Raw genomic sequence first — 72,089 nt, forward strand, 5'->3', positions numbered from 1 at the left:
AGTTCATAAAATTCAAAATAAACTCCACCTTCATGATGGAAATACAGCGAAGGTGGATCCTTATCAAACGAAGAAATTGTCTTTTATATTCAGTTAGAGATATTCAAGAAGGAAAATACAACTCTATTTTGAGGAATATTCCAGAAGGAGTCAGAATTCTAAATCTGATCAATAATATGAAATTCAATGAAAACACTAATACAAATAATTTGGATACTGTTAAGAATGAAAAGTTTGTTACAAGAAAAGCATGAGAGATCATTATAACAAAGGAGGTGGTGGTCGATAGCATAAAATAGTATGATCTTCAAATTTTATACATCGACACAAATTCATCATTTGCCTGATATTCGAGAAAAGATTGACAACAAAAGATATAATTAAGAAGTATATGAATATTTCAGACGTTAATTACCCAATCTGCGCAGTAAAAGAGGAAAGCATTTACCACATATTTGGGAGTGCGCGTTTGTATCCAATTTGTGGATCAATTTTTCTGAGAACATGAATATCACTACTTTCCAGGTACATGGAACGAAATCATAGAGTTTGTAAAGAAAAAGGCTAAGGGCGATAACTTCTACGCGTGTGTTTTCAAATGATTTTTTGGAGCCCTGGTCTACAATACCTGGAGATAAAGAAATACAAGAATTCATAACACGAATAAGAGAACAAAATGAAAAGTTTGGGATGATATTATTTTTAATGACAATGCTCTCATACATACATAGAGAGAAATTACGATTAATGAAGACAGTTGGAAGCACAGTCAAATATGGAATATCCCTTATAAAATCATTACAATGAAATGAAGGTTTAAATAATTTTTGTTTAATGGCTTGTTTGTCATTCAATTGTTTGTTGTTCTGTAATTTAGTTGTTTGAAACTCAGTTGGTGTTTTCAATAAAGCTATGGTCTGCCTAACTTTGTTTGTTTGAAACTCATTTCCCTCATTTAGAGTTTTTTAATAAAATTCACTAAGCCGTTTTCCAAAAAAAAAAAATAATAAAATGATTTTTTGAAACTTAAAAGTAAAATATTAAAATTACAAATTAAAAAAATGTCATAATAATTAAAATTATACCGCCTAATTTTAATTCAATGGTTATTATGACTAGTCTTCTTAAAATGTATATCATGGTTTAATCATTTTACATACATATAATGTCAACAATACACCAAGTACTCTTGAGTCTTATATACCTTGTAAGTCAACTAATGTCATAAAACCTCAAAAAAAAAATTCAAAGTTATAATATTTTACTACCTAAAATGAATTTTTACTTTTTAAACAAAACAATTGCTTTCTTAAAGAAAAATACTTTGAAAATAAAGAGGCAAACATATAAATGCAACTATCTCAAGAAGTAAGAAACATGTCATAAACTTAAAAAATAAATTAAACAAACAACAAATATAGAATATGTCTGCAAAAAGAAAGACCCGTGAAATTGTTTTGAGAAGGGACCATGTAAATGTTTCTCCAAAATGTTTTTTTTATTTCATCTTTTCACCACTTCAAAAGTGGTTGTCCATTCCATTTTTTCACCACATCCAGGAGTCATCTTCATCACTGTAGATTATTTTTGTTTCATTATTTTCTCCAACATTTCCTACTTCTGGTTCATTAGCCGTAGGCATTTCCCCATTAACAAAAGGTGTCGAAACATTGTCTTCCTTTGAACCTAGCATAAATAAGATAAAGGGGAAAATAGATTAAGATAGTCACTTTAACTTTAAAATGGATAAACAAAATTAATTATAATGTAATCAAGGTTTACCTAAGGTTTCACAGGCTTGAACATTGAGGGTGGGAGATGCATTAAGATTGAGCTCTAATGGAGCAGCAACCACCTGAGGAACCGTCTCTAACATTTTTCTATGTTCTTCTGGTGATTTAAGAAGTTCTCTCCTTTCTAGGACTTCAAACAATATAACCACTTAGGAGGTTAAGAATAACAATAATATCAAACAAAAATGTGCAAAGCATGAGAAATTGTTAGCTCTTATGTTTGAGAATGACATTCCTATTTTAATTTAGATTATATTTCATAAAAAATAAGGTAAAACTATGAGAAATATTAGTGATCTAATAAAGGATAATTAATAAGTTCTATCACTTAATTTCAAAATACATATTAATTATTTCATATAATAATTCTTAATTGGAAACAGAAGAAAGTGTGACGTAGGAGTTTTATCTCCGAACATCCATAAAACTCTGTGTTATTTTCTTACTGTCCTGCATCTTCCGCTTCAAATCTAGCAAGCATTTCCGCACTTGAAATTGTTCAAGAGTTTAAACGATTTGTCGAAGAATAGAAACTGATTTTATTCTCTAATAGGATTAAAATCGAATTGAAAATGAAAATTAGTACAACAATATTCAACCCTCCCTATTCTACTGTTGTAATCGATCCTAACAAGTAGTATCAGAGCCAGGTTTTCTATTCTCAAGAAAATCATCTACCATAATCATGTATCTCCTAAACAAAATTCCTATGTTCACAAAGGAAGACTGTGATGACTGGAAGATCAAGATGCTAGCTCATCTGTCTACTCAAGATGATGATATGTGGTATGTCATCATCAATGGGCCGATGAAGATCCAGACGATCAGCACATCATCAACCTCAACTGATGGTGCTCCTGAGATGAAGGAGAAGCCAAGATATGAGTGCACTACTAAAGACAAATGGAAGGCCAACCTCGACAATGTGGCCAAAGGCATTCTTTATAAGACGCTAGACAAACACATGTTCAGCAAGATCAAGTCTTGCTCTACTGCCAAAGAGATTTGAGAGAAGTTGACTCAACTCTATGAAGGCAATAACCAAACCAAAGAAAATAAGTTGATGGTTGTCACACAGAAGTTTGATAACATAAAGATGCGTCCTGGAGAGACAGTGACTAAATTCGATTAACGATTCAACAACATTATCATCGAACTCTCCACTCTAGGAAAGACTTACAACAACAAAGAGGTTGTTATTAAAGTTATTAGAGCTCTTCCCAGAGAATGAGACATTAAGACGATGGCGATGTGGGAATCCAAAAATCTCAATAAGATGAAACTACATGAACTTTTCGCCGATCTGAAAACCAATGAGTTTGAGATAAACTCAAAGAATGAAGAGGAGCCATCCACGTCTTCCATCACAAAAGCGTTGATGACTGCTGAAGAGCCACATGTCAGGACTGCTGCGAAGTCTGCTGAGCAAATCAGCAACGATACAATGTCACTCTTTGTCAAGAGGTTTGTCACATTAATAAAGAAGACTCATTCTAACTCTAACTCTAATTCTAATTCTAATAGATATAATAATAAGTATGAATAAAAAGCTAACTTGAAATGATTTAATTGTGATAAACTAGATCATTTCAAGGCCGACTGTAGAAAGCCAAAGAGGGACGACAAGAAGTCATCTAATAGAAGAAACAGAAAGCTCTAGTGGCCGAGGAAAGCAAGAGCAAGTGGGCTGAAAGTGATTCAGACGACAACTCATTAAGCAAGAGCAAAGATGAAAGCATCAAATGCTTCATGGCTGACTACGCTGAGGTATTTGATTTCTCTTTTGATGAATTCACAAGAGGTGATTTAACTACTACACTCAATGATATGGTCATTGAGTAAAAAAAACGGTCAGGCTCTTTTAATGAAATAAATTTACAAAACAAAACTGAAGTACAAGCTTTTCATCTCAAAATAATGAACATGAAGTTTTGAAAAATGAAACAACTGAGCTTTCATCTAAGAATCAGAAGCTCAATGAAACGATTTTAAACTCCTTCTAAAAATCAACGATTGAAATATGTGGTTAGTTCATGGACAAAGTCTAGAGACACCGTTAAACAACTGCTCAGTCAGCAGAGGCCTGCCGGACACAAATCTGGTTTAGGATTTGTTAATAGTAACTTAATTGATTCCAACAAAAAGTTGAACCCATTAAAAGGCAAGTTTAAGCCAATGAGCTTTGTCAAGGGTAACTTAACTGACATTGGAACTATCCAAGACTGTGATAACTTGACTTTAAAAGATGAGATTAAATATGTTCAGTCAACTGATTAAAGATCAAGCTGGTTGAAGCCCAAGGAAAGGGCAGCCAGCTGGCCCAACAAGAAAAAACTTGTAAAAAAGTCAAGAAGTTTTCATTAAGAAACCATCTCCCATAGTCAAGGGATCAACAACAGGTAGGAAGACGTCTGCCAAGTCTAAATCATATGATTTATTAACAACACAAAATGGGAGATCTATAAAAATAACTCAAATATGGATCCCCAAGGGACTAATTAACCATGGACCCAAATGAAGTTGGGTACCAAAGTTGTAAATATGCATATATGTAGGTAATTTAGGACTGTTTCCTAGAGGAATCTGTTTGGTATCTGGAAAGCGGTTGCTCCAGACACATGACATGCAACAGACGGCTACTTACTGATGTAACAAAGTACATAGGATCGAAGATCATATTTGGTGATAATAACAAAGATAAAACTGTGGGTAAGGGTAAGATTGTCCACGATAGTTTTACAATTAATAACATGTTGTTAGTTGAAAATATGTGCTATAACCTGATAAATATTAGTCAGGTGTGTGATAATTGCTACACTGTAGATTTTCAAACGCATATATGCATTTAGAAGAGAGGGAAATTGATTAAAAAAATATATATTTTGAGTTTGCGTTTGGATATCGGTTGGAGGAAAAAGGTGGTTTGTGTTTGAGTTTGGGTATCGGTTGGAGATGCTCTAACCCAAAAATCTATTTCTAAACTCAAAAGAATATTCATAGAATATTCCTTTCTTATATTAATTTTTTAACCTTATTAATATTATCTATATATTTATCAATTTTACATATTTAACTCCAATCTTTTCTCATTTATTTAATAAAATTAAGATAAAATTAATTAATTATATATCAATAATTCATAAACAACAAAATAATTCAATAATAGATTTAAATAAACAAACATATTATATAACAACAAACATTATTAATAAAAAAAACACTTGGTACACGAACACATAACATAAATAATGTATTAATTCTCGGAATTAGTGTACTATTCCCACATATTATCGATTAATGCATTACGAAGTTCAATATGTGCATCTTTATTTATTATTTTTCCGTATCGAGATATAAAATCTTGAAATTGAGTATTTTCATCTATCACCATCTCGACCTTTGGTGAATGCGTTTTCATTTCAATTTCGATATGAACAATTTTAACTATGGTATTATTTATGTTATACTTTTAATTATTGTACTATTTAGTATCTAACAAATAATTGATTTTTATGTATTTTCTATGTTTATTTTTACCGTTTAAAATTATAAATTTATAATTTATAAAATATAAGTTATAAAATATAAGTTATAAAATATAACGTAAAAATATAAAATAAATTAGATAAAATTTCAAGTATAATACAATTTAATGATTTAATTATATATTTAAAAAATATTATAATTTTTTATTCTTCAAAGTAAAAAATAAGTTGAAGGATCAATTTACATATAAAGAAATCAAAAATTATTGAAAACAAAATATATATATATATATATATATATATAATTTAAGGGCCAATTTTTAAAAATGGCCAATGGTGAAATGAATAGTATATATGCATATATGTGTTTGACCGAGGAGAGAGAACATAAACGCATTATGCGTTTTGTTTTGCCAACGATCGAAAGAAAAAAGTGAATGCAAAACTCATTATACGTGTCTGTTAGAGATGAGCTCAAATTTGTTCCAAATTTGGTACTAACTCTACACCACTTTCACTCAAATTAATTATTTTATAGAATAGGTCAAAATTAATTAAGAGAGAATGAAAAGTCAAAATATATTGTAAAAGTGGTGCAGAATGAATGAAGCATCATATCTGGCATAACAGATTTCATGTGGTTGGAGATGCCCTAAGAAGGGAGCGTGAGGAGGACGAGGTCGATGATGAGGTAGAGGGTCGTTGATTAGGTGGAATGCAACGTGTTTGATTTTTTTAATTAAAATTATTTTGTTTGAGTAACCCTATCTAACATAAATTAAACCCTAATTAAATTTAACTTGAATCAAATTATCTTATCCAAATATCATAGTTTAGTTTGAAGTTGTGTCAACAATGTATGTTCACCCTAGGATGAACTGTAAAGTCACATTAAATAGCATCACATAATTAACTGTGCTGACATCAGATTTTTGGTCAAAAGTAACTTTTTATTTCAGAATTACGAAGAAAAGTTAATAAAGTTAAACATTAAGTTAAGTCAAATATATATATTGTAGGGCATCTATCCTAATCTACCCTATCACTAACTTGATTGTGAGAGGGGTAATTAAAAAATAGTCATTGATAATTCATTTGTATCACAGTTAAAAGAAATTTTCAAAATAATAATGTCACAAGATAAACAAAACATAAAGTACTTTTAAGTTCTACCATAGTAAGTCATACTAATATCAAAAAAACCTCAAAAAAAAAATGTTTCTAAGTTATATTGTTTTACTAACTAATTATTTATTTTTTTACATTTTAAACAAAAAAAAAACTGCTTTATTAATGAAAAATATGCTAAAAATAAAGAGGCAAAAGAAACATGTCAAAAACTTAACTTGCATGATAATATTGTAAAACTCCAGTCAAATAAAAAATAAATTTAACAAACAACAAATATAGAATGTCTGCTAAAAGAAAGACCCATAGAATTGTTTCGAGAAGACCATGTAAAACTACATGTTTCTCCACAATGTTTTTTTATTTCACCACTTCAAAAGTGGTTGTCCATTCCATTTTTTCACCACATCCAGGATAACATCCAGGAGTCATCTTCATCACTGTAGATTATTTCTGTTTCATTATTTTCTCCAACATTGCCTGCTTCTGGTTCATTAGCCGTAGGCATTTCCCCATTAACCAAAGGCGTCGAGACATTGTCTTCCTTTGAACCTAGCATAAATAAGATAAAGGGAAAAATATATTAAGCTAGTCACTTTATCTTTAAAATGGATAAACAAAATTAACTATAATGTAATCAAGGTTTACCTAAGGTTACACAGGCTTGAACATTGAGGGTGGGAGATGCATTAAGATCGAGCTCTAATGGAGCAGCAACCACCTGAGGAACCGTCTCTAACATTCTTCTCTGTTCTTCTGGTGATTTAAGAAGTTCTCTCCTATCTAGGACTACAAACAATGTAACCACTTAGAAGGTTAAGAATAACAATGATATCAAATAAAAATGTGCAAAGCATGAGAAATTGTCAGCTCTTATGTTTGAAAATGACATTCCTATTTTAATTTAGATTATATTTCATGAAAAACAAGGGAAAACTATGAGAAATATTAGTGATCTAATAAAGGATATTTTTCCCTCCACCCTTTCTCATTATAAACATCAATAAGATTGCCCACAGATATTAATTCTCTTTCAATTGCCTGCAAAATCCAATTCAAATGGAAACATTCATTAGCTAAGTATATATATCAGATTCTCCTTCACCAAGCAAAAAGATTAAAAAGAAAAAACATACATGATTTGTGATCTCTACATGCAAAGATCTGGCCTTCATATCAAGGTCCACCTATTACAGTACAGAGTAATACACAGTATTGAATTAAAAAATTTAAAAGTCAATGCAGTATAATATAAATGAGAGTCATTTAAATTTAATGACAAAAACAATACAAAAACACGAGTGCTCAAAGTGTCACCAAACATACCCGAATCACAACTGAATTAACCATTTGGGAAACAACAATTAAAACATAAGTCAATATGCTCACCAACAAACAAACATAAAAAACTAGCGTTAATGAGCTCGGAGTTCCTCAAGAAGATCAAACACATATTTTTTTTTATACAATTGAAAATATTTTGATGTATAAATCGCCTAGGTAGGAAGTCAGAATCTTAAAAAAAATGGTATTTCAATAGGCGTTGGGAGAGACAAATCACAATATAATATATGCAAAAAGTTATACAAACACATGAGAGCACTTACTACAGTGGGCCTAGGGATTGAACCATCCTCCACTCTGTTCCTCAAGTCATCCACTTCATCCTGCAAAACTCAAAATCATTATAAAGTTAAAAATACTAAGAAAAAACCATTTAATTATGTCTCCATATCAGAGTCTTCCCACAACAAGATACCATAGAGAGTAGTCTGGTTGTACTCTATTCTCAAACAAACACAAAATTCTAACAGTAAAATATATAAACATGAACAGAACATGATGTTATGATGGTTGATAAGCAATCGAGGAGTATTATTTCTCCTTAGTGTCGGTGAGAAAAAAAATGGGGATTAGAGCGACATCATTGTGGAATAAAGATGGATCAAAGAGGATTATGTTGATTATTTATGAATAGTAGTGTAAAAAAACAGAAAAACTATGCAAATGAATGTATTGAAGACAAAAATGAAAATTAAATCAAACTCTAATTGAATATAACAGTTTTACCTAGAAAATAATAAAATTGTTTAGCAAAACTTTTCATTAATAAGTTCAAGTTTTTTAATTTTCTTTAGTTACTTGCAGGTCTAGGAAATTGTTGTGTGTAATTTACCTTGTTGAATATACCATCGAATAACTTCTCTACATCTAAGTCGATGTTTACTCTCCCAGTTGAGGCTTGCAGGTTAACCTTCATCTTATCATCCTGCATAATCCGATTCACACCTAACCAAGTATGGAGAAAATTAATCGTAGTTCCAAAATAAAACTAGTGCATCCAATGAAAACATCAAGAATAGATGAAACATATAAAATTGATATAATTTATTAATATGGATGCATGATATGTGCAAATACAAACCTGTTATTAGCACGAGTTGAAAACGGTTTTTCTGCGAGTAATCCATTGGGTCTGATCTGATTTTCACAAAGCAGCCTATTACTTTGGCATCAAAAGCCTCAGACTCGTTGTTATCCAACATTTTTTTCACTAGACTCTTCATGAGAAAGACAAGCTTGATGTTTTCCTCAACAATTGATGCAAAACAACTTTTTGGACCCTCCTCCTGCACTTCCTCTGTTTCTGCAGCTTCCTTAATTGTGCTTAACGTTCTCTTCTTTTTTGTTGACGCAGTCACACCATCATCATCCTCATCCGATAAAAATGACCAGAATTCATCGTCGAGTACTTCAATGTTTTCAGCAAAATGGAGTTCTAGGAGGTCATATATTTTGTTTTTGTTCAATGTTTTCTTCTGAAATAGTGATTGTAATCTCGCATCACACAAAACCTTCTTCTTCTTTTCCATACTACATAAGTTGTTATCACTGATGTATCGACTGACAATAGAAGACACCTCATACTGTGATAATTTATCGATTGTCTGTTTACCAATAGATGTAAGAAATTCGATGAGAGCTTCTGATCCCCAGTCAATAAATTTTCTTTTCGGTTTGGCGGCTTTGTTTTTGCTTCCAGACGCTTCATCTTTGGATTTCTTCATTACTTGTGGGGACTTTATTTCTTTTTCTTCATCTTCACTATAGAAGCTTGACATTGTATCGCTTTCTGAACTCTCAACCAAAACTGAGTCAGAACTAATACTTTTGTTCCAATTTTTAAAAGCAGTATTTGCAGATTGAAGATCTTCCGATGTCAAATTCTCCTCCTTCTTAATTATAACCCAATATTCCAAGAATAGACACTCAAATGTTTCTCGATTACTAAAGTCCAAAGAATTCTGCATAACAAGGACAAAACAAAATTGAAGGACGTGTTCATAGAAAGGACAGTTCATAAAGTTAGAAAGCACATTGGTTGCAATTGCTAAGATGTTTAATAGGATGGTCTAACTGAATTCATATAACTGGATTCTTTCATACCTGAAACTCGAGAGCATGGTCTATTAACCCCGAATATTTAAATTTCAACTATCAGTAATTGGTTTTCTTTTTAGTTTAGGAAGCGAGCTCGACCCCCCCAATCATAATTTATAATGGGGAAGAGAACGCAAAGTCCAAACCTTTAACCAAGTTTTAACTTTTATTGAGTACTAGCAAAACACTTGCTAATAGATTTAAAGCTCTAATCCAGAATCTCATCTCACATCATCAAATGAATTTTGTTTATGGAAAAATTATTGATGCATCTATCATCGCTAAAGAACTAGTCGATTCAATTGATAGAAGAAAGAATGAAATAGAGTTAGATATCCTAAAAATGGATGGGTTTTGAGGAGAAATGAAGGAAGTGGTCAAAACCTGTATCATTGAACCAATGTTTTATATTATAATCAACTGTGAAGTTACCAGATTCTTCAAAAGCTCAAAATGGCTAAGACAAGGGTTATCCTCTCTACTTTTCACAGTTTTCATGGAAGAACGGTTGAAGATCTTTAAGAAAGAAGTTAGTTTGTGCCTGTTTGTGGGAATCAATGCAGGGATTCTGAGGCGAACTTATTTTTCACTTGTTAGTTTAATAAAGAGCAATACATGAAGACATAGGAAACATAAACTAGTTAGAAAATTCATATAAGATATAAGTCTGTCTTCATGTATTGCTCTCTATCTTAAGAAATTTCTTGAAAATCCTAAGGTTAACAGACATAATTCACATTCATAGCTTCACTTGAAACATAAATCATTATTCTTCACCAAAAACAGACAGTCAAGCAAAAAGAAGAAACAAAGCACACTACTAAAACATAATTAGAGTATAAAGAAAATTCAAGCATACCCCATCAGAGTCTACAGTTTCGCCTGCTTCCCCAAGTAGTGCAAGCTTCACACAATTATGACAGAACCCTTTGGTGTCTTTAATACATGCAAAATCAACGCTATCTGCACACTGCTGACACACGCCTTTTGGACAGCAAAAGCAGTGATATTTCGCAGTCTTATTGCAATTAAAACAATAATGACATCCTGTAATAGACAAAAAAAAATTATATAGCATGACATTTGTATAACTATTGACGTTTATCTCAACATGCAAGCAATGATGCTGACAATTTCTTTTTGTTATATGTGTATGTGTAAATCTATTAATGCATGCTGACTCATTTCCTACTCATCCTATTAAAATAAAATAATAAAACTAAAGTTATTTCAGGTTTTTAAAACTAACATTCATGTCTAATTATGTTTCAGTACTTGTAAAACATTAAGAATAGAAATATAACAATAAAATTAATTTTTTCTACTAAAACCTCTGAAATATAAATTTAGAAGAATCAAAGATAATTTCAATTGATACCAGTAAAGGTTCAAATCATTCATGTCTCTAACTTATCACTTGTGAGGGAAGTATATTTCAGAATGATAACTTTCAATCATTTACAAAAATGGATGTATAAAAATGTGGAATTTCCACAACAATCAAAATAGACACTAACTTTGGCAAATCCTAAGTTGATTACATGACTTTTATTCATAAAAATGAAGGATTTTATTTAAAATGGAAAAAATAAGAAGGAAAAAGTGTAAGATTCGATTACTTACCACAAGCCCAATTAGATTTACTACGCAAAAAAGAGTCAACCTTCTCCACACACTCGGGATGATAAGCTTTTAAACACTGCCTACAACCAAAAACCAAATTATAATCATGTTTTGCCCAAACTTCCAAACAAGCAGAAAAAGTCTTGTTCAATCAATGTATGAAAACATTGAATGATACTAATTTTTTTTGTTACCTAACAAATGCCAAAATATGCATTCAATTGAATACCAAACAACTCTATATCATGTTACAAAGATACCAAAAAGCCAAATACTTCATATATGACATAATTGATGTTCCTTTTGCTTTTACTCACACTGTCCCAGATCAAACAAATTGAAATCTAAGTCTAATTTCATCTAAGATTTACTTGTAGAATTCTGAAATTTCCCTTCTTATCCCCACAAATCATTGCAGTTGTGTTTTCAAAACATTACAAAGTTGTAAAATGTGGCTAGATGTTACATGCAACACATCTACATGTCCCCTTTGACTATAGAAGAACAAATCTTAAAAAAAGAAGACAAAATAATCAATTTTTGTTCTGGATTGAATAGACCCAAAGAAATTGAGGCATGGCTAAGCTTAATACTTACATGTAGTCACAAACCCGTAAAGACCCACCATCTTTGCAAACAAAGCACCAATCCTCTGCAATTTCTTCCTTTCTAATCTCCTGTTTCTTCCTCTTAGCCCTTGTATTCCACTTCATCTTAAAAAAAAGATCCTTCAATCAAAAAACAAGAACAAAAATTATCAACCCGCAAAGAACTTCCCTGTAAATGAACGTTCCAACTTCGTCTCCGGTAAGAGAAACAACGGGAATTCTCTCTTTAAAGTTATGAAATGAAAGATTTCAATAAAGTTGAACAGTATTAATCACATAAAACAAATAGGAATGCGACAGATTCTGCAGAAAAGAAAAGAAAAGTTATGCTTTCAATGTATGATTTCAAAGTGGGAAACAATGGTGTAGAGATAGAGAGCATACACGTGTTGAAAGAACTATCGAAGTGAGAAATTATCATCTATCATAATTATTCAAAGCTTCAAGCACAGAAAAATGACAGCAAAATGAAAATAAGAAGTTCAATACAATTAATCAATTTTAGTAGTATAGACAATACATTTAGATGTTATACTAAAATTCAAATTTGAACTTTGAAAAAAATAGAAATAATCTTGTTTTTCTTAGAATATGTGAAATAATAATAGATATAATCGATAGAAATGTAGTGTTTATTTAAGAGTATTAATCATTTCTTTCTAATTGATAATGTTTGGATATTTACTTTCTTATCTATAATATTTGAATTTATTATAGATAAAATATTAATATTATTTAGTAAATAAAACTAGTATTAATATTTTTATTTTATTTTTTTATTATATTTTACTTAATTAAAAATATAAAATATTTTTATTTTTATATCATAATTATTTAAAGTATATAAAATATTTAAGTTGAATAATTTAATTTTTTTTAATTATAAATAAAAAATTATCTATAAACATAAATAATATAAGATAATATCTTTAAAATATTGTATATAAATAATTAATATTATATATAAATAATTTATCAAATAAAATATAATATTTTACTTAAAAACATATATTTTGAGAAGATATAATTTTTTTAATAATATTTTTTATTAAATTTTTTTCATACTTAACTTTTTTTAAATATTTTTTAAATGTATTGTTTATATAAAATTGTTATTTTTTATTTTAAGTTTTTATATTTTAATTAAATTATTATAATTTTATTATTAATATATAATATTTAAAATTGATTATATAAAAATGATTATATTATTATTAGTTATTGTAATTATTATTAAAATTTATTTTATTAATTATATTTTATTTTAAATAATTTCCTAATATTATTTAAATAATTAAAATAACTTTTTTTTAATATTTTTAAATGTATTGTTTATATAAAATTGTTATTTTATATTTTAAGTTTTTATATTTTAATTAAATTATTATAATTTTTTTATTAATATATAATATTTAAAATTGATTATATAAAAATTATATTATTATTAGTTATTGTAATTATTATTAAAATTTATTTTATTAATTATATTTTATTTTAAATAATTTCCTAATATTATTTAAATAATTAAAATAATTTCTTTAAATAATTAATTCATTTTTTATATATTATATTAATTATAAGAGAACGTCAAATATAATTATAAAAGAAAAATATACATAATATTATAATTATGAGAGAATAAATGTGAGAAAGATGTTGAATTATTGTGTCTGCTTATAATAAACTCTACAATCGTTAATTATAGTTTATTGAATTTGTATTTAGGTTTGGGTGTGACCATAACTAAGAGATGTTTAAGTTTTATTTTTAGGATGTGTATCCTATAAATATGTTATTATTTAAAGTTTATATTGATAAATACATAATTCTAAAGAGATAAAATGTGAGACAAAAACTCTAATTAAAGTTTATTGGGTTTGTATTTGAGTTTGGCTTAAGCCTGACCAAGTTGTTTAAGTTTTATTAGTTTACCCTATAAATATCTTATTATAAGGGTTTACATTAATGAAAATAGAATTTTAGAGAAATAAAGTGTGGAACAAAAACTCTATATTTCTTCTTAATATTGAATCTTTATGTTCCTTTGAGTGAAAAACTAGAGAAGATGGATGAAGCTGAATGAAAAATCCTTGATAAACAGGTTTTGGAAGTTGTTAGATTGACGCTAGCCAAAACTTTTGCTCACAACGTAGCAAAGGAGAAGACCACAATGGGTCTGATGAAAGCTCTCTCTAATATATATGAGAAACCATCTGCTAACAACAAGGTACATTTAATGAAAATACTCTTCAATTAAAGAATGGTTGATGGTACTTTTGTCACTACTCATTTGAACGAATTTAATATAATTGTGAATCAACTGCTATCTATTGAGATATATTTTGGGGATGAAGTTAGTGTTTTGATTTTGTTAGCATCTCTACCAAATAGCTGAGAACCTCAACAATTAGTAACTCTATTGGAAATTCTAAATTGAAATTTATTGAAGTTAAAGATCATATTCATGCTGGAGGGTTCGTAAAATTGATTATGGTAAAATGTTCAAAGGTTCTATTCTAAATATTGAAAATAGGGACAGAGGTAATGATAAAAATTTCAACCGGGGTAAGAGAAGATCTATGTTAGTCCAAGTCTGAGTGGACATTTGATTGCTGAAATTGTGGTAAGTAGGGTCACTTAAAGAGGAACTGTAAAGCACCAAAGAGAGACAATGATGATAAAAACGATGGATCCAACGCAATTACAGAAATTGTCATTAATGTGTTGTTTCTGTCTCTTGATATTCTGATAGATTAATAGGTTGTGGACTTATGAGCGTCTTTCTACATCACTGCCCACAAAGAATTACTAGAGAATTATGTAGCTGGAAATTGTGGTAAAGTTTTTCTCGCAGATGGTGAGCCACTGGATATTGTTAAGATGGAAAATGATTATGTTTGGAAGATTAATAAGGTGAGACACATTTCAGGTTTAATGCGCAATTTTATTTTTGTTACACAACTTGATGAAGAATGACACAATTTAAATTGTGGAAATGGTGCGTGGAAGTTGACTAAGGAGCAATAATTGTTGCTCGAGGTCACAAAATTAGAATGTTATACACGACTTCAACTTGTAGATAAACAGTTGTTGATATAGTTGATGACTCGAAGAACAGTGAGACGTGACATTGCAGGTTGGGCCATATGAGCAAAAAATGGATGAAAATTCTTTTAAAGAATAGACAGATTTCAAAACTGAAGTCTGTTAAACATCAATTATGTTAAAACTGCATTCTTGGAAAACAAAAAATGGGTGAGTTTTTTAAAAATTGGGAATGAGCTCAAGAAAGAAATGATTGAGTTAGTATACACTAATGTGTGGGGACCTACACATGTTTCTTCAATTGGTGGATCATACTATTAAGTGACTTTTATATATTATTTGACAAGAAAAATATGGGTTTACTTTACGAAAAACAAATCTTATGTATTTGTGGTTTTTAAAAAGTGGAAGGTTTTGGTTTTAAATGAAACAAATCAGAAAGTTAAATGCTCGAGATCCGACAACGAAAGCGAGTACATCAGTTCAAATTTCAGAGAATATTGTGATGTAAATGAATCGAACATTGAACGAGCGTGCTAGAAGCATGAGATTGAATGATGTGCTGCTTAAATCTTTATGGGCAGAAGCTATCAACAATGTTGCCTACTTGATAAATAGAGGACCATTTGTTCCTCTTGAATTTAGAATTCTTGAATAAGTCTGGAGCAATAAAAAAGTAACATTTTTATTTGAAAGTGTTTGGTTGTTTATCATATGTTCATATTAATGAATGTGATATGAGCAAGCTTGATCCAAAGTCTAATAAATATTTTTTCATTGGTTATGGTGATATCAAGTTTGGTTATCGTTTCTGGGATGATCAAAATCAAAAGAACATTCATAGTAGAAACGTTATCTTCAATAAACATGTTCTCTACAAAGATTGTGTTGGGAAGACATCAAATAGTGATTCCAAACTGGAAAAGACTAGTACTGTCGATTTGAGAGATTTTTTTGTTGAATATATACTGATTGTCGAAGAAGACCAATGTGGTGTTGAAGATGAAATCGTTGAGAACGTGACCCTAGAGGCAAATCAGCAAACATCAGTTATATAGTTGAGAAAATTGTCAAGAAATCGAAAATAAGTTTATAGGTGGTCTCCATCTCTAAACTATATCTTGTTGACTAATATAGACGAAACTGAATGCTACGAGGAATCAATACAATATGATGAATCAGTTAAGTGGATGTTTGCAATGAAAGATGAGATGGACTCTATGACGTCAAATCAGACTTGGGAGCTCACTAAGATATCAAAGGGAAAGAAATCACTTCACAATAAATGGATATTCATGATTAAAGAAGAATATTATAAAATCATGAGGTATAAGACAAGGTTAGTTGTGAAAGGATTTCAACAGAAGGAAGGTATTGACTACAATGAGATTTTCTCTTTAGTAGTCAAATTGATGACAATCAGAACTATTTGGAGTTTGGTTTTGAAAAAAGACCTTCATCTTCAACAAATGGATGTCAAAACTACTTTTCTTCATGGTGATTTGGATGAAGAGATTTACATACGACAACCACAATACTTTGAAATCAAAAGAAAATATGAGCTTGTGTGTAAGATTCAAAAGAGTTTGTATGGTTTAAAACATACTTCAATGCAATGGTACAAAAAGTTCTATAGCTTCATAAAAAATAACAATTTTTTGAGATGTGAAGGTGATCATTGTTATTATATTAAAAGGTTTGATAAATCGTACATGCTCTTCTACGTTGATGACATGTTGATTGCTGGAGAAAACTTGTATTAGATTAACAAGCTAAAGAATGAGTTATCTGAAAAGTTTGCAATGAAGGATTTCATTATTACGAAACAAATTTTTGGAATAATAATTCTCAAGGATAAAGAAGTTCTCAAACTTCCACAAGAAGAATATGAGAATAAAGTTCTTAGAAGATTCAACGTGTACGATAAAACAATGATAAACAGTGAGGGTTTCTGATTTAGGTTATTTCGGATTTATTGTCTTTTATTTAAAAAATATTATTTTTGTAATTAATTAAATCTTATTTGTAGTGAAATTTTTAATTAAAATTAAGAATTATATAATATATGTTTATTTTATTTAATTAAATAATATATTAATTTTAAAAGAATATATGAAATATTTAAATTTGAAATTATATATATATATATATATATATATATATATATATAAAAGAGACTTTAAATTTAATTATTATTTAATAATTAATTAAAAAGTTCTATCACTTCATTTCAAAATAATATATTAATTATTTCATATAATAATTCTTAATTAAATTATAAATATTATATACGAAATAAGTAAAATATAAATATATATTAAATTCTCATATTATATATAATTTAATTATTAATTATTTAAAACATAAACAATAAAAGGGTCGATATAATTAGAGAAAATTAGTTTGATGTAGAGTTGCAAATGAGTCGAGTCGAGCCGAGCTCAAGCTTGCTGGAGCTCGAGCTCGACTCGATTAAGTATTTATTAGCTCGACTCGAACTCGAACGAGCTTATAATTTTGAGCTCGACTTCGACTCGACTATATTACCTACAAGCTTGGCTCGACTCGAAAGCTTGAACAAAAATTAAATTTTCAAGCTCAAACTCGAGCTCAAACTTGAGTTCAAATTCGAACCAAATTTATTTATAAAATTAAAATATCAAACTTTTATACATATTAAACATTTAAAACAGGATATTTCAAAATTAAAATATGAAACAATCATAACTATTCAAAATTCTAAAACATGATAATCCAAAACATTAAATCACCATTACTAATCAAAATTCTAAAACATAAAATTCAAAAATCAAAGAACAAAATTATATTATTTGTTTGAACATTCAATATATTCTTTTTTAACTCATGTTTTTCAATCATAGCACACGTACAATTACCTGCATTCAATAATATTACATGTTTAATTAAAAATAATTAAGATAAAAAATAAATGTTAAAACAAATAACTAAAATTTAACTTACTTTAAGAAGTAGATACTCACAACAAAATTTCTTGGTATGTCTTTTCTTTCTGAAAAAATAAAAACTCAATTAAATAGGTGATATTCAGTATGTAACATAAGGATTTAATAATGAAAACTTACTTTAGTCTTCTTTTTCATTCCATTTATATGTCGAAATTAATCACCACACAAAGTAGAGTATGCATTTTATTTGTAGATATAAGCTAATTAACAAATAATGTTTTCAGTTATAGATTATATGAAGAAGATTAGGTTAGATGAAAAGTCACGTAGATATGTTAGGAATTAGGGTTTTAATTTATGGATTGTGGGCCTTCATATGAGCTTTGAAAAGAAAAGGTGGAAAAAATATATTATTTGAATTTTGAGTTTTAATAATAAATAAATAAATAAAAAATATATTATATACTATGAGGCTCGAAAAAGCTCGACAAGGCATCAACAAACATTATATGAGCTCGACTTGAATATTAAACGAGCCAGCTCGAGCTCGGTCAAAGTCAAGCTCAAGCCAAGCTTTTACCGAACGGCTCACGAACAGCTTAACTCATTTGCAACCCTAGTTTGATGCATGATTTTTTATAGATTCACATTATGTTTTACACTTTTTTTTTGTTTTAAAATAATTATTAAATTTTGGTATGGAATTGATTAATGATTTATTAACTTAGAATTATATTAAATATCAAGTTTAATCATAATCTTAAAAGAGAACTAGGCCAAGAACATTATTTTTTTTTGGAAAAAAATGGGACAACGGATTAAGCATGTAGCCGCAAACACAACATTTAACCAGGCACAAAACTTGTCGCTTGACGGGTTCAAACCTAGGACCTTAGGGTGTGAATATTCACCGCTTGATGTTGTTAGGCTAGATGAGGGGATAAAAATTTGGCCACAAGGGGGTTAACCACATAACTCACAAACACACTAAACTATATAATCAAATTGGCAAGGGACTTCTTTACATGAACTCCAAAATGAAACCTGAGGAGTTAGGGACTAACCTAAATAGTGGAAGCTAGGCAGCGAAGGTGGTTGAGACGTCAAAGACGGGAGGTGGCTGAGACGTCGGATACGGGAGGTGGCTGAAACGTCGGCGACGGGAGATGTTTGAGATGTAGGCGGTGAAAGGAGGTGTCTGAGACGTCGGAGACGGGAGATGGCTGAGACGTAGGCGGTGACGGGAGATGGATAAGACGTAGGTGGTGACGACAGATGGTTGAGACATAAGCGACGACGGGAGGTGGCTGAGACGTCGACGACGACGAAAGTTTGTCGCAAAGAGAGCTGAAGGGAAGTTCTATGAGAAAATAGTGATGGTTTTGATTTAGTTTATTATGAGGTTATAATCAATATAATTTTTATAATTTATTAAATATTATTTACATTGAAATTTTTTATTAAAATTAAGAATTATATAATAAATGCTTATTTAATTAAATATAAAAGAATATATGAAGATTATAAATTTTAAATTCTAATATATGTATATATATTATAATATATATATATATATTATAATATGAGAAATGATAAAGAGCGAGAAATATATGACACAAATTTATAGGGAAATAACGTGGCATCTTGTAAATAGATTGAAAACTTAATAGGAGAGAGAGTTGTCAAATTTTCAATCAACTTACAAGATGTCACATTATTTCTCTATAAATTCCAGTTATAGCTCTCTATCATTTCTCTTATAATATATATATATATATATATATATATATATATATATATATATATATATATATATATATAAGATTTTAAGTTTAATTATTATTTAATAATTAATTAATAAGTTCTATCAATTAATTATTTTATTTAATAATTCTTAATTAAATCATAAATATTATATACGAAATATGTAAAATATATATATATTAAATTCTCATATTATATAAAATTTAATTATTAATTATTTAAAACAAAAACAATAAAAGAGTCAATATAATTAGAGAAAAATCAGATTGATGCATGATTTTTAGAAATTCACATTGTGTTTTACACTTTTTTTTCTTAATAATTATTAAATTTTATATGGAATTGATAAAATATTTATTTACTTCTATTTTTTTTGAAAAAAAATAGAACAACGGATTAAGCATGTAGCCGCAAAACTTGTCGCCTAACGGGCTTGAACCCAGGACCTTAAGTTAAGAATATTCACCGCTTGTTTCCGTTTGGCTAAAAAATGGGATAAAAATGTAACCGCAATAGGGTTAAACACATAACCCGCAAACACAATAAACTACCTAATCAAATTGGCAAGGGACTTCTTTTACATGAACTACAAAATGAAACCTGAGGAGTTAAGGACTAACCTAAATAGTGGAAGCTAGGCAATGAAGGTGGTTGAGACGTCAGCGACGGGAGGTGGCTGAGACGTCGGCGACGGGAGATGGATGAGACGGCGACGAAAGGAGGTGGTTGAGATGTTAGAGACGGGAGATGGATAAGACGTAAGCGACAACGAGAGATGGTTGAGACATTGTAGATGGGAGATGGCTGAGACGTAGGTGGAGATGGGAGGTGGCTAAGACGTCGACAGCGGCGATAGAAATCTGTCGCAAAAGAGAGGCGGAAGGGAAGTTCTGTGAGAAAACAGAGAAGGTTTCTAATTTATTTTATTTTTGGGTTATTGTCTTTTAGTGAAATTTTTGATTAAAATTAATAAATATATAATATATACTTATTTAATTAAATAATATATTAATTATAAAATAATATATTAAATTTATAAATTTGAAATTATAATATATATATATATATAAGAGACTTTAAGTTTAATTATTATTTAATAATTAATTAATAAGTTCTATCACCTAATTTTAAAATACATATTAATTATTTCATGTAATAATTCTTAATTAAATCATAAATATTATATACGAAATAAAAATAAGTAATATATATATATATATATTAAATTCTCATATTATATATAATTTAATTATTAATTATTTAAAATTAAAACAATTAGAGACGGAGGTGACTGAGATGTCGGAGACGGGAGATGACTGAGACGTAGGCAGCGACGGGAGGTGGCTGAGACATTAGAGACGGGAGATGACTGAGCCATAAGCGGCGACGGAAGGTGACTGAGAAGTCGGTGACGGCGGGAGTCTGTCGCAAAAGTGAGGCGGAAGGAAAGTTCGGTGAGAAAACAGTGAGGGTTTTGATTTAGTTTATTTTAATCAATATTATTTTATTTTAATTTATTGAATCTTATTTGCATTGAATTTTTTTATTAAAAATAAGAATTATAAAATATATGCTTATTTAATTAAATAATATATTAATTATAAAAGAATGTATGGAAATTTTTAAATTTGAAATTATATATATATATATATATATGAGACTTTAAGTTTAATTACTATTTAATAATTAATTAATAAGTTCTATCACTTAAATTTCAAAATACATATTAATTATTTCATATAATAATTCTCAATTAAATCATAAATATTATATACGAAATAGGTCAAATATAAATATTAACTTCTCCTATTATATATAATTTAATTATTAATTATTTAAATCAAAAATAATAAAAGGGTAAATATAATCAAAGAAAAATCTGATACATGATTTTTAGAAATTCACATTTTGTTTTACATTTTTTTTAATAATTAATAAATTTGGTATGGAATTGATTAAGAATTTATTTACTTAAAAATTTATTAAATATCAAATTTAATAATAATCTTAAAAGAAAACTATGCCCAGAACATTATTTTTTTTTTTGAAAAAAACATGATTAAATGAATTAAGCATTTAGCCGTAAACACAACATTTAACTAGGCGCAGAACTTGTCGCCTGACGGGCTCGAACCCATGAACTTAGGTTAAGAATATTCATCGCTTGTTACCGTTAGGCTAGAAGAGGAATAAAATTGTGGCTACAAAGGGATTAAACACATAACCTGCAAACACACTAAACTACATAATAAAATTTGCAAGGGACTTCTTGTACATGAACTACAAAATGAAACCCGAGGAGTTAGGGACTAACCTAAATAGTGGAAGCTAGGAAGCGAAGGTGGTTGAGACGTCAGCGACGAGATGTGGCTGAGACGTCGGCTACGGGAGGTGGTTGAGACGTCGACAACGGGAGGTGGCTGAGACGTCGGTGACGAAGGGAGGTGGCTGAGACGTCGGAGACGGGAGATGACTGAGAATAGGCGGCGACAAGATGTGGCCGAGAGGTCGGAGACGGCAGATGGCTAAGATGTAGGCGGTGACGGAAGATTGCTGAGACTTTGGTGACAACGGAAGTCTATCGCAAAACAAAGGCTGAAGGGAAGTTATGTGAGAACTCATAGTGAGGATTTCTGATATAGTTTATTTCGAGGTTAATACATTTTATTTTAATCATTTTAATTTATTAAATCTTATTTGTAGTGAAATTTTTGATTAAAATTAAGAATTATATAATATATGCTTATTTAATTAAATAATATATTAATTATAAAAGAATATATAAAGTTTTTAATGTGAAATTATATATATATATATATAAAAGACTTTAAGTTTAAATATTATAATAATTAATTAATAAGTTCTATCACTTAATTTCAAAATACATATTAATTATTTCATATAATAGTTCTTAATTAAATCATAAATATTATATACTAAATAAATAAAAAATATATATTAAATTCTCATATTATATATAATTTAATTATTAATTATTTAAAACATAAACAATAAAAGGGTCAATATAATCATAGAAAAATCATTTTGATGCATAATTTCTAGAGATTCTCATTGTGTTTTACTTTTTTTTTTTTTTTAATAATTATTAAATTAGGTTTGGAATTGATTAAGGAATTATTTACTTAGAAGTATATTAAATATCAAATTTAACCATAATCTTAAAATAGAACTAGGCCAATAACATTATTTTAAAAAAAATGGGACAACGTATTAAGCATGTAGACGCAAACACAATATTTAACCAGGCACAGAACTTGTCACCTGATGGACCCGAACCCAGGACCTTAGGGATAGAATATTCACCACTTGTTGCCGTTAGGATAGAAAATAGAATGAAAATGAGGTCATAAGGGGGTTAAACACATAACCCGCAAACACACTAAACTACATAATGAAATTGGCAAAGGACTTCTTTTAAATGAACTACAAAATAAAACATGAGGAATTAGGGACTAACCTAAACAGTGGAAGCTAGGCAGCGAAGGTGGTTGAGACATCGGCGACGGAGGTGACTGAGACGTCGGCTACTAGAGGTGGCTGAGACGTCGGTGACGGGAGATGGCTGAGACGTAGGCGACGAAGGGAGGTGACTGAGACGTCGGAGACGGGAGATGGTTGAGACGTAGGCGGCAACGGGAGGTGGTTAAGACGTCAAAGATGGGAGATGAATGAGACGTAGGCGGCGACGGGAGGTGGCTGAGACATCGGCGGGAATCTGTCGCAAAAGAGAGGCTGAAGGATGTTTTTTATGTGGGTTTCTGATTTAATTTATTTTGAGCTTATTCTTTTATTTTAATCAATATTATTTTTGTAATTTATTAAATCTTATTTGCTATGAATTTTTTTTTATTAAACTTAAGAATTATATAATATATGCTTATTTAATTAAATAATATATTAATTATAAAAGAATATATGAAGTTTATAAATTTGAAATTATAATATATATATATATATATAAACTTTAAGTTGAATTATTATTTAATAATTAATTAATAAATTTTATCACTTAATTTTAAAATACATATTAATTATTTTATATAATAGTTCTTAATTAAATCATAAATATTGTATACGAAATAGGTAAAATATATATATTAAATTCTCATATTATATATAATTTAATTATTAATTTACTCTCTTTTTAGCTCATCTTTCATAAATGCATTATGTATTTCATTTACGCTAAGCTGAGAGATAAATTACTGTAATATTTGAGAGTATATTCAACATTGTAAGTTGAACAAGACGTTGTCTGTTCAATGGAGTGAGTATTAGCAGTTCAGAATAGTCAATTGTTAAGTCCTGAGTTCTGATTTGTTTTGTGTAGATGCTATACAAACTAAAGCCTTCTAATGGAATCCTTTTGGAAACAAAATAAAGGGTGACGTAGGAGTTTTATCTCTGAACATTTATAAAACTCTATGTTATTTATTTACTGTCTTGCATCTGCCGCTTAAAATCTAGCAAATATTTTAGCACTTAAAATCGTTCAAAAGCTTGCGACGATTTGTCGAATAATAGAAACATATTTTATTCTCTAATATGATTAAAATTGAATTGAATTGAATTTGAAAATTAGTACAACAATATTCAACCCTCCCCCTTCTATTGTTGTAATCGATCATAACAAATGGTATCAAAGTCAGATTTTCTATTCTCAAGCAAAAAACATCTACCAGAATCATGTCTCTCCTAAAAAAACTTTCTATGTTCACAAAGGAAGACTATGATGACTGGAAGATCAGGATACAAGCTCATTTGTCTGCTCAATATGATGATATGATAAAATTAATTATATATCAATAATTCATAAACAACAAAATAATTCAATAATACATTTAAATAAAAAAACATATTATATTAAAACAAACATTATTAATAAAAAAAATACTTGGTACACGTACACATAACGAAGTAGTGTACTCTTCCCACATATGATCGACTAATACATTACGAAGTTCAATATGTGCATCTTTATTTATTATTTTTCCGTACCGAGATATAAAATCTTGAAATCGAGTATTTTCATCTATCACCAACTCGATCTTTGGTGAATGAGTTTCTATTTCAATTTCGATATGAACAGTTTTAACTATTATATTATTTATGTTTTACTTTTAATTATTGTACTATTTATTATCTAACAGATAATTGATATTTATGTATTTTCTATGTTTATTTGTATCGTTTAAAATTATAAATTTATAATTTATAAAATTTAAGTTATAAAATATAACGTTAAAATATAAAATAATTTATAAATTATAAAAAATAGATAAAATTTCAAGAATAATACAATTTAATGATTTAATATTTAATTAAAAGTAAAAAAATAATTTGAAGGATCAATTTGCATATAAAGAAATCAAAAGTTATTAAAAACAAAACATATATATATATATATAATTTAAGGGCCATTTTTTAAAAATGGCCAAAATGGTGAAATGAATAGTATATATGCATATATGCGTTTGATCGGAGGAGAGAATATAAACGTATTATGCGTTTCGTTTTGCAGAATAGTTGGAAGAAAAAAGGGAATGCAAAACTCATTATACGTACCCGTAGGAGATGGGCTCAAATATGTTGTTTCAAATTTGGTACTCCACTCTACAACACATTCACAAAAATTGAATATTTAATAGAATAAGTAAAAATTAATTAAGAGAAAAAATGAAAAGTCAATAAATATTGTGAATGTGGTGCAGGATGGAGCATCAAATCTAGTATAATTAATTAGGGATGAGGTGGGTTTAAGCCCACCCGTAGCTCGTTCATAATTTTTCTTTTATATATTTATATATATATATATATATATATATATATTTATAGTGTTAACTATGCAATTTGAGGTTTTTAAGCATGGACTGAGAGTGAAAGAAAAAAGAGAGGTTAGATATATTTATTTTATTTTTTTGTTTGAATGTTTTTTTTTATATTTTAATTATGTTTAAGAATTTGTTTGATATGATTTGTAGTATTTTTACAAATTATGGATATTTTTATCTTTTAAATTATAGTTAAATTATATTTTATAATAAATAATTATATTTAAATAATTAATATTAAAGTAGTATATTCCAATATTTCAAAAAAAATAATATTATTATTATTTACATAATAGCTATTTTGACCTTTTTTAATTATATCTTATGAATTTTTTAGTTAAATATTATTTATTTATTTTAAATTTTTTGGAGTTAATCCTAAATATATTTTTTTTTGTACAAGTCCGTCATAATGGGAAAATCTGATGAAATTGCCCTGATAAAGGGTCTAATTTCAAAAAAGGCCCACGCTTGATAAATCTTGTAAAAAGAGCATTTTTGCCCTACAAAATGTCCTTCTTGTCCCTCTCGCGTCCACTTACTACTCAAAGACGCGAATTACCGCTCTAGCATTTAATAAAATATTAGAGTTCATAAACGCATTTTATATAAAACACGTTTATGAACTCTAGCGTTATACATAAAAACACTAGAGTGATAATTCACGTCTTTCATCATATATAAATTTAATATGCCATAATTTTAAAAAACTCTTTACATTCACGACTTCCCCCTCTCTCTCTCTACGACTCTACTCTCCAACCCAAGAAACCATATCCCTCCCTCCCTCCCGCTCCCTTTTCCACAACGCGTTTGACGATCTCTAGTGATCTCAGTTATCTTGGAGGAGAGGTATATATGTGTATATATTAGTTAGTTTTCAGTGCTTAGATCTGATGAATCTGTTTGTATAGTGCTTGTGATTGTTTGAAATTCTGATATGGCATTGATTCTGGTTTGTTTTCAGTGGAGAAGAGAGGTTGCCTTTGCAGGTTTTGGGGTAGCTATACAAATAGATATATCTGCATAGAAAGATGATATTTAGAATATCAAGAATTGATCCTGAAAGAAGATTTGAATTGATAACGGTTAGAATCTCTTTCCCAAATCCCATCCTTTGAAAATGCTATCCCTCCCTCCCGCTTCCTTTGACAACATTTTATATAAAACGTGTTTATGAACAACATTTTTCTTCGGACGTTAGATTTCAGCATAAAACGCAATACAACAGTTATTTTAGTGAATGTGGGAGAACATTTTGTCCTTTTTGTTTAAGGCCAATGTTGGTTTATATAAGTTTGAAATGCTTAATTTCTATTATAGATAATCCTTAAAGCCCATGGTTCTTTGAAAAAAAAAACTTGCCTTAGAACAACTAGTCATGGTCTCAAACTGTTAAAAGTCCCTATGGTCCTTGGGGTTTTCAATCATTCAGATGTAGAACAAATCTTAGAGTGGTTGAGTCCATTTGAATTTTGTTTGCATTTTATCTTGTTCTTGCATCCTAGATTTCTCTAAAGTACATGTCCAGCAACTGAATGCTCATATTATTCAATAAAGTATTTTTGTTATTTTTCTTTATGGTTTTCAGCCATGCTCTACTACATGAATGGATCGCCGAGAAGTGTTACTACATATATGTTGTTTCCTTTTGTTAGTGTATTTCTTTTAAAATATCAACAAATATGACTAGTTTATTATCATTCGTTCTCCTTCGACCACACAATTCAACTTAAGGTAGCTGATTCTATAGTGGATTTTATAAAGATAATATGGTCATATGGACTGGGAAAGTGTTAAGCTCAAGTGAAAGAAATATTCTAAAACCATAACCTAAATAGTTAGTTTAAACCAACTACAAGAATAGTTTGGCATATTATCATCCAGACTTACATATTATCATCCAGACTTAGGGAGGAATATAGAAGGATAAGATTGAATGAGGAATATGTGGATGTTCTTGTGGAGAAAAAGAAGGTGAATGATGAAGAGAATGATGAGTAAGATTTGGAGGAGGTGAATGAGGAATATTTGGAGAAGGTGAATGAGGAAGATTTGGAGAAGGTGAATGTGTTGATTGAGGATCCGGTGAATGAGAATATTGAGGTATGTCTAATTCAAACATTTGGTATAATTTAAGCATTTTTTCTAATCAATTCAAGCATTTTGTCTTTTCTTTTTAGAATGTGGTGGATAAGTTGAATGATAAAGACATGGATGGGCTTGTGGAGCTGAAGGATGAGGATGTGGATGAGAAGAAGAACGAGGATGTGGAGGAGAAAAAGAATGAGGATGTGATGGAGAATGTGGTGAATGAGGAAGTGGTGGTGCAAAAGGAAGACAGTCAGAAGAATGAAATATGTATAATTCAAGCATTTTGTCTAATTCGAGCATTTTGTCTAATTCAAGCGTTTTGTCTAATTCAAGTATGAAATTGATGATGTGGAGAAGGTGGATGTGAATAAGGATGTAGTGGAGAAGAAGGAAGATAAGAGGAACAATGATGTATGTATAATTTGAGCATTTTGTCTAATTCGAGCATTTGGTCTAATTCAAGGATGGGATTGATGATGTGGAGAAGGTGGATGTGAATGAGGATGTGATGGAGAAGAAGGAAGACAAGCAGAAGAATGAGGTATGTATAATTCGAGCATTTTGTCTAATTCGAGTATTTTGTCTAATTCGAGCATTTGGTCTAAGTTGAGTATTTTTTCTAATTCAAGGATTTGGTCTAATTCAAGCATTTGGTCTAATTAAAGCATTTTGTCTAATTCGAGCATTTTGTCTAATTCAAGCATTTGATCTAATTTAAACATTTTGTCGAATTCAAGGATGTGAATGAGAAGGTGGAGGATGTGAATGATAAAGACAAGGTGGTGAATGAGAAGAAAGATGTGAATGATATTGACAAGGAAGACAAAAGAAGTTGGAGGATGATGTGTTTGTACAAAATTTGGGGAAGAAGGAGGACAAGTAGAAGGTGGCAGGCATAACCGTCTTAGCCTGATGATGTGTATCTGATTTAAGAAGAATTGTTCTTCTTTGTGGCAGGCATAACCGCCTTAGCCCGATGTTGTCGACTGTCTACACGGTCTACATGGAGATGTCATAATTTTAGATTAAATGACATAATTCTGGATTAATTTTCTATTTCTTCAAATGTTCTTATTGATTGATTTATTAATTACCTACGTTCTTCTTTATTTTTTTACTAAAAAGTACCTATGTTTTGATGTTTACTTATATGGTAGCTTTAAATAATTATCAAGGTTACATAAATAAATACCTTTTTACATTATTATGTGCAAGTTTTAGTATTCAACTATTGTATATTAAGTATAAATATGAATAGAAACCGCCAAATCAATTACCAGGAATAGAGGATTATAAAAATGACATTAAACCTGTTATTTTGCAAAAAGGGAATTAAAATATTACAGTGAGCATCAAGATTACTACCTAAGAACTCTATTAGAACTTAGGATAAAATTATCATCACCAGCAATAGTGGAATTCAATCTTCCAGCAGCCCAACCATTGTTGATTGTATAGGCACCACATCGGGCTGGATCTCCAATTACACAGCTACCATTCACTTCTCTCTCAAATTCAGGCAGACCTTTCGCCTTTCTCTCGCTCCTCATCTTTCTATCCTCGTCTCTTTCCTTCCTCAGCCATTTCTCAACAGTTCTCTAATGGAATTAGACATATTAGAAAATGAACACTTCATGTCTGTATATGAAGTTGAAAAAAAAACTGACCATTAATGACAAGTTACTTTCTTTCTTAACGTCTTCCATTGGCAAAGCCAACTGCAACTCCCCACGAGCGATGTAAACCTAACCATATGGCACAAATTCAACATAAGAACACTTACATGATTGTTAGGTGTAGAGACTAGATAATTGAGAAACATACAACGTGGGATGGCCAATCCTTCAAACCATCGAATGTATGAGTAGCATAAATAATCGATGCTCCTCTTTCTTCACATTCCATTTTAAGAAATTTCAGTAGATCAGCCCTTGCAAGAAGAACCTACATGAAAAGAATATGATAATTACATTTGATGAACATAAATGTTGATTTATTTGAAAAAGGAACTAACAAAGCTATACATACTATCTTATATGGTTTTAATAGACCCGCATATATGCACTCATCTTCTCTGTCCATCAGAGATACCTTGTGCATTCTCCATGACAGATCAATTACCAATACCTACATGAATCAATTAAGAAGTTTTGAGAGGTTCTTTTTAAAGGATGAGATTTGGGAAAGATATTCTAACAGTTATCAATTCAGTTCTTCTTTCAAGATTTGATCATAATACTCTAAATATCATCTTTCTCTGCACATATATACATTTGTATAGCTACCCCAAAACCCGCAAAGGCAACCTCTTTTCTCCACTGAAAACAACCCAGAATTTAAGCCATATCAGAATTTTATACAATCATAAGCATTATACAAATAATTCATGATTAAAGTTCATCATATCATAACAAAGTGATATGAAATATTGTTAGTTGCTATAGACATTTAAAACCACATTAATAGACATATCTGTTAGCTCACCCCAATAAAATTAAGAAGATTGATTTTATTCATTCTTCAAGCTTGGAAAAGTATGTTAGTGCTCTAAGTGTTGTTTTGGTATCAAATTCTAATGTTGATCATAATTAACCAGGGAATACATGATGATCGATCTGAAATGAACAAAAAAAGAAATCTATGTCATGATCCAAATTCTCTATCTCCATAAACAACAAACAATCCTAACCTCAACCACATCCATGTGGGTGTTATTAGATTAGTTTCAAAGAGAAAAGTCTTTTGTACTTTTCTCTCGTTTTCAGTATGAACGAGAGAAGAGGAATTATATTTTACTTACAAATTAGATTTAGACTTGACCTCTTCCTACACATAATGACAAAAATACAATGATCGAAACACGAAAACTACAAGGAAGAATACACAAGATCAATTTCTTATTTTTGTGAATACGAGAGAGAAAGGGGGATAAGCATGAAGAACCTTTTACTCACGCTCACGAGCGCGTTGGAGGTATTCTTCTAGATCAAACTTCCTTTTGAAAGTGTTGTCAACACATGTCGCCTACAAATCAATGACATTCAGTTTGAAGTTATGAAAAATTCTATAAACAAATCATATATGTGCATGTAGGGGTGTCAAAAATGAACTCGACCCGCCAACCCGACACGAGTCGACCCGAAGAATATTGGGTTAGGGTTGGGGGTTTCTTTTTCTTCCATCTTTCTCACTTCTCTTCAATATACATTCCTTCTCTAATTTTCATCTTTTTTTAATCTCTTGAACTCCGCTAGTATCCAGCAATAAAATGAGTTCACAAATTAATCTTGATCTTGAGGAGGATAGTGTGAAGGGTTCATCTATGGAAAATTTAGATGCAAATAAAGAAACGTGCATTGATTTCCAAGATCAAGCCTCCAAAACTGGTATTGGTAAACGAAAGAGACCATTAAAATCAAAGTGGTGGCAGTATTTTGATATGATTCCTAAAATAGAGGGAGAAGATTTGCGATGTAAATGTAAAGCATGTGGATCTACATACAAAGCTGATAGTAGCATAGGAACAGGTAATCTTCGCCGTCATATCCTTAATCAATGTTCTAGACAGAAAACTCGTGATATTGCTCAAGATTTGTTAGAACAAGGGGATAAAAGTCTTAATATTAGGTCTCAAAAGTTTAGTCAAGAAAGATTAGAGAGTTGCTAATCTTAGCAATTGTGAGGCATGATTTACCATTTCAGTTTGTAAAATATGAGGCATTTAGATCAATATTTACCTATTTGGAACCTCAAACCAATCATTTCACTTGAAATACTGCAATGACTGATATTCTCAAGATGCATAAAAATGAATGCAATAGGCTAGCTCAAGAAATACATTCATTCCTTGGAAAGATTTGTTTCACATCTGATTTGTGGACTTTGATGGAAAAGCTCAAAAGAGTCAATTAGAGCTCTATTTGGAAGAACCGAAAATTGACAGAGATACAAAATTTGATGTCCTCGCATTTTGGAAAGCTTATCAATTTAGGTATCCTGAACTTGTAAAAATGGCCAGAGATATCTTGAGTGTTCCAATTTCTACCGTTGCTTCAGAATCGGCTTTTAGCACCGGTGGTAGGATACTTGACCAATATCGTAGTGCAATGAAGCCTGATGTTGTTGAGGCATTAGTTTGTTGTAGAGATTGGTTAGTTGGACAGAATGGTCAGTGGCTCGTCTTTTTATTTTCATTTTAAAGTTATTTGTTCGATTCTTTGACTAATATTTTCTTTTTGTAGAAAATACTAAGGTGGAGTTGGATGATTTGACTGAAAATATTATGAGTTTATTCATAAATGGGGACGATGGCTCAAATACTACTTAAACTTATTTCAAGGTTGGGCTCATACAAAAAGGTGTACAACGATGAAGAAGTGGAGTTTGAACTTGAAAATACTTTTGTGATGATTGAAGACTTTTTTTATAATGATTTCATAATTTTGTTGTGTAATATTTCTTTTGTGAAAACTTTGAACTTTCTAAACATAATTATTATGTTTATGCCAATTTTATTATTTTGTATTTAAATTAAAGTATTATTATTAAGCAAAAAACTTATTTCGGGTTAGTCGAGTTAGTTGGGTTGGTCGGGTTGGTCTGGGTTCAGGTTCGGGTTTGTTGTTTTCAGGTTAGTTCAGGTTCGGGTCGAGTTCGGGTTAAAATTTTTGTTATAATGCACCTCCTTCAACCCGACTTGAACCCACCTCACCCACCTGAATTGACACCCCTACGTGCATGTATTATTGAACAAACGGAGCGGTCGTGGTCTTGGCAGCTGCTAATCTTGAACGAACGGAGTGTCGTGGCAAAGGGAGCAGGAGCGGAAGTAGAGGGGATAGGGTTTGAGAAAGAGATTCAGAACCCTAAAAATTGAAGATTTAAAATGAGGGTCAAATTAAGCACTTTATATACTATGAAAGACGCATATTACATATACGCGTATTATGTAATATGCGTACATTGAAAGACGCATATTGCATAATGCGCGTATAAAAATATGCACCTTTCAATGTACACATATTACATATTACACATAAGTATAATTCGCGTAAGTGTAATACGTGTAAGTGTAATTTGAGTAAGTGTAATTCGAGTAAGTGCAGTCACAGGGGCAAGACGGACATTTCGTAGGACGAAAAAGCCTTTCTTGCAAGATTTATCAGACGTGGTCCATTTTTGGAATTACACCCATTATCATGACCATTTCGTCAAATTTCCCTCTAATGATAATATGTATGAACCCAACGTTCAATAAAAACATATAATATATAATCAATAAAAAAAATATAATATATAAGAAAGTCTTTTAATAAAAATTAATTATTTTTGTGATAATTAATTGTTATTTTATTCGTTTATATTTAATAACAAATGTCTTGCTATAATTATATTTAAAATGAGGATATCACTTCTTTGGTTGGACATATATATATTTTTTTGTTTTACATTTTTATTATATTTTATTATATAGAAACATAATTAAATTTATTTCGATTTCATAACATATATTTTTTAATATTCCCTTATATATATAAGAATAACTCTCTTTTGGAGTAGATGTAGGTTCCAGCCGGACTGAGAAAGACTTTAACAAAAAAAAAAATTATAATAGAAAAAGGATATGGCTCCTTAATTTTATTTTATTTTCATTTTTATTCACTATTTTATTTTATAAATCTAAAAAAGTTTAAATTCATGTTCATCATTGGTTAAATATATGATTTTTTTTCATTATTTTATTCAACTCCATTCTAAAAAAAATTAAACTCATTTTAATTTTTTTTAAACTCATCCTAATTGTAATTCCTGGGTTCGTCCCTAACTGGAGATGTCTTAAGCAAGGGAGTGTGAGGTGGAATGCAACATGTTTGATTTTTTTAATTAAAGTTATTTTGTTTAAGTAACCCTATCTAACATAAATTAAACCATATCTAAATTTAACTCAAATCAAATTATCTTACCAAAATATTAGTTTAGTTTGAAGTTGGGTCAACAATATATGTTCACCCTAGGTAATTGCACAAGGATGAACTGTGTAAAGTCACATTAAATAGCATCACATAATTAACTGTGCTGGCATCAAATTTTTGGTCAAAAGTAACTTTTTATTTCAGAATTACGAAGAAAAGTTAGTAAAGTTAAACGCTTAAGTAAAGTCAAATCCTAATCTATCCTATTGTGAGAGGGGTAATGAAAAAATAGTCATTGATAATTCATTTGTATCACAGTTAAAGAAATTTTCAAAATAATAATGGCCTAAAATTGTAGAAGTGTCTAGATTTTGTCTTTAAAATTCTCATGGGTCAAAACGTACAAAAAAGATTTTCTATATGAATGATTTTTCAAGTAGGAACTTCAAAGCTCTTAAAAATGTGTTTGGGGATAAATCATCACATAATCATATGATCGATCGATCAATTTCTATCATTTCTCTCTTACAGTCAATCTTAACTTCTTCTCGGTGAATAAACAGTAATATTGAATTTGAATACCAAACGCTTTATTTCAACCCTATTATAATAAATGCAATTAAATACACATTTAATAAATAAGTTGAAACAGTGTTACACCTCTAACCTAATAAAACCCTTTGTTTTTCTTCTTTTTTGCAACAGTTGAAAATATTAAATAAGATTAATAGACATCTCATGACTCTGCAATATCGATCCCAGCTATGTTACACACGTCTTTTTTCTTTTTTTTTCTTTTGCAGAGCAGGCCAGCTAGAAAATGAATATATAAATAAAAACAAATATATATAGAAGAAAAAAGTTGATGAAACTCGCCCATGCAGTGGTTCGAAGTCTGAATGAGAAAAAAGAAAAATTACTAATGGGTCAAAACTTTCTCTGGAGCCTGTAATTATATCAAAAACTAGCTAGCTAGGTATTGTCGCTATTTTAAATATCATCCAATAACTTTTTTTAAAATTTTTAAATAACAAAAAATAAGTGTTTTGTATTCATTCAAGATACACGTTTCAAATTCAATTTTTTACCCAAAAAAAAGTAATTCCACAAAACAATCCATGCATTCAAGACATATACAATATCAATCAAATCATTTGACTAACACGATTACAAGTCCATAATAAAACAAATACTCAAAATAACATTGCATGGATTCCTTCAAGTATTTATACTAAAAAAATTTGTTTGAAAGATGTTTAAACGCAAGTTTTATTATTCACATTAAGAAACTCGGAAAGAATGAAAACCCTAACAAAATACTCATTAACTTAGTGTTTAGCTTCTATAGAGTACTTGCAAAACATTAGATCTAAATATTTAAGGCTCTAATCCCGCATCTTATCTTATGACTTATCACACAAACAAATGCATCTCTCATTGGTATAGAATGCATCAACTAAATTGAAATGAGAACAGGTTCAATATACTTTTGCAAACTAGATATTGAAAGTTTTTTACTATGTGACTTGGGAGTTGGGAGTTGGGAGTTGGGAGTTGGGAGTTGGGAGTTGGGAGTGACTTCTTTATATCCTAATTAAGAAGGATGAGTTTCTGGAGAAATGAAGGAAGTTAATCAAAACATGTATTGTTAAACCAATTAATGTTTTATATTATAATCAATGGAGAAGTAAAAAAATTATTAAAATAAAATAAACTCGGCATAATGTAACTAAATTGCAGCAAAACAAACCATTTTATCTTAAGGTAAACTATTTAGAAATTTTAGTGTAGGTAAAAATGAGGTAGGTACATATGTCAATAAGTCACTCATTGCAACATAAGGATTATTTTGGTTTGCTTATTTGTTAATAATATGACAATTAATATAATAATTTATATTTAAAGGTTTATTTAAATCAGTAGAATTGAAATTTACATTAAAACACTTATTCTAATTTTATAAAAATTAACATTCAATTATCATTTAATTATTATGTTTGAAAAAATTATAAAATTATAATTCAACTTCAATTTTGTTATGTTATAATAATATAGAAAAAAATATAGATTTAATATGTTAACTTTTTAAATTAAATAAAATGATATTAATTCAACATGTTCAGTTTCTTTAAATAAAATAAGAAACAATCAAATATGATTGACATGTTAATTTTTAAACTAAAAAATATATATAGATAAATACATTAATATATATATATATATATATATATATATTATAAGTTCGAAATTTTAAATTTTTTAACATATTTACTGTGTTACCGCTTAATTTTAATTAAATGAATTATCAAAAATATCTTAATGATTTTTGTTTAGTTATTTTGACTACAATCTTCTTTAAAATGTATATGAATAACATTATTGATGTCATCCTTTCACATATATAATTTGTTATTTGAAAAACAAAATTATTCATTTATTTTCGTGATTTAAACAAGATCACAATGAAAACAGAAATATTGCCCAATAAAAAATATCAAAACATTAAAAAAATCATAATAAAAATAAATATTGTCCAATAAAAAATCACACAAGATCAACAAAAACATAAGTACTCTTGAATTCTACCAATTCGTAAGTCATATAATGTCATAAAACCTAAAAAAAAAAATAATCTAAGTTATATTGTTTTCTAACAAATTATTTTTTTTTTAATTTTTAAACAAAAAAAACTACTTTCTTAGTGAAAAATATTTTTAAAATAAAGAGACAAACATATAAATGCAACTATCTCAAGAAGTAAGAAACATGTCAAAAACTTAACTTGCATAATGTTATTGTAAAACTCCAATCAAAAGAAAAATAAATTAAACAACAAATATAGAATATGTCTACAAAAAGAAAGACCCACATAATTGTTTTGACAAGGGACCATGTAAAACTACATGTTTCTCCACAATGTTTTTTTTTCTTTCACCACTTCAAAAGTGGTTGTCCATTCCTTTTTTTCACCACATGGAGTCATCTTCATCACTGTAAATTATTTTCGTTTCATTATTTTCTCCAACATTGCCTGCTTCTGGTTCATTAGCCGTAGGCATTTCCCCATTAACCAAAGGCATCGTGACATTGTATTCCTTTGAACCTAGCATAAATAAGATAAAGGGAAAAATAGATTAAGTTAGTCTCTTTATCTTTAAAATGGATAAACAAAATTAACTATAATGTAATCAAGGTTTACTTAAGGTTTCACAGGCTTGAACATTGAGGGTGGGAGATGCATTAAGATCGATCTCTAATGGAGCAGCAACCACCTGAGGAACCGTCTCTAACATTCTTCTCCGTTCTTCTGGTGATTCAAGAAGTTATCTCCTATCTAGTACTTCAAACAATGTAACCACTTGGCAGGTTAAGAATAACAATGATATCAAATAAAAATGTGCAAAAGCATGAGAAATTGTTAACTCTTATGTTTTAAAATGACATTCCTATTTTAATTTAGATTATATTTCATGAAAACACATGGAAAACTATGAGAAATATTAGTGATCTAATAAAGGATATTCTGCACTCCGCCCTTTTTCATTATAAAAATCAATACGATTGCCCAAAGATATTAATTCTCTATCAATTGCCTGCAAAATCTAATTCAAAAAGAAATATTAGCTATATATATATCCTTCACCAAGCAAAAAGATTAAGAAGAAAAAACATACATGATTTGTGATCTCTACATGCAAAGATCTGGCCTTCATATAAAGGTCCACCTATTACAGTATAGGGTAATACGGTATTACAGTATAGGGTAATACGGTATTGTATTAAAATTTAAAATTTTAAAATTCAATGCAGTATAATATAAATGAGAGTCATTTAAATCTAATGACAAAAAACAATACAAAAACACGAGTCCTCAAAGTGTCTCCAAACATACCCGAATCACAACTGAATTAACCATTTGGAAAACAACAATTAAAACATAAGTCAATATGCTCACAAAAAAAACATAAAAAACTAGCGTTAATGAGCTCGGAGTTCCTCAAGAAGATCAAACACATATTTTTTTTTATACAATTGAAAATATTTTTACATGTAGGAAGTCGGAATCTTAAAAAAAAAGGTATTTCACAGTATAATAAGAGACTATACTATGGTAATAGACCTTGGGAGAGACAAATCACAATATAATATATGCAACAAGTTATATAAAACATGAGAACACTTACTACAGTGGGCCTAGGGATTGAACCATCCTCCACTCTGTTCCTCAAGTCATCCACTTCATCATGCAAAACTCAAAATCATTATAAAGTTAAAAATACTAAGAAAAAACCATTTAATTATGTCTCCATATCATTCTTTTTCCACAACTAGATACCATAAAGAGTAGTTTGGTTGTACTCTATTCTCAAAAAAACACAAAATTTTAACAGTAAAATATATAAACATGAACAGAACATGATGTTATGATGGTTGATAAGCAATCGAGGAGTATTATTTCTCCTTAGTGTCAGTGAGAAAAAAATGGGGATTAAAGTGACATCATTGTGGAATAAAGATGGATCAAAGAAGATTAGGTTGAAATTTGGTGAAATTAATATGAAGTTATTGTACATTTTGATGATTAAAAGTATATGGATTAATATTGAAGTTATTGTTGATAGTGATAAATATATATAATTGATTTGAATTACAACTTTAGCCTGATACAAAGAAGATCTAATTTGCAATTGATACATAATAATTTAGGTTAAAGAAACTCATCTAATGGAAGTACCCGACAAAACTTGGATGAGCTTACGACGAGATCATCCAAAATATGAGGAAATAGTTGACCACTAACTACATTTTGTAGTGAGTAGTACAGGACGACAAAAAGTGAAATTTCCTTGCGTGAAATGTTTGAACATGACTTTAATGGATATAGTCGATGTAAAAACTCACCTAATCGTTTATGGAATAAATGTGAATTATGAATTCTGGTATTGTCATGGAGAAAAGAGGAGTACTACTAACATGATTTATGATAATGATAATGATGATGATGATGATGATGACAATGATAATCATGACGATAACTTGGATGATGTTGTGCGAGAAGTCAGAAGTACTCCCCCTGATTTGAATAATACGGTCAATGAAGAACAGTATGTGCAAAATTTTATACATGATATGTTCTCCAACATTAATGATGGCCCGAGCAACAATGAACCAATCAAAGATGCGTAGAGATTCTATAAATTGCTTGATGATTCTAAACGAACTTTATATGAAGGTGCACGAATAACAAAATCCTCAGCACTATTGAAACTCCTCCACATAAAGATTGTCAGTTAATGGATAAACGCATCGTTCGATATATTGTTACGTCTACTTAAAGAGGAGATATTACCGATGGACACTGAATTGTCAAACTCATACTACGAATGTAAGAAGTTCATTACAAATATCGGGCTTAAGTATGAGAAGATAGATGCATGTAAGAGAAATTGCATGTTATTTTGGAAAATGACAAAAATTTGGAGTCTTGCAGAGTTTGTGGCCTTTCTAGATAGAAAGTCGACAAAATTAGTGGGGTAGTTTGGAAGAAGCAAAATAGAAAATTTATGCCCACTAAAGTGTTAAGATATTTTCTTCTAATACCAAGATTGCAGAGGCTATACATGTGCTCTAAGACCGCTCCAATGATGAGATAGCACAAGGAAGTAAGAGTCTAATGTGATATGTTGAGACATCCGGCTGATTCATACACTTGAAAAATATTTGATGAGAGGTATAAGGATTTCGCGTCCGACCCCCGTAGCGTAATACTTGGTTTATCAAGCGATGGGTTCCAACCTTTTGTAAATGGGAAAAAATCATACAGTATTTGGCCGATTATTCTAATTCCTTATAACGTGTCACCCACTATGTGCACGGATTCTAGCAATTTCATTATATCTATGTTAATCCCAGACCCGAAGAGTCTGGGAGATGCGATTGACATATTTCTACAGCCATTGATCGAAGAGTTATCCGAACTATGGAATATTGTGGTGAGAACATTTGATGCACACACCTCGCAATCCTTTAACATGCGAGAAGCATTGTTATGGACTATTAACGACTTCCCAACGTATGCGAACTTGTCCGGGTGGAGTACAAAAGGGAAACTCGCTTGTCCTTGTTGTAATCATGACACTATATCTTTTCGATTGGTTAATAGGAAGAAACAATGTTACATGGGTCATCGACATTTCCTTTCACCAAACCACAAATGCAGGAGGGATAAAAAGTCGTTTAATGGTTGAACCGATTATAGAGAGGCCTCAAATATGTTAACAGGGCAAGAAATTTACGAGAAGGCACGAGACCTAGAAGGCATAGTTCTTACTACTAATCTGAGTAAGAAAACCAAGGTATATCATAAAATACAGGGAGACAATTGGAACAAACTTAGTATTTCTTCCGTTTTCCTTATTGGAGATCACTTTTATTGAGAAATAATTTGGATGTGATGCATATTGAGAAAAATATTTGTGATAACGTGTTGGGAACAATGATGAATGTGAAAAAGAACACTAAGGATGGTCTTAACGCACGCAAAGATTTACAACTATTAGGCATAAAATACTAGTTACATCATGTAAATGTTGGAGGAGTGGTTCATTTTCCAGAAGAGTCTTTCACTTTTTCATCTGATCATAAAAACGTGTTTGTAATTTCTTGTAGGATCTAAAGTTGTCTGATGGTTTTTGCTCAAATATTGGGAGGTTGTGTGAATTTGGAAGAAAAAAAAATTACGGGATTAAAGAGTCATGATTGTCTCATTTTATTGGAATATCTTATTCCTTTAGCAACCCGTGGATTACTTCTAGATCATATGTATGATGCTATAGTAAATTTGTCCCGGTTTTTTCGTTTGTTGTGCTCCAAAGAGTTGATTGCAGTGGAACTCGAATAATTGTACTTGGATATTATAATGACACTTTGCAAATTTGAAATGATTTTCCCACCATCAATCTTCGACATCATGATGCATCTCCCAGTACAATTGTCACTTGAGGCTATACTTGGGGGTCCTGTCCAGTTTTGATGGATGTATCCGATAGAACAATACATGGGTACAATAAAATGATATTTGCGGAATAAAAATCACCCGGAAGGCTCAATAAGTGAGACATATCTTGTGAATGAAAGTATTAGTTTATGTGCCAAGTACTTGGATGAATATTCTACTCCTGAACGCACGCAAAGTTCAATCCCGGGTCTCTCAATATTTTCATCGTTGGAAGAACTATCCAACAGAACAATATACAACTTAGATTATTGCGATCGAGATAGTGCTCATTCATACACCTTGAAAAATTGTCCGGAACTTTATATTTTGGCGAGTCAAACAAAACAAGTATTCTACGCTCCTGATATGACATTACGACCCGATTGGAATATTGTAACAAAAATAAATCTACGTTTTACAAATATATAGTTAAGATTAAATTAATGTTCACCTTAAACTTCAATATGCTTGTACTAATATATTTGTGAATAAGTACCATGCCGCCAAGAAAACTCGTTAAGAAATTTAGGGGGCTCATTTCACAGGTTGGCGACCTTACCACCCGGTCTTTAGGGAGTCGGGGGAGCATTCAGGGGAGTCGATATTGAACCGTGTGTTATCTTCGGGGGAACGGGTGTTCAATCCGGTCTCAATAGCTTCTGCCCCACCAAGACACCAAACACAAAATGATGATCTTGAGGAGGAATTCATTGATAGTACATATGCGGAGCTTGAGCAGCCACAAGAGGATCTAGAGACTGAGCAGGAGCAACGTGAGGATGAGCCTGCGGATGAGCGTGACGAGTTCACTCCGAACACTGCTGGTACCGGTAAATTTTTCACTAATTATATTTATTGTTTATATTCATTTGACCATATATTAATTTGATACAACAGGTTCTTCCTCCACGCGGAGACGAGGTCGTAACAAAAATATCGAGCTTTCGAGAAGGCCCCAAGGATCGAGGGTTCCACTTAGATTCAGAGATATACATGGGAGGCCAGATGGTGATGCTAGGCGTATGTGGTTTAGACATGTGGGGTCGATGGTGCGGGACCCCGCACTCATCTCGCATCGCCAACTAAAATGGAAGGCCTTGAGTATCGATCAGCTAGATTTACTATGGCATGCCATGACAGTGAGAAATTGAATTTATATTTAATTAACTATCAATTGAAGTTAACATTTGTTGTTCTTTATTCTTCAGGATCCATTTGAGAGCATAGATATTCCTCTAGGCACATACATACAGACCGGGATAGCACACGCCAAACAAATATAGGACAGGTGGTGCTCCGATTTGAGTCGGGATTACGTGCGGATTCATAACGGAGATGAGGCGGCTGTACTTGAGCGTCCTCCACCATGCAATGATCCCGTAGATTGGTAGTTTCTCTGCAAAAACTACTATTTCACGGAGAATTTCAAGGTACGTACAATTTCATAATAAAAATATATATGTACCGATGACATTTTTAACCATAATTTTATTTTAAATATAGAAAAAAAGCTTAATCAATATTGGAAACCAAAGACAAGTGAGGTTTCCCACCATACGGGTAGTAAACCATTTTCACAAGTGGAACAAGAACTGATATGTAACTATAAATTAAACTCACTATAAATAATGTAACTATATAATTCATACTAATGAACAATTTATTTGAATAGGAGGCTGAACTCGGACGTCCACCGACTATTATAGAGAGGTTCAGAAAGACTCAAACCCCGAGAGTCACCAAAGACAACCCAACCCCAATGTCGGACCAACTGTCACAAGAGAAAATCGTAAGTTAAAGTTTAATTGAATATTTAATAGAACTATAGTTTATATAATGAAACTTTAAAATGTGTAGGCGGAGATGGAGCAAGTAATTAGTGACACACCTGATATCTCCGACTTTGAGGTGACCGAGAGAGTCTTCGGGCCCCAACTACATGGGATGATGATGGGTATGGGGTCAGGCGTCCGGCCATCGCGCTTTCACGGTGATCGGTTGAGGAGCGACAATTCTCAACGTGGAGGGTCGTCGTTAAGAGAAGAGAACGAACAACTCTGGGCGCGGGTCAATGAACTAGAAGAACTAGTTCAAGTTAATAACGAAAGAATGCAACAACAAATTGTAGAAATATTAGCAAGTTTACAGAATCAACCACCACCACCGAGTTAGTACATTTATTATTTAGTTTTTGGATTAGTTTATCGTGTTTAGAACAAGTATGTTGGATTATGTTTTTGGATTAGTACATGTGTTTGTAATACATATTGATTTAGAATTTTGGAATATATAATGAATTTTATTGATTATTGTATTTCTTTGGTTTTATTGATAATTAACAGGTTAAGGTTATGTAAAAAACAAACAAAATATTAAAAATTTGTAAAGAGGAAATACCGAAAGATATGCATAGATCTTTCGGTAAAGGCAGTTAAGCAAAACCGAAGGATTTATGCTCATCTTTCGGTAAAGGCAGTTAAGCAAAGCCGAAAGATTTATGCATATCTTTTGATAAAGACAGTTAAGAAAAGCCGAAAGATATGAATAAATCTTTCGGAAATGCTCTACTGCCTTTACGGAAATATATAGTGAAATCCTTCGGTAAAGGCAGTAGAGAATTTCCGAAAGATTTCACTATATCTTTTGGTAAAAGAAGTAACGCATTTATGAAAGATTTTTATAATTCTTTCGGTATTTACATGAATAAATATTTAGATACCCTATTGGGTTTTTATATATCCAAGTTGTTGTCAGCCTAATTAGAAGAAATACAATCAAGGTTGAAATGTTATTTTTAAAATTAATGCCAATAGATTTAATAATATCTTTCGGAAAAGGATATGCCGAAAGATATGAAATCTGTCGGCTTAGGTCTCTATACCTTTACTGATAAGTGCAATACCGATAGATACCGACAGTTTAACGAGTTGTTAGGGAAAGGCCTTTACCGACAGATATAGGGAAAGACCTATTTTTACTAGCACCTAAGGGTATTTCAGTCTCATATAATCACTAACTATATAAACTCTTTCATTACATTCAGTTTATTTTAACGTTTGCTAATAACAAACTCTAGCATTTCTCTCTTTATTTTATCATGGTATCAGAGCCTCCATTTATGGATTCTCTTTGTTTAACCTAAATCATTAAATCTACATCTTTCGATTTGAATTTGGTGTTTGAGTATCTTTCGATTTGAATTTGGTGTTTGAGTCTGCAATTGTCAATGGTATTTTCCGTTTTCTCTTCCTTTTGCTCTAGCTGATTTAGTTTGAAAATTTGTACTTGTGCCACGTCGTTCCGTATCATGTTGCGTTGTGCCATATTCGTGTTATTGTATTTGTATTGTCGTTTTTTGTATTTGTATTCGTGTTGCGTCGTGCCGTGTCGTGTCGCATCGTGCCATTTCGTGTCATATTTGTGTTGTTGTATTTGGGTTATTGTTGGAGATTTTTATCTAATCATATGTCTCATAATATTAACTCATTTGTGTTAGTCAATCTGTTCCACCATCTCTTGTCATGACTGTCGATGGTACTCCAATGCCATTAGAAGGAATTGGTTCTCTACATACATCTTGTTTTTCTCTCCCAAATGTCTACCATATTCCCCGTCTTTCTTTAAACCTTGTATCTGTTAGTCAATTGTGTGATTCTGGTCTCACAGTTTTATTTACTTCTTCTAATTGTTGTGTTATGGACCCACAATAACAAAAGGTGATTGGGACATGCCGTAGGAAAGGAGGACTTTATGTTTTAGATGAACTCAAAGTATCAGATGTTGTTGCCTCCAACATTGACTTGTCATCATTTTTTTTTGAATAGTTCATCTTCGGAATTTTACCGTTGGCATTCTCGTTTGGGTCATGTTTCTGGATCTCGTTTAAAGTTTTTAGTGTTTACTAGAGCTTTGGGTAGTTTAGAAAGTCATGACATTTCTTATTACAGTGGTTGCAAATTGGCTAAATTTTCAGCATTACCTTTTTATAAAAGTGTTTCTTTTTCCACTACTCCATTTGATCTCATACATTCTGACGTGTGGGGACCTTTTCCTGTTTCTTTTAAAGGAGGTTCTCGATATTATATTTTGTTTGTTGATGACTTCACTCGTTATACTTGGGTTTATCTAATGAAACGCATGTCTGAATTTCTTACTATAGTCACCAATTTTCTAGCTCTTGTGAGAACACAACATTCTTCAGTCATTAAATGTTTTATGTGTGATTTTGGAGGTAAATACACTTCTAATGATTTCTCTCAATTACTTGCCTCTGATGGTACAATTCACCAAACCTCATGTACTAACACTCCTCAACAAAATGGTGTGGCTGAAAGAAAACATCGTCATCTTGTTGAAACAGCTCGTTCTTTTATGCTATCAGCCAAGGTTCCTAGTGTGTTTTGGGGGGAAGAAGTTCTTACCACTGCTCATGTAATCAATAGAATCTCAATATCTCATAATTCAGGTTTGTCTCCTTTTAAAAAATTATATGGTCATTCACCCGATTATTCCTCATTGCGTGTTTTCGGTTGTATTTGTTTTGTCCTTCGACCACATGTTGAACGTAATAAGTTGTTTCCCCGGTCTGCCTTATGTGTCTTTCTGGGTTATGGTGTTGGTTAAAAGGGGTATCGTTGTTTTTATTCAGTTAGTCAAAAATTATATGTTTCGCGTCATGTTGTGTTTTTAGAGCACATTTCATTCTTCTCTGTTCCTGCTAGTTCAAATCATATGACTCGAGTAGATCTAGTTCGTATTGATCTCTTTGACACTGAGCCCGATGAATATATATCTGATACTTTAGTTCACGATACTTTAGTTCACGATACATCCACCCCCATGTCCCGGCTCCTACGACCACCCAAATTCCGGATGAGATTACGGATCCTCTTCCTAGTCTATCTGATACTTTGGTTCACGATACATCCACCTCCCATGTCCCTGTTCCTACGACCACCCAATTGCCGGATGAGATTTCGGATCCTCCTCCCCGTCACTCCACTCGCATTCGTAAGTCTACTAAACTTCCCGATTTTAAGTACTCCTCTTATTCTACTTCATTTGCTTCCTTTGTCACTTTTGTTCATCGTTTTTCTAAGCCTTCATCCTATAAGGAAGCAATTTGCGATCCCCTTTTACAGACTGTTATGGATGAAGAACTTACTACTTTACATCAGACTCATACATGAGATTTGGTTTCACTACCGTCTGGAAAACATGCCATTGGCTCTCGTTGGGTTTACAAGATTAAAACAAAATTAGATAGTTCCATTGAGCTATACAAGGCTCGACTTGTTGCTAAAGGCTATTCTCAAATATATGGCATGGATTATGAGGAAACATTTGCTCCTGTTGCGAAAATGACAACTGTTCGCACTTTGATTGTTGTTGCTTTAGTTTGCCAATGGAAAATCGATCAAATGGATATGAAGAATGCTTTCTTGAATGGTGACCTTTATAAAGAGTTTTATATGATGCCTCCCCCGAGTGTTCCTCATCAACTTGGTGAAGTTTGCAAGCTTCACAAAGCTCTTTATGGTCTCAAACAAGCACCACGTGCCTGGTTTCAAAAATTCTCTATGGTGATCACTTCGCTTGGCTTTCATTTTAGTCACCATGATTCAACTTTATTTGTCAAGTGTACAACAGCAGGACGCATTCTTCTATCCTTGTATGTGGATGATATGATTATTACAGGTGATGATCATGATGGTATTGAATCATTGAAGTCTGAGTTATCACACTCATTCACTATGAAATATTTGGGCATGCTACGTTATTTTTTTTGAAATTGAGGTAGCTTATTCTCTAAAAGGTTATCTCTTATCTCAATCTAAGTATATTGTTGATTTGTTTGAGCGTGCTTGACTAACTGACAATCGAATTGTTGATACACCTCTTGAGACCAATGCTAGATACTCTCTGTTCGATGGAACTCCTTTGTAGGATTATGGTCTTTATCGTACTATTGTTGGCAACTTAGTTTATCTTACTGTAACTCGCCCAAACATTGTGCATGCAGTTCATGTAGTTAGTTAGTTTATCACTGCCCCTACTACAGTTCATTGGGCTGTTATTCATCGTATTCTCAAGTATATTCGGGACACTCAATTTCATAGTATCATGTTTCCTTCCACGTCTTCATTAGAGTTGCGTGCCTACTTTGATGCGGATTGGGCTAGGGATCCTACGGACCGTAAGTTGACCACTAAATATTGTATTTTCCTCGGTGATTCGCTTATTTCATGGAAGAGCAAGAAACAAGATGTCATCTCTCGGTCTTCTATAGAAGCTAAGTATCGTGTCATGCCTCGACTACCTGTGAAATTGTTTGGTTACGCAGATTACTTACTAATATGGGTATTTCTCTTTCTCACCCTACTCCGCTATATTGCGATAATCAAAGTGCTATCCAGATTGCACAAATTTTTGTCTTTCATGAGCGAACTAAACATATCGAGATTAATTGTCATGTCACTCGTCATCATCTACAAACTCACACCATCACTTTGTCATTTGCTCCTTCCTCCTTGCAGATTGCTGATATATTTATAAAAGTGCATTCGACTTCGCGCTTTCGTTTTCTGACTAACAAACTCTCAATGCATATTGTTGTGGCATCGTGAGTTTGAGAGGGGATGTTAGATATATTAGTTTTATTATCTTTATTAGCACTTAAGGGTAGTTTAGTCTATTAGCACCTAAGGGTATTTTAGTATATTATAATCACTAACTATATAAACTCTTTCATTACATTCAGTTTATTTTAACGCTTGCTAATAAGAAACCCTAGTCTCTCTTTATTTTATCAGTTTCACCCCAGCATTCTATGCCCATAAGATTCTACCCTCTTCGTTGGCTTTCTTTTATGAAATACACTGTCATCCCGTCGTTGGATGGATCTCAAGACTCACAAGTAACTTCGGAGTTCATTCGGTTGTTTCACCTCAGCATTCAATGCACGTGGGATTTATCTCTTCATTGGTTTATCAGTTAACACACTGTCATCCTATAACTGGATGAAGCTCACGAGTTTGTGAATCTTGAAAAATATATTATCAAAATTTCAACATCTCGTCTTTAACCTCAAGTTGTTCAAGCGTTTTCCATTTTATATTTGAGAAAATATGTTAGAATATAAGATAATATATATTTGTAGAAAATCTATTAGATATATTTACAACTAATCTAAATATCTTATCAAGATATTAATGCATAATTGATTGACTAAAGATATAATCCATTAAATTATACCTTTGATGCGTGAACTCGATAGATCTTTGATGCGTGAACTCGGTAGATCTTGCAGTATGGAAAAAATTGAGAGCCCCACTTGTTGCTCCTCTATTCGATCCACACAAGTCTATTTATATCTTGTTGCTTTCGATTGCTAAACGGGAGAACAACAAAGACAATCTTATTGTCTCTTGGAAAAAATGTATAATATTGCGGTGAAATATTTCTCTCTCTAGTTGATTAAAAAAGATAGAGATGAGATTAGCTTAATCAAAGGGATTATATAATTTGCTAATTATAAGTGTTCCCTTTCTCATTCTAAGAATATTAAAAGACAATATTTGATATTCTGTCTTCCGATCTGTATTTAACATTACCATTAATGATTGTTTTATTTCATAAATAAAACAATATTTCTAATTAGCGATTTCTAAAATCAATTTTACCCTTAATGATTGTTTTATTTCATAAATAAAATAATAAAACAATAATTTTAATTATTAATAATATCTAATATATACTAATAATTATAACTCATTCCCACTTAATCTATTTCATTAACTCTAAGTGTGTGATCTCATAGGAGCCAATTATAATAGTTATATGTTTAAACTCATTAATCGCAGTTGACTTCTAGCAAAGCATTACAACTCCTAAAATAATTGGATTAAATTATCTCTGTTAATTGTCTTATACAAGTTTAGTCATTGCACGTTGAATTATAGGACACAATTACTTCAATCTCCCACTCGTCCTTAAACAAGTGTGCAATATAAGATACCTTTGTCTCTTAAGGTCTTATTTGATGATATGTTGACATTCATATTTATTATCAAATATGTTTCAAGATCTCTGAGTTTGAACTATCAATTAAACAGATGATTCACATAATCCATCCGAGCATGGCCATGCATTTTAAGTTCTCGCTCTTCAAGTGGCCGAGACACCATTCCTGTTCAATGTATCACAGTATACACGAAGTGGGAGTACTTCTCCAGTCTTGTATGACTATGACTCCCACTCAACTTTTGACACTCCCAACTAGGGTTGTAAACGAATCGAATCTAAGCGAATATTACTGTATTCGATTCGTATTCATGAAATTATTCGAATATTCGTATTCGTATTCGAAATTTTTTCGAATAATTAATGTGATTCGTATTCGATTTGAAATTGATATTCGTATTATTCGATCCGATTCGAGTATTCGATTCGATTTTTTTAAAAAACATATTCTAAATGATATACAATATTTAATAGTAATATTAGATATGGGTTACAGCTGGTCAAGAAATACATGGTCGCGGAGAAGAAAAGGACTCAACTGAGAAATCACAGAGTAATGTCGAGTGGAGAAGACAACTACATAGAGGCGGCGGCGGCGACCGAAGTAACGTCGACTGTAGAAGAGAAGAGAAGAGAAGAGAAGAGAAGAGAAGAGAAGAGAAGAGAAGAGAAGAGAAGAGAAGAGAAGAGAAGAGAAGAGAAGAGAAGAGAAGAGAAGAGAAGAGAAGAGAAGAGAAGAGAAGAGAAGAGAAGAGAAGAGAAGAGAAGAGAAGAGAAGAGAAGAGAAGAGAAGAGAAGAGAAGAGAAGAGAAGAGATGAGATGAGATGGAGGCGGTGGTAGGTTTTGAGTGATTAACAGCAGAATTACTAAATGTGGGTTTCAAGTTTTAAACCGAAGAAATGTATATATGTACTAGGGTTTTAGAATAAATAATATTTATAAAATTAAAATTAATAAAATGGTATATATATATAATCGAATATTTAATCGAATATTAGCGAATACCGAATCGAATATCTTGATTTTGTATTCGTATTCGTTTATTAGTCGAATCGAATATTTTTATTCGAATTCGAATCACTAAATTACGAATACGAATATCAAAATTCGAATACGAATACCGAATCGAATCAAAAGTATTTGATTCATTTACAACCCTACTCCCAACTACGAGTTTTATAACTCCCTTTTATGGAAAGCGTTTAATAGTGTAAAAGAATGTCAATCATCAAGCAAGACCACAACATACTCATGTTTGAGGAATCTACTAATCATGGTTTAACTTAAAACTCTAAAACTTTTGAAAAGTCTTAAGGTAGTCAGTCTTACATGTATCTTTCATACACATATATGTAAATAACTAGACATCTCCATGTCCCTATAACCCATGAAACTTGACACTATTAGTCAACTTACAATATAGTAGTATATAAAATCATATATGTCCATTTAATGATTTTAAACTATAGACTTTTTAATAATTCGAAACATCATTTCACTTAATGAGGTTTCATTCACCAAAACATTTAAGGCGATTTCATTTGTAAATAATGAATTATTTGAACATATTATTCATTATTGATAAGAACAATATATAAATAAGAATGTAATATCATATATCATAAAATCATGCAGTCAAATATAAAATTAGTGTCAAAAACTCATAAATTCATAATGTAATACAAAAGTAAAGTTAAAGTCATTCTCCAATGTGCTTGAGACCCTTAACCCTAGTGTGACTTTCATGTTTGAGTCTAGGCATAGGTTTGGTCAATGAATCTGCAATATTGTTATCAGTATGGACCTTACACATCCTAATATAATTCATATTTATGATGTGTCGAATAAGGTGATATTTTCTCATAATGTGTCTAGATTTGGAGCTCGAACTTGGTTCATTTTCTTGGACTATGGCACCATTGCTGTCAGAATATATATCAATAAGCTTTTAAATGCTATGAACAATACTAAGACATTGGAGACGTGAGATGACTGAGACGTAGGCGGCGAAGGGAGGTGGCTTAAACGTTAGAGACGTGAAATGACTGAGACGTAGGCGACGATGGGAGGTGGCTGAGACGTCGGAGTCGGGATATGGCTGAGACTTAAGCGGCGATGGGAGGTGGTTGAGACGTCGACGACGGAGGGAGTCTGTCGCAAAAGAGAGGTTGAAGGGAAGTTATGTGAGAAAAGAGTGAATGTTTCAGATTTTAGTTTATTTCAAGGTTATTGTCTTTTATTTAAATAAATATTATTTTGGTAATTAATTAAATTTTATTTGCACTGAATTTTTTGATTAAAATTAAGAATGGTATAATATATGCTTATTTAATTAAATAATATATTAATTTTAAAAGAATATATGAAGTTTTAAATTTGAAATTATATATATATAAGAGACTTTAAGTTTAATTATTATTTAATAATTAATTAATAAGTTTACCTCATTTCAAAATACATATTAATTATTTCATATAATAATTCTTAATTAAATCATAAATATAATATACGAAATAAGTAAAATATATTTATTAAATTCTTATATTATATATAATTTAATTATTAATTATTTAAAATATAAACAATAAAAGGATCAATATAATTAGAGAAAAATATGTAAGGATGCATGATTTCTAGAGATTCACATTATGTTTTATACTTTTTTTTGTGTTAAAATAATTATTAAATTTGGTATGGAATTAATTAATGATTTATTTACTTAGAAGTATATTAAATACTAAATTTAATCATAATCTTAAAAGAGAATTAGGCCAAGAACATTATTTGTTTTTGAAAAAAAATGGAACAACGGATTAAGCACGTAACCGCAAACACAACATTTAACCAAGCGCAGAACATGTCTCATGGCAGGATTGAACCCAGAACTGTAAGGTAAGAATATTCACCGCTTGTTGTCATTAGACATGAATAGGGGATGAAAATATGGCCACAAAGGGTTTAAACACATATCCTGCAAACACACTAAACTACACAATCAAATTGACAAGAGACTTCTTTACATGAACTACAAAATGAAACCTGAGGAGTTAGGGACTAACCTAAACAGTGGAATCTAGACAGCGAAGATGGTTGAGACGTCGACGACTGGAGGTGGCTGAGACGTCGGCTATGGGAGGTGGCTAAGAAGTCGGCGACGGAAGATGTTGAGACGTAGGCGGCGAAGGGAGGTGGTTGAGACGTCGGAGACGGAGATGGCTGAGACGTAGGCGGCGACGGGAGGTGGCTGATACATCGGAGACGGGAGGTGGTTGAGACGTAGGCGGCGACGGAGGTGACTGAAACATCGGCGGCGGCGGGAGTCGATTCTGTTGTAAAAGAGAGGCCTTCAATGTTTTATGAGAAAACAACGAAGGTTCTGATTTAGTTTATTTTGAAATTATTGCCTTTTATTTTAATCAATATTATATTTGTATTTTATTAAATTTTATTTGCAGTGAAATATTTTATTAAAATTAAGAATTATATAATATATGCTTATTTAATTAAATAATATATTAAATATAAAAGAATATATGAAGTTTTGAAATTTGAAATTTGAAATTATAATATATATATATATATAATATATTTTAAGTTTAATTATTATTTAATAATTAATTAATAACTTCTATCACTTAATTTCAAAATATATATTAATTATATATATATATATATATATATAAATATATAATGATATTTAATTTTTAAAGTGTCCAAATTTTCAGGGTCGAGAGTTGTGGTTAATTTGAATATATATGTGAGAGTAAATGGATACTTGAATCGGATTGTGGGTTGACCCACCCATAAACTTAAAACGGTTAAAAATAAAATTAAAAATGTTATAGGTACGGTTCGAATTTGCAACTTAACAAAACAAGTACAATCCTTTAACCAACTAGGCTAATAACAATTTATATTTACATTCAACAACAAATTTGATGAACGAGGGACATTTTAACAATATAAGTTCAACTTTTTAACTAATATATATATATATATATATATTAATTTTAAAAGTGTCCGGATTGCCGATTCGAGAGCTGTGGTTAATTTGGATATATATATGAGAAAGTAAATGGATATTTTGGTTGGATTGTGGGTTGACCCGCCCATAAACTTAAAACGGTTAGAATTAAAATTAAAAATTCTATATGTAGTTTTACCGTAATATTTTTTCACGATTTTTATATTATTACTTGTGCAAATGCACGGAATACATTCTAGTTTCATATAATAATTCTTAATTAAATCATAAATATTATATACAAAATAAATAAAATATATATATATATTAAATTATTATATTATATAAAATTTAATTATTAATTATTTAAAACAAAAACAATAAAAGGGTCAATATAATGAGAGAAAAATCAGTTTGATGAATGATTTCTAGAAATTCACATTGAGTTTTACACTTTTTTTTAATTATTAAATTTGGAATGAAATTTATTAAGGATTTATTTAATTAGTAGTATATTAAATACGAAATTCAATCATAATCTTAAAAGAGAACTACGATAAACATTATTTTTTTTTTAGAAAAAAAAATTGGAACAATATTTAACCAGGCACAAAACTTTTCGCCTGACAGGCTCGAACCCAAGACCTTAGGATAAGAATATTCACCGCTTGTTGTCGTTAGACTAGAATAGGGGATAAAAGTTTGACCGCAAAAGTGTTAAACACATAACCCGCAAACACACTAAACTACATATTCAAATTGACAATATATTTCTTTTACATGAACTACAAAATGAAACATGAGGAGTTAGGGACTAACTTAAAGAGTGGAAGCTAGGCAACAAAGACGGTTGAGACGTCGGCGACGAGATTTGGTTGAGACGTCGGTTACGGGAGGTGACTGGGGCGTCGACGACGGGAGGTGACTGAGACGTCGGCGGCGAAGGGAGGTGGTTGAGACGTCGGAGAAGGGAGATGGCTAAGACGTAGGTGGCGACGGGAGGTGGCTGAGACGTCGGGGATGGAAGATGGATGAGACGTAGGAGGCGACGGGAGGTGGCTGAGACATCGTCGGTAGCGGCGGCGGTAGTCTGTCGCAAAAGAGAGGCTATAGGGAAGTTCGGTGAGAAAACATGGAGGAATTCTGATTTAGATTATTTTGGGTTATTGCCTTTTATTTTAATCGATGATATTTTTGTAATTTATTAAATCTTATTTGCAGTCAAATTTTTTATTAAAATTAAAAATTATATAATATATGCTTATTTAATTAAATAATATATTAATTATAAAAGAATATATGAAGTTTATAAATTTTAAATTATAATACATATTTATATATACAAGAGACTTTAAGTTTAATTAGTATTTAATAATTAATTAATAAGTTCTATCACTTAATTTCAAAATACATATTAATTATTTCATATAATAATTCTTAAATAAATCATAATTATTTTATACTAAATAAGTAAAATATATATATTAACTTCTCATATTATATATAATTTAATTATTAATTATTTTAAACAAAAACAATTAAAGGGTCAATGTAATCAAGAGAAAAAACAGTTTGATGCATGATTTCTAGAGATTCACATTTTGTTTTACATTTTTTTTAATAATTAATAAATTTGGTATGGAATTGATTAAGAATTTATTTACTTAAAAATTTATTAAATATCAAATTTAATAATAATCTTAAAAGAAAACTATGCCCAGAACATTATTTTTTTTTTGGAAAAAAAAAATGAGTAAACGAATTAAGCATTTAGCCGCAAACACAACATTTAACTAGGCGCAGAACTTGTCGCCTGACGGGCTCGAACCCATGAACTTAGGTTAAGAATATTCATCGCTTCTTACCGTTAGGCTAGAAGAGGAATGAAATTGTGGCTACAAAGGGATTAAACACATAACCTGCAAACACACTAAACTACATAATAAAATTTGCAAGGGACTTCTTTTACATGAACTACAAAATGAAACCCGAGAAGTTAGGGACTAACCTAAATAGTGGAAGCTAGGAAGCGAAGGTGGTTGAGACGTCAGCGACGAGATGTGGATGAGACGTCGGCTACGGGAGGTGGCTGAGACGTCGACAACGGGAGGTGGCTGAGACGTCGGTGACGAAGGGAGGTGGCTGAGACGTCGGAGACGGGAGATGACTGAGAATAGGCGGCGACGAGATGTGGCCGAGAGGTCGGAGACGGGAGATGGCTAAGATGTAGGCGGTGACGGAAGATGGCTGAGACTTTGGTGACAACGGAAGTCTATCGCAAAACAAAGGCTGAAGGGAAGTTATGTGAGAACTCATAGTGAGGATTTCTGATTTAGTTTATTTCGAGGTTAATACATTTTATTTTAATCATTTTAATTTATTAAATCTTATTTGTACTGAAATTTTTGATTAAAATTAAGAATTATATAATATATGCTTATTTAATTAAATAATATATTAATTATAAAAGAATATATGAAGTTTTTAAATGTGAAATTATATATATATATATAAAAGAGAGACTTTAAGTTTAAATATTATAATAATTAATTAATAAATTCTATCACTTAATTTCAAAATACATATTAATTATTTCATATAATAGTTCTTAATTAAATCATAAGTATTATATACTAAATAAATAAAAAAATATATATTAAATTCTCATATTATATATAATTTAATTATTAATTATTTAAAACATAAACAATAAAAGAGTCAATATAATCATAGAAAAATCATTTTGATGCATAATTTCTAGAGATTCTCATTGTGTTTTACTCTTTTTTTTGTTTTAAAATAATTATTAAATTAGGTTTGGAATTGATTAAGGAATTATTTACTTAGAAGTATATTAAATATCAAATTTAATCATAATCTTAAAATAGAACTAGGCCAATAACATTGTTTTAAAAAAATGGAACAACGTATTAAGCATGTAGACGCAAAGACAATATTCAACCAGGCACAGAACTTGTCACATGATGGACCCGAACCCAGGACCTTAGGGAAAGAATATTCACCACTTGTTGCCGTTAGGATAGAAAATAGAATGAAAATGAGGTCATAAGGGGGTTAAACACATAACCCGCAAACACACTAAACTACATAATCAAATTGGCAAGGGACTTCTTCTAAATGAACTACAAAATAAAACATGAGGAATTAGGGACTAACTTAAACAGTGGAAGTTAGGCAGCGAAGGTGGTTGAGACATCGGCGACGGGAGGTGACTGAGACGTCGGCTACTAGAGGTGGCTGAGACGTCGGTGACGGGAGATGGCTGAGACGTAGGCGACGAAGGGAGGTGACTGAGACGTCGGAGACGGGAGATGGTTAAGACGTAGGCAGCAACGGGAGGTGGTTAAGACGTCAAAGATGGGAGATGAATGAGACGTAGGCGGCGACAGGAGGTGGCTGAGACATCGGCGGGAATCTGTCGCAAAAGAGAGGCTGAAGGAAGTTTTTTGATGTGGGTTTTTGATTTAATTTATTTTGAGCTTATTCTTTTATTTTAATCAATATTATTTTTGTAATTTATTAAATATTATTTGCTATGAATTTTTTTTATTAAACTTAAGAATTATATAATATATGCTTATTTAATTAAATAATATATTAATTATAAAAGAATATATGAAGTTTATAAATTTGAAATTATAATATATATATATATATAAACTTTAAGTTGAATTATTATTTAATAATTAATTAATAAATTTTATCACTTAATTTTAAAATACATATTAATTATTTTATATAATAGTTCTTAATTAAATCATAAATATTGTATACAAAATAGGTAAAATATATATATTAAATTCTCATATTATATATAATTTAATTATTAATTTACTCTCTTTTTAGCTCATCTTTCATAAATGCATTATGTATTTCATTTACGCTAAGCTGAGAGATAAATTACTGTAATATTTGAGAGTATATTCAACATTGTAAGTTGAACAAGACGTTGTCTGTTCAATAGAGTGAGTATTAGTAGTTCAGAATAGTCAACTGTTAAGTCCTGAGTTCTGATTTGTTTTGTGTAGATGCTATACAAACTAAAGCCTTCAAATGGAATCCTTTTGGAAACAAAATAAAGGGTGACGTATGAGTTTTATCTCTGAACATTTATAAAACTCTATGTTATTTATTTACTGTCTTGCATCTGCCGCTTCAAATCTAGCAAATATTTTAGCACTTAAAATCGTTCAAAAGCTTGCGACGATTTGTCGAATAATAGAAACATATTTTATTCTCTAATATGCTTAAAATTGAATTGAATTGAATTTGAAAATTAGTACAACAATATTAAACCCTTACCCTTCTATTGTTGTAATCGATCATAACAAGTGGTATCAAAGTCAGATTTTCTATTCTCAAGCAAAAAACATCTACCAGAATCATGTCTCTCCTAAAAAAAATTTCTATGTTCACAAAGGAAGACTATGATGACTGGAAGATCAGGATACAAGCTCATCTGTCTGCTCAATATGATGATATGTGGTATATCATCACTGATGGGCCGATGAAGATCCAGACGATCAGCACAACTACAACCTCAATTGATGGTGCTCCTGAGATGAAGGAGAAGACAAGATATGAGTGAACTGTTGAAGACAAGAGGAAGGCCAACCTCGACAATATGGACAAAGACATTTTTCATAAGACGCTGGACAAGAACATGTTCAGCAAGATCAAGTCTTGCTCTACTACCAAAGAGATTTGAGAAAAACTTACTCAACTCTGTGAAGGAAACGACCAAACCAAAAAAATAAGCCGATGGTTGCCACACAAAAGTTTGACAACATTAAGATGCGTTCTGGAGAGATAATGATTGAATTCGATGAACGATTCAACAGCATTATCATCGAACTCTCCACTCTAGGAAAGACTTACATCAATACAGAGGTTGCTATTAAATTTTTGAGAGATCTTTCCAGAGAATGGGAATCTAAGACGATGGCGATGAGGGAATCCAAAGATCTCAACAAGCTGGATCTACATGATCTTTTCGCCGATTTGAAAACCCTTGAGTTTCAAAGAAACTCAAGGAATGAAGAGGAGCCATCCACCTCTGGCATCACAAAAGCATTGGTGACTGTTGAAGAGCCACCTGTTGCGACTGTTGCATAGTCTACTGAGCAGATCAGCAACAATGCAATGTCACTCTTTGTCAAGAGGTTTGGCAGATTCATGAAGAAGACTCATTCTAACTATAACTCTATTTCTAATAGATATAATAATAAGGATGAATCAAAAGCTAACTTGAAATGCTTTAATTGTGATAAACCAGGCCATTTAAAGGCTGACTGTAGAAAAACCGAAGACGGACAACAAGAAGTCATCTAATAGAAGAAACAGAAAAGAACATAAAGATATGATTGTCGAGGAAAGCAAGAGCAAGTGGGCTGAAAGTAATTCAGACGGCATCACATCAAGCAAGAGCGAAGATGAAAGCATCAAATGCTTCATGGCTGACTACGCTGAGGTATTTGATTTCTCTTTTGATGAATTCACAAGAGATTATTTAACTATTGCACTCAATGACATGGTCATTGAGTGAAAAAAACTTTCAATCTCTTTTAATGAAATAAATTTGTAAAACAAATCTGACAGTACAAGCTTTTCATCTCAAAATAATGAACATAAAATTTTGAAAAATGAAACAACTGAGCTTTCATCTGAGAATGAGAAGCTCAAAGAAACAATTCAAACTCTTTCTACTGAAAATCAACATTGAAATATGTGGTTTGTTCATGGACAAAGTCTGGAGACGCCGTCAAACAGCTGCTCAGTCAGTAGAGGCTTGCCAGACACAAATCTAGTTTAGGATTTGTTAATGGTAACCCATCCGAGTCCAACAAAAAGTTGAACCCATTAAAAGGCAAGCTTGAACCAATAAACTTTATCAAGGGTAACTTAACTGACATTGGAACTAACCAAGACTGTGATAACTTGACTTTAAAATATGAGATTAAATATGTTTAACCAACTGATCAATGATTAAGCTGGTTGAAGCCCAAGGAAAGGGCAGCCAGCTAGCCCGACAAGCAAAAACTTGACAAAAACTCAAGAAGTTTTCATCAAAAAACCATCTTCTAAAGTCAATGGATCAACAACAGGCAGGAAGACGTCTGCGAAGTCTAAATCATATTCTTTATTAACAACACAAATGGAAGATCCATAAAAATAATCCAAATATGGATCCCCAATGGACTAATTAACCATGGACCCAAATGAAGCTGGGTACCAAAGTTATAAATATGTATATATATGTAATTTAGGACAGTTGCCTAGAGGAATCTGTTTGGTATCTGGAAAGCGACTGCTCAAGACACATGATATGCAATAGACGACTGCTGACTGATGTAACAAAGTGCACAAAACCGAAGATCATATTTGGTGATAACAACAAAGGTAAAACTGTGGGTAAGGGTAAGATTATCCACGGTAGCCTTACAATTAATAACATGTTGTTAGATGAAAATATGTGCTATAACCTGATATATATTAGTCATATGTGTGATAATGGCTACACTGTAGATTTTCAAACGCATATATGCGTTTAGAAGAGAGGGAAATTGATGAAAAACATATTTTGGATTTGCGATTGGGTATTGATTGGAGGAAAAAGGTGGTTTGAGTTTGAGTATCGATTGGAGATGCTCTAACCCAAAAACCCATTTCCAAACGCAAAACAATATTTTTAGAATATTCCTTTTTTATACTAACTTTTTAACCTTATTAATATTATTTATATATTTATCAACTTTACATATTTAACCCCAATATTTTCTCATTTATTTAATAAAATTAAAATAAAATTAATTATATATCAATAATTCATAAACAACAAAATAATTCAATAATACATTTAAATAAACAAACATATTATATTAAAACAAACATTATTAATAAAAAAACACTTGGTACACGTACACATAACGAAGTAGTGTACTCTTCCCACATATGATCGACTAATACATTACGAAGTTCAATATGTGCATCTTTATTTATTATTTTTCCGTACCGAGATATAAAATCTTGAAATCGATTATTTTCATCTATCACCAACTCGATCTTTGGTGAATGCGTTTCCATTTCAATTTCGATATGAACAGTTTTAACTATTATATTATTTATGTTGTACTTTTAATTATTGTACTATTTATTATCTAACAGCTAATTGATATTTATGTATTTTCTATGTTTATTTGTATCGTTTAAAATTATAAATTTATAATTTATAAAATTTAAGTTATAAAATATAACGTAAAAATATAAAATAAATTATAAATTATAAAAAAATAGATAAAATTTCAAGAATAATACAATTTAATGATTTAATATTTAAAAAATATCAAATCTTTTAATCTTAAAAGTAAAAAAATAATTTGAAGGATCAATTTGCATATAAAGAAATCAAAAGTTATTAAAAACAAAACATATATATATAATTTAAGGGCCATTTTTTAAAAATGGCCAAAATGGTGAAATGAATAGTATATATGCATATATGCGTTTGATCGGAGGAGAGAGAATATAAACATATTATGCGTTTCATTTTGCAGAATAGTTGGAAGAAAAAAGGGAATGCAAAACTCATTATACGTACCCGTAGGAGATGGGCTCAAATTTGTTGTTTCAAATTTGGTGCTCCACCCTACACCACATTCACAAAAATTGAATATTTAATAGAATAAGTCAAAATTAATTAAGAGAAAAAATGAAAAGTCAATAAATATTGTGAATGTGGTGTAGGATGGAGCATCAAAATCTAGTATAATTAATTAGGGATGAAGTGGGTTTAAGCCCACCCGTAGCTCGTTTATAATTTTTCTTTTATATATATATATATTTATAGTGTTGACTATGCAATTTGTGGTTTTTAAGCATGGACTGTGAGTGAAAGAAAAAAGAGGTTAGATATATTTATTTTATTTTTTTGTTTGAATGTTTTTTTTTATTTTAATTATGTTTAAGAATTTGTTTGATATGATTTGTAGTATTATTACAAATTATGGATATTTTTATCTTTCAAATTTATTTAGTTTCTTTATAATTAAATTATATTTTATAATAAATAATTATATTTAAATAATTAATATTAAAGTAGTATATTCCAATATTTCAAAAATAATAATATTATTATTATTTACATAATAGCTATTTTGATCTTTTTTTTAATTATATCTTATGAATTTTTTAGTTAAATATTATTTATTTATTCTAAATTTTTTGGAGTTAATCCTAAATATTTTTTTTTTTTTGTACAAGTCCGTCATAATGGGAAATCCGATGAAATGGCCCTGATAAAGGGTCTAATTTCAAAAAAGGCCCACGCTTGATAAACCTTGTAAAAAGAGCATTTTTGCCCTACAAAATGTCCTTCTTGCCCCTCTCGCGTCCACTTACTGCTCAAAGACGCGAATTACCGCTCTAGCATTTAATAAAATACTAGAGTTCATAAACGCATTTTATATAAAACGCGTTTATGAACTCTAGCGTTATACATAAAAACACTAGAGTGATAATTCACGTCTTTCATCATATATAAATTTAATCTGCCATAATTTTAAAAAACTTTTTACATTCACGACTTCCCTCTCTCTCTCTCTACGACTCTACTCTCCAACCCACGAAACCATATCCCTCCCTCCCGCCCGCTCCCTTTTCCACAACGCGTTTGACGATCTCTAGTGATCTTAGTTATCTTGGAGGAGAGGTATATATGTGTATATATTAGTTAGTTTTCAGTGCTTAGATCTGATGAATCTGTTTGTATAGTGCTTGTGATTGTTTGAAATTCTGATATGGCATTAATTCTGGTTTGTTTTCAGCGGAGAAGAGAGGTTGCCTTTGCAGATTTTGGGGTAGCTATACAAATAGATATATCTGCAGAGAAAGATGATATTTAGAATATCAAGAATTGATCATGAAAGAAGAACTGAATTGATAATGGTTAGAATCTCTTTCCCAAATCCCATCCTTTGAAAATGCTATCCCTCCCTCCCGCTTCCTTTGACAACATTTTATATAAAACGTGTTTATGAACAACATTTTTCTTCGGACGTTAGATTTCAGCATAAAACGCAATACAACAGTTATTTTAGTGAATGTAGGAGAACATTTTGTCTTTTTTGCTTAAGGCCAATGTTGGCTTATATAAGTTTGAAATGCTTAATTTCTATTATAGATAATCCTTAAAGCCCATGGTTCTTTGGAAAAAAAAAACCTGCCTTAGAACAACTAGTCATGGTCTCAAACTGTTAAAAGTCCCTATGGTCCTTGGGGTTTTCAATCATTCAGATGTAGAACAAATCTTAGAGTGGTTGAGTCCATTTGAATTTTGTTTGCATTTTATCTTGTTCTTGCATCCTAGATTTCTCTAAAGTACATGTCCAGCAACTGAATGCTCATATTATTCAATAAAGTATTTTTGTTATTTTTTTTTATGGTTTTCAGCCATGCTCTACTACACGAATGGATCGCCGAGAAGTGTTACTACATATATGTTGTTTCCTTTTGTTAGTGTATTTTTTTAAAATATCAACAAATATGACTAGTTTATTATCATTCGTTCTTCTTCGACCACACAATTCAACTTAAGGTAGCTGATTCTATAGTGGATTTTATAGAGATAATATGGTCATATGGACTGGGAAAGTATTAAGCTCAAGTGACAGAAATATTCTAAAACCATAACCTAAATAGTTAGTTTAAACCAACTACAAGAATAGTTTGGCATATTATCATCCAGACTTAGGGAGGAACATAGCAGGATAAGATTGAATGAGGAATATGTGGATGTTCTTGTGGAGAAAAAGAAGGTGAATGATGAAGAGAATGATGAGTAAGATTTGGAGGAGGTGAATGAGGAATATTTGGAGATGGTGAATGAGGAAGATTTGGAGAAGGTGAATGTGTTGATTGAGGATCCGGTGAATGAGAATATTGAGGTATGTCTAATTCAAACATTTGGTATAATTTAAGCATTTTTTCTAATCAATTCAAACATTTTGTCTTTTCTTTTTAGAATGTGGTGGATAAGTTGAATGATAAAGACAAGGATGGGCTTGTGGAGCTGAAGGATGAGGATGTGGATGAGAAGAAGAACGAGGGTGTGGAGGAGAAAAAGAATGAGGATGTGATGGAGAATGTGGTGAATGAGGAAGTGGTGGTGCAAAAGGAAGACAGTCAGAAGAATGAAATATGTATAATTCAAGCATTTTGTCTAATTTGAGCATTTTGTTTAATTCAAGCATTTTGTCTAATTCGAGCATTTTGTCTAATTCAAGCGTTTTGTATAATTCAAGTATGAAATTGATGATGTGGAGAAGGTGGATGTGAATAAGGATGTAGTGGAGAAGAAGGAAGATAAGAGGAATAATGATGTATGTATAATTTGAGCATTTTGTTTAATTCGAGCATTTGGTCTAATTCAAGGATGGGATTGATGATTTGGAGAAGGTGGATGTGAATGAGGATGTGATGGAGAAGAAGGAAGACAAGCAGAAGAATGAGGTATGTATAATTCGAGCATTTTGTATAACTACCCCAAAACCCGCAAAGGCAACCTCTTTTCTCCACAGAAAACAACCCAGAATTAAAACCATATCAGAATTTCATACAATCATAAGAATTATACAAATACTTCATGATTAAATTTCATCATATCATAACAATGTGATATGAAATATTGTTAGTTGCTATAGACATTTAAAACCACATTAAGAGACATATCTGTTAGCTCACCCCAATAAAATTAAGAAGATTGATTTTATTCATTCTTCAAGCTTGGAAAAGTATGTTAGTGCTCTAAGTGTTGTTTTGGTGTGAAATTCTAATGTTGATCATAATTAACCAGGGAATACATGATGATCGATCTGAAATGAACAAAAAAAGAAATCTATGTCATGATCCAAATTCTCTATCTCCATAAACAACAAACAATCCTAACCTCAACCACATCCATGTGGGTGTTATTAGATTAGTTTCAAAGAGAAAAGTCTTTTGTACTTTTCTCTCGTTTTCAGTATGAACGAGAGAAGATGAATTCTATTTTACTTACAAATTTGATTTAGACTTGACCTTTTCCTACACATAATGACAAAAATACAATGATCGAAACACGAAAACTACAGGGAAGAATACACAAGATCAATTTCTTATTTTTGTGAATACGAGAGAGAAAGGGGAATAAGCATGAAGAACCTTTTACTCGCGCTCATGAGCGTGTTGGAGGTATTCTTCTAGATCAAACTTCCTTTTGAAAGTGTTGTCAACACATGTCGCCTACAAATCAATGACATTCAGTTTGAAGTTATGAAAAATTCTACAAACAAATCATATATGTGCATGTAGGGGTGTCAAAAATGAACTCGACCCGCCAACCCGACACGAGTCGACCCGAAGAAAATTGGGTTAGGGTTGGGGGTTTTCGGGTTTGAATCATTTCGGGTCATACCCAAAATATAACCTGAAAAAGAAAATTGGGTTGGATTGGTTTCGGGTCAAGCCGGGTTGACCTGAATTAAAAAATCAGGTCACTCATCAACCCGAACCCACCCACCCAACCCGACCCACCTAATATATTAATAAAAAAATAACTTGCCTACCTTACAAAAAAACCCTAACCCTAACGGGCCTAACCCATATCCTTAATTTTTATTCCTTTTCTTCCTTCCGTCTTTCTCACTATTCTTTTTCTTCCATCTTTCTCACTTCTCTTCAATATACATTCCTTCTCTAATTTTCATCATTTTTAATCTCTTGAACTCCGCTAGTATCCAGCAATAAAATGAGTTCACAAATTAATCTTGATCTTGAGGAGGATAGTGTGAAGGGTTCATCTATGGAAAATTTAGATGCAAATAAAGAAACGTGCATTGATTCCCAAGATCAAGCCACCAAAACTGGTATTGGTAAACGAAAGAGACCATTAAAATCAAAGTGGTGGCAGTATTTTGATATGCTTCCTAAAATAGAGGGAGAAGATTTGCGATGTAAATGTAAAGCATGTGGAATTACATACAAAGTTGATAGTAGCATAGGAACAGGTAATCTTCGTCGTCATATCCTTAATCAATGTTCTAGACAGAAAACTCGTGATATTTCTCAAGATTTGTTAGAACAAGGGGATAAAAGTCTTAATATTAGGTCTCAAAAGTTTAGTCAAGAAAGATTTAGAGAGTTGATAATCTTAACAATTGTGAGGCATGATTTACCATTTCTGTTTGTAAAATATGAGGCATTTAGATCAATATTTACCTATTTGGAACCTCAAGTCAATCATTTCACTAGAAATACTGCAATGACTGATATTCTCAAGATGCATAAAAATGAATGCAATAGGCTAGCTCAAGAAATGCATTCATGCCTTGGAAAGATTTGTTTCACATCTGATTTGTGGACTTTGATGGAAAAGCTCAAAAGAGTCAATTAGAGCTCTATTTGGAAGAACCGAAAATTGACAGAGATACAAAATTTGATGTCCTCGCATTTTGAAAAGCTTACCAATTTAGGTATCCTGAACTTGTAAAAATGGCCAGAGTTATCTTGAGTGTTCCAATTTCTACCGTTGCTTCAGAATCGGCTTTTAGCACCGGTGGTAGGATACTTGACCAATATCGTAGTGCAATGAAGCCTGATGTTGTTGAGGCATTAGTTTGTTGTAGAGATTGCTTAGTTGGACAGAATGGTCAGTGGCTCGTCTTTTTATTTTCATTTTAAAGTTATTTGTTCGATTCTTTGACTAATATTTTCTTTTTGTAGAAAATACTAAGGTGGAGTTGGATGATTTGACTGAAAATATTATGAGTTTATTCATAAATGGGGACGATGGCTCAAATACTACTTAAACTTATTTCAAGGTTGGGCTCATACAAAAAGGTGTACAACGATGAAGAAGTGGAGTTTGAACTTGAAAATACTTTTGTGATGATTGAAGACTTTTTTTATAATGATATCATAATTTTGTTGTGTAATATTTCTTTTGTGAAAATTTTGAATTTTCTAAACATAATTATTATGTTTATGCCAATTTTATTATTTTGTATTTAAATTAAAGTATTATTATTAAGCAAAAAACTTATTTCGGGTTAGTTGGGTTGGTCGGGTTGGTCTGGGTTCGGGTTAAAATTTTTGTTATAATGCACCTCCTTCAACCCGTCTCGAACCCACCCGACCCTACGTGCATTTATTATTGAACAAACGGAGCGGTCGTGGTCTTGGCAGCTGCTAATCTTGAACGAACGGAGTGTCGTGGCAAAGGGAGCAGGAGCGGAAGTAGAGGTGATAGGGTTTGAGAAAGAGAGTCAGAACCCTAAAAATTGAAGATTTAAAATGAGGGTCAAATTAAGGACTTTATATACTATGAAAGACACATATTACATATACGCGTATTATGTAACATGCGTACATTGAAAGACGCATAATGCATAATGCGCGTATAAAAATATGCACCTTTCAATGTACACATATTACATATTACACATAAGTATAATTCGCGTAAGTGTAATATGTGTAAGTGTAATTTGAGTAAGTGTAATTCGAGTAAGTGCAGTCACAGGGGCAAGATGGACATTTCGTAGGACGAAAAAGCCTTTCTTGCAAGATTTATCAGACGTGGTCCATTTTTGGAATTTCACCCATTATCAGTACCATTTCATCAAATTTCCCTCTAATGATAATATGTATGAACCCAACGTTCAATAAAAACATATAATATATAATCAATAAAAAAATATAATATATAACAAAGTCTTTTAATAAAAATTAATTATTTTTGTGATAATTAATTTTTATTTTATTCGTTTATATTTAATAACAAATGTCTTGCTATAATTATATTTAAAATGAGGATATCACTTATTTGGTTGGACATATATATATATATTTATTTTACATTTTTATTATTTTTTATTATATAGAAACATAATTAAATTTATTTCGATTTCATAATATATTTTTTAATATTCCCTTATATATATAAGAATAACTCTCTTTTGGAGTAGATGTAGGTTCGAGCCGGACTGAGAAAGACTTTAACAAAAAAAAAAATTATAATAGAAAAAGGATATGGCTCCTTAATTTTATTTTATTTTCATTTTTATTCACTATTTTATTTTATAAATCTAAAAAAGTCTTTTTTAAATTCATGTTCATCATTGGTTAAATATATGATTTTTTTTCATTATTTTATTCAACTCTATTCTAAAAAAAAATTAAACTCATTTTAATTTTTTCTAAACTCATCCTGACTGTAATTCCTGGGTTCGTCCCTAACTGGAGATGTCTTAAGCAAGGGAGTGTGGGGTGGAATGCAACATGTTTAATTTTTTTAATTAAAGTTATTTTATTTAAGTAACCCTACCTAACATAAATTAAACCATATCTAAATTTAACTCAAATCAAATTATCTTACCAAAATATTAGTTTAGTTTGAAGTTGGGTCAACAATATATGTTCACCCTAGGTAATTGCACAAGGATGAACTGTAAAGTCACATTAAATAGCATCACATAATTAACTGTGTTGGCATCAGATTTTTGGTCAAAAGTAACTTTTTATTTCAGAATTACGAAGAAAAGTTAGTAAAGTTAATTAAGTAAAGTCAAATCCTAATCTATCCTATAGCTACTTGATTGTTAGAGGGGTAATGAAAAAATAGTCATTGATAATTCATTAATTTGTATCACAGTTAAAGAAATTTTCAAAATAATAATGACCTAAAATTGTAGAAGTGTCTAGATTTTGTCTTTAACATTCTCATGGATCAAAACGTACAAAAAAGATTTTCTATATGAATGATTTTTCAAGTAGGAACTTCAAAGCTCTTAAAAATGTGTTTGGGGATAAATCATCACATAATCATATGATCGATCGATCAATTTCTATCATTTCTCTCTTACAGTCAATCTTAACTTCTTCTCGGTGAATAAACAGTAATATTGAATTTGAATACCAAACGCTTTATTTCAACCCTATTATAATAAATGCAATTAAATACACATTTAATAAATAAGTTGAAACAGTGTTACACCTCTAACCTAATAAAACCCTTTGTTTTTCTTCTTTTTTGCAACATTTGAAAATATTAAATAAGATTAATAGACATCTCATGACTCTGCAATATCGATCCCAGCTATGTTACACACGTCTTTTTTCTTTTTTTTTCTTTTGCAGAGCAGGCCAGCTAGAAAATGAATATATAAATAAAAACAAATATATATAGAAGAAAAAAGTTGATGAAACTCGCCCATGCAGTGGTTCGAAGTCTGAATGAGAAAAAAGCAAAATTACTAATGGGTCAAAACTTTCTCTGGAGCCTGTAATTATATCAAAAACTAGCTAGCTAGGTATTGTCGCTATTTTAAATATCATTCAATAACTTTTTTTAAAATTTTTAAATAAAAAAAATAAGTGTTTTGTATTCATTCAAGATACACGTTTCAAATTCAATTTTTTACCAAAAAAAAAAAAGTAATTCCACAAAACAATCCATGCATTCAAGACATATACAATATCAATCAAATCATTTGACTAACACGATTACAAGTCCATAATAAAACAAATACTCAAAATAACATTGCATGGATTCCTTCAAGTATTTATACTAAAAAAATTTGTTTGAAAATGTTGAAACGCAAGTTTTATTGTTCACATTAAGAAACTCGGAAAAAATGAAAACCCTAACAAAATACTCATTAACCTAGTGTTTAGCTTCTATAGAGTACTTGCAAAACATTAGATCTAAATATTTAAGGCTCTAATCCCGCATCTTATGACTTATCACACAAACAAATGCATCTCTCATTGGTACAGAATGCATCAACTAAATTGAAATGAGAACAGGTTCAATATACTTTTGCAAACTAGATATTGAAAGTTTTTTACTATGTGAGTTGGGAGTTGGGAGTTGGGAGTTGGGAGTTGGGAGTTGGGAGTTGGGAGTGACTTCTTTATATCCTAATTAAGAAGGATGAGTTTCTGGAGAAATGAAGGAAGTTAATCAAAACATGTATTGTTAAACCAATTAATGTTTTATATTATAATCAATGGAGAAGTAAAAAAATTATTAAAATAAAATAGACTCGGCATAATGTAACTAAATTGCAGCAAAACAAACCATTTTATCTTAAGGTAAACTATTTAGAAATTTTAGTGTAGGTAAAAATGAAGTAGGTACATATGTCAATAAGTCACTCATTGCAACATAAGGATTATTTTGGTTTGCTTATTTGTTAATAATATGACAATTAATATAATAATTTATATTTAAAGGTTTATTTAAATCAGTAGAATTGAAATTTACATTAAAACACTTATTCTAATTTTATAAAAATTAACATTCAATTATCATTTAATTATTATGTTTGAAAAAACTATAAAATTATAATTCAACTTCAATTTTGTTATGTTATAATAATATAGAAAAAAATATAGATTTAATATGTTAACTTTTTAAATTAAATAAAATGATATTAATTCAACATGTTCAGTTTCTTTAAATAAAATAAGAAACAATCAAATATGATTGACATGTTAATTTTTAAACTAAAAAATATATATAGATAAATACATTAATTACTAAATATATATATATATATATATATATTATAAGTTCGAAATTTTAAATTTTTTAACATATTTACTGTGTTACCACTTAATTTTAATTAAATGAATTATCAAAAATATCTTAATGATTTTTGTTTAGTTATTTTGACTACAATCTTCTTTAAAATGTATATCAATAACATTATTGATTTCATCCTTTCACATATATAATTTGTTATTTGAAAAACAAAATTATTCATTTATTTTCGTGATTTAAACAAGATCACAATGAAAACAGAAATATTGCCCAATAAAAAATCTCAAAAGATTAAAAAAATCATAATAAAAATAAATATTGTCCAATAAAAAATCACACAAGATCAACAAAAACATAAAACAAAAACATAAGTACTCTTGAATTCTACCAATTCGTAAGTAATATAATGTCATAAAACCTAAAAAAAAAATAATCTAAGTTATATTGTTTTACTAACAAATTATTTTTTTTACTTTTTAAACAAAAAAAACTACTTTCTTAGTGAAAAATATTTTTAAAATAAAGAGACAAACATATAAATGCAACTATCTCAAGAAGTAAGAAACATGTCAAAAACTTAACTTGCATAATGTTATTGTAAAACTCCAATCAAAAGAAAAATAAATTAAACAAACAACAAATATAGAATATGTCTACAAAAAGAAAGACCCACATAATTGTTTTGACAAGGGACCATGTAAAACTACATGTTTCTCCACAATGTTTTTTCTTTCTTTCACCACTTCAAAAGTGGTTGTCCATTCCATTTTTTCACCACATCCAGGAGTCATCTTCATCACTGTAAATTATTTTCGTTTCATTATTTTCTCCAACATTGCCTGCTTCTGGTTCATTAGCCGTAGGCATTTCCCCATTAACCAAAGGCATCGAGACCTTGTCTTCCTTTGAACCTAGCATAAATAAGATAAAGGGAAAAATAGATTAAGTTAGTCTCTTTATCTTTAAAATGGATAAACAAAATTAACTATAATGTAATCAAGGTTTACTTAAGGTTTCACAGGGTTGAACATTGAGGGTGGGAGATGCATTAAGATCGAGCTCTAATGGAGCAACAACCACATGAGGAACCGTCTCTAACATTCTTCTCCGTTCTTCTGGTGATTCAAGAAGTTCTCTCCTATCTAGTAATTCAAACAATGTAACCACTTGGCAGGTTAAGAATAACAATGATATCAAATAAAAATGTGCAAAGCATGAGAAATTGTTAACTCTTATGTTTGAAAATGACATTCCTATTTTAATTTAGATTATATTTCATGAAAACACATGGAAAACTATGAGAAATATTAGTGATCTAATAAAGGATATTCTGCACTCCGCCCTTTCTCATTATAAAAATCAATACGATTGCCCAAAGATATTAATTCTCTATCAATTGCCTGCAAAATCTAATTCAAAAAGAAACATTAGCTATATATATATCCTTCACCAAGCAAAAAGATTAAGAAGAAAAAACATACATGATTTGTGATCTCTACATGCAAAGATCTGGCCTTCATATCAAGGTCCACCTATTACAGTATAGGGTAATACACGGTATTGTATTAAAATTTAAATTTTTAAAATTCAATGCAGTATAATATAAATGAGAGTCATTTAAATCTAATGACAAAAAACAATACAAAAACACGAGTCCTCAAAGTGTCTCCAAACATACCCGAATCACAACTGAATTAACCATTTGGAAAATAACAATTAAAACATAAGTCAATATGCTAACAAAAAAAAACATAAAAAACTAGCGTTAATGAGCTCGGAGTTCCTCAAGAAGATCAAACACATATTTTTTTATACAATTGAAAATATTTTTACATGTAGGATGTCGGAATCTTAAAAAAAAAAGGTATTTCACAATATAATAAGAGACTATACTATGGTAATAGGCCTTGGGAGAGACAAATCACAATATAATATATGCAACAAGTTATATAAACACATGAGAACACTTACTACAGTGGGCCTAGGGATTGAACCATCCTCCACTCTGTTCCTCAAGTCATCCACTTCATCCTGCAAAACTCAAAATCATTATAAAGTTAAAAATACTAAGAAAAAACCATTTAATTATGTCTCCATATCATTCTTTTTCCACAACTAGATACCATAAAGAGTAGTTTGGTTGTACTCTATTCTCAAACAAACACAAAATTTTAACAGTAAAATATATAAACATGAACAGGACATGATGTTAGAACATGATGTTATGATGGTTGATAAGCAATTCGAGGAGTATTATTTCTCCTTAGTGTCAGTGAGAAAAAAAATGGGGATTAAAGCGACATCATTGTGGAATAAAGATGGATCAAAGAAGATTATGTTGAAATTTGGTGAAATTAATATGAAGTTATTGTACATTTTGATGATTAAAAGTATATGGATTAATATTGAAGTTATTTTTTATAGTGATAAATATATATAATTGATTTGAATTACAACTTTAGCCTTATACAAAGAAGATCTAATATGCAATTGATACATAATAATTTAGGTTAAAGAAACTCATCTAATGGAAGTACCCGACAAAACTTGGATGAGCTTACGACGAGATCATCCAAAATATGAGGAAAGAGTTGACCACTAACTACATTTTGTAGTGAGTAGTACAGGACGACAAAAAGTGAAATGTCCTTGCGTGAAATGTTTGAACATGACTTTAATGGATATAGTCGATGTAAAAACTCACCTAATCGTTTATGGAATAAATGTGAATTATGAATTCTGGTATTGTCATGGAGAAAAGAGGAGTACTACTAACGTGATTTATGATAATGATAATGATGATGATGATGACAATGATAATCATGACGATGACTTG

General features: G+C 30.7%; 3 protein-coding genes and 1 pseudogene across 3 annotated transcripts; 1 reads left to right on the forward strand and 3 right to left on the reverse strand.

Moving 5' to 3' along the window:
* Positions 1-6,806: 6,806 nt before the first annotated feature.
* On the reverse strand, positions 6,807-9,724 carry LOC124943600 (uncharacterized protein At5g08430-like). The gene is made up of 7 exons (XM_047484086.1): positions 8,799-9,724; positions 8,583-8,695; positions 8,014-8,073; positions 7,543-7,593; positions 7,377-7,447; positions 7,055-7,206; positions 6,807-6,958 (listed from the first exon to the last, which is right to left on the reverse strand). The coding sequence occupies exons 1-7, from the start codon at positions 9,715-9,717 to the stop codon at positions 6,807-6,809; spliced, it is 1,518 nt and encodes a 505-aa protein (XP_047340042.1). The 5' UTR covers positions 9,718-9,724.
* Positions 9,725-27,446: 17,722 nt separating this feature from the next.
* Positions 27,447-28,778, forward strand: LOC124943602 (coiled-coil domain-containing protein 1-like). The gene is made up of 8 exons (XM_047484087.1): positions 27,447-27,472; positions 27,574-27,643; positions 27,707-27,772; positions 27,850-27,993; positions 28,094-28,171; positions 28,224-28,301; positions 28,498-28,646; positions 28,718-28,778. The coding sequence occupies exons 1-8, from the start codon at positions 27,447-27,449 to the stop codon at positions 28,776-28,778; spliced, it is 672 nt and encodes a 223-aa protein (XP_047340043.1).
* A 243-nt stretch (positions 28,779-29,021) lies between these two features.
* LOC124943603 lies at positions 29,022-30,464 on the reverse strand (annotated as a pseudogene).
* Positions 30,465-50,640: 20,176 nt separating this feature from the next.
* LOC124943604 (proline-rich receptor-like protein kinase PERK14) lies at positions 50,641-54,972 on the reverse strand. The gene is made up of 4 exons (XM_047484088.1): positions 54,778-54,972; positions 53,476-53,746; positions 51,752-52,018; positions 50,641-50,843 (listed from the first exon to the last, which is right to left on the reverse strand). The coding sequence occupies exons 1-4, from the start codon at positions 54,970-54,972 to the stop codon at positions 50,641-50,643; spliced, it is 936 nt and encodes a 311-aa protein (XP_047340044.1).
* Between the last annotated feature and the right edge of the window lie 17,117 nt (positions 54,973-72,089).

This window comes from Impatiens glandulifera, chromosome 6 (genome assembly GCF_907164915.1).
Source record: "Impatiens glandulifera chromosome 6, dImpGla2.1, whole genome shotgun sequence".
Taxonomy (NCBI): Eukaryota; Viridiplantae; Streptophyta; class Magnoliopsida; order Ericales; family Balsaminaceae; genus Impatiens; species Impatiens glandulifera.

What these genes read in the sequence shown, in the direction of transcription:
- LOC124943600 (XM_047484086.1), bottom strand. Translation starts at nt 9,717, where the DNA reads ATGCAGAATTCTTTGGACTTTAGTAATCGAGAAACATTTGAGTGTCTA. An exon ending in TCGATGGTATATTCAACAAG is followed by an intron (nt 8,074 to 8,582) that starts GTAAATTACACA and finishes TGAGTTTTGCAG; the next exon opens with GATGAAGTGGATGACTTGAG. An exon ending in TCAAGCCTGTGTAACCTTAG is followed by an intron (nt 6,959 to 7,054) that starts GTAAACCTTGAT and finishes TATTTATGCTAG; the next exon opens with GTTCAAAGGAAGACAATGTC.
- LOC124943602 (XM_047484087.1), top strand. Translation starts at nt 27,447, where the DNA reads ATGGACTGGGAAAGTGTTAAGCTCAA. An exon ending in TTCTTGTGGAGAAAAAGAAG is followed by an intron (nt 27,644 to 27,706) that starts GTGAATGATGAA and finishes TATTTGGAGAAG; the next exon opens with GTGAATGAGGAAGATTTGGA. An exon ending in TGGTGAATGAGGAAGTGGTG is followed by an intron (nt 27,994 to 28,093) that starts GTGCAAAAGGAA and finishes GTCTAATTCAAG; the next exon opens with TATGAAATTGATGATGTGGA.
- LOC124943604 (XM_047484088.1), bottom strand. Translation starts at nt 54,972, where the DNA reads ATGAGTTCTCACATAACTTCCCTTCAGCCTTTGTTTTGCGATAGACTT. An exon ending in CACCTCCCTTCGTCACCGAC is followed by an intron (nt 53,747 to 54,777) that starts GTCTCAGCCACC and finishes CTTTTGCGACAG; the next exon opens with ACTACCGCCGCCGCTACCGA. An exon ending in GCCTAGCTTCCACTCTTTAA is followed by an intron (nt 52,019 to 53,475) that starts GTTAGTCCCTAA and finishes CTTTTACAACAG; the next exon opens with AATCGACTCCCGCCGCCGCC.